The sequence below is a fragment of the Myotis myotis genome, unplaced genomic scaffold, assembly GCF_014108235.1.
Source record: "Myotis myotis isolate mMyoMyo1 unplaced genomic scaffold, mMyoMyo1.p scaffold_m19_p_16, whole genome shotgun sequence".
Classification (NCBI taxonomy): Eukaryota; Metazoa; Chordata; class Mammalia; order Chiroptera; family Vespertilionidae; genus Myotis; species Myotis myotis.
Genome location: NW_023416320.1, coordinates 24,100,596 through 24,172,684, shown reverse-complemented (window position 1 = coordinate 24,172,684; position 72,089 = coordinate 24,100,596). Strand labels below are relative to the sequence as shown.

Genomic DNA, 72,089 nt, shown 5'->3' with positions numbered 1-72,089 from the left:
ATAATGCCATTTGGGGCCCAACAGAATATTTCAGAAGAGCCTTAAAATCAGTGAACTAGAACTTGATATAGAGTGTAATTTATTCTCCACACCATTTCCGTTTATGTGGTTCCTGACATTGAATCTTCAAGTCACACTGAAACACAGCTTTCTTGTCAAGCATACTCTAAAAGTCACCTGACTTAGAAGATTTACAAAGAGTAGTTGAAAAACATAACTGGTAAAGACTTGGACTTCTCTTTATTGTAATTGATCACACAATTCTTTTAAATATTTGCCAATACATTTTGGTCTCTAAAACTAGTTATGTTATTTAGACAGAATATTTCTCTTTGTAAAGGGCAAATTCAATTGGCACTAAGTCAATGAAGAGAAGATTGAATCAAATATGATTATGTAAAGAACTTTCCAACCCCAACTTGTCTAAGGCAGAGGAGGGCATCAAAGCCAGGCTTAGATGACTCCAAAAGCCTGGGGTTTTCCAATGATGCTCACAGCTGTCTTCAATTATTTCCATCACTCACCTGGATTTCCATCCTCATGAAATTCAATTTCTCAGAACTGACGCAACTTCCTTTCTTTGAATTCTCCCTCCAACTACAGTTTCTTATTGTTTCTCTTCCTAATTCCAACTGAATCTTTTCTCCAACATCATGAAAATTGGGAGTTCCTCCATACCACCCCCCCCCCCCAACCTAATTAATCTATTTCTGACTTCACTTTCCTATAATAGCTAGATAGTATCTTTCAGCTAACTCGTTTACCAAAGTTTTCCCAAAATATGTGATCTTATTTCCTAGCTAACCTGGGCAAACTCCACCCACATTTTTAAATCAGATTTTTTTTGCAAAAAAAAATGTAATTGAGCAGATTAGAATTTATAGAGACAAAGGCATTTAGTCATTGGAATAGAACAATAAAGCATTGTAAATAAAGTGCCATCATTCAGAAAATCTGGTCTACATGACCTTTATATTCTAGCCCATTAAGTGATTGGTTAAAATTGTTTAACAGATAAGTCTCAGCACCCACCCATGGCTGTTCAATAATATTTGAGAACAAATATTATTTAATAACTTAATGAAAAAGTAATTTGCCCTAGCTGGTTTGGCTTAGTGGATAGAGCGTCGGACTGCGAACTGAAGGGTCTCAGGTTTGATTCCAGTCAAAAGCATATGCCTCGGTTGTGGGTTCAATCCCTGCTTGGGGGTGTGCAGGAGGCAGCCAATCAATGATTCTCTCTCATCATTGATGTTTCTATCTCTCTCTCCCTCTCCCTTCTTCTCTGAAATCAATAAAAATATATTTAAAAAAAGAAAAAGTAATTTGTTTACTAACAGAATTTAAAAAGTTCTCTTAATAATATGAAACTTCTCCTTTAATAACCAAATATCTCTATGTATTTCATTAGGAAATATTTAAATTAAGCAGCATTACTATGACATAACAATTTCAAGAAGTAGCAGGCTAATGATGTTTTCTTAATATTATTTCAAAATATTTTTCTATTAAGTTAATAAAATTTATCAAAATAAGTAACACACACTTAAAGTACTAATTTTTTTATGAATATACACACTAAAAGTTATACACATGCACACTCATACAATCACATCAAATATGTAGTTGAGTACTGATATTTATAAAATGGGACTATAAAGTAACTAGACTGATTATTTCCAGGCCACCCATAAATATAACATCAATTTTATTATTTCCTGGGCCTTGGTTTGTAAGACACAGAGTAATAGAACTAAGCTCACATTTGTGAATAGAAAAAAAATCTATATTAAATTGATTGGCAAATTGAATATGGTTTTGTATTTTGCCTCTGCCAAAACCTGACTGATCTTTTGGTGTCAGAAACTCTAAATCATGAACTTCAAGATTATAGAGGAGTTGTAGGTTAATTCCAAGTTTCCATTTTTAAGAACTTTAAGTAGCTATCTTCACTTCTTACTTCAAATTTGTAAATGAATACATGAAACATAATGCTAAATAATAATTCTGACTTATAGCATTACTGCTTTGGCTGGTGACCCGTGAAAGTCTCATAAAAAGCCAGGTTTAGGGCTAAATGGATTCAAAGAATCAATAAACTTTGCAAGACCTACTTTGCAATCAGGTAGCACTTGTTCAATTTACATATATATATATATATATATATATATATATATATATATATACTGTATTTTTATTGATTTCAAAGAGGAAGTAAGAGGGAGGGAGAGAGAGAGTAAAACATTAATGATGAGAGAGAATCACTGATCAGCTGCCTCCTGCACACCCCCTACTGGGGATCAAGCCCACAACCAGGGCATATGTCCTTGACCAGAATTGAACCCGGGACCCTTCAGTCCGCAGGCTGATGCTCTATTGACTGAGCCAAACCAGCTAGGGCTAACATGTATGTTTTGAGCACCCACTTATAAGTCTAGAGTAGCTGATGTTCCCCTCCTGCTGCTGCATCATAGCATGGCACTCAGTCCACTGCTTTGAGTCACCATAGTCTCCTATCTCCATGCAACAGTTCAGCTATGGCCAGAGCTGGGCTTTCTGTTAAGGCAGGACCTAGATCATAAGAGACCCTCTCCCTCTCCCCACTGCAATCTACAAGGGCACTATTGGGATTTAGGATCCAGGGCAATTTTTATCTGCCTTGCTTCAGGACCCCATTGGCTTGATCACTAGCTAAAATACCAGCCTTTTGTTTTTATTGCCTTTACTGATCTCTCATCAGATTTGGACTTTCTATTTCTTCTTTCAATTTCCTACTCCTCATCTCCTTTCCAAACTTTCCACAGGGATACTAAATTTCAAATTCAGTGACTAAAATCTTCAACTTCACCACCTACCACACTCTAGACATTCTGACTTAATACAAGGTATTCCACCCCAGAACAGCTGTACCCCTGTAGCCCTCATGGAAGCTCAGGGTCGCTAGGGCTCAGAATTTTCAGGAAGAAGAGCAGGGTCATCCCCATCATCACAGTGATGTCCAGGACATGACTCGTCAATTCTTTTGTTAGCACCTTGTGTCCTGTGTTAATTCACATATGTGAATTTCATGTGAACTGGTTGTGGTCTCCACCACTCCACCTGCATTCATGATTGACTTCACCACCACCATTTCCTCCACCACATTTCAGGCACTCATCCTTAATGGATTCAATATTTTCATCTCCATCACCTTGTCTGCTGCCTCATCTCAACTACCCACTCATATGAATACCCACTCTGCCTAATAACTAAGCCATTTTGGAAATGTTCTATTATTCTGCCTCACTTATTCTTAATAGGCCCAATTAAGCTATCTCATAATCTCACCAAAATCTCCATTTTTTCCCCTATCACTTTTTTTTAAATATCTATCACCCTCTCCCATCATCATTGTGGCTCCTTTTCCTGCTTAGGTTCCATGTTCAGAAATGCATCATTCCCTTACAAACACTCTTAACTCTATTTTCCTTCTCCCTCACTCTGCCATTTTTGCCTGGTCAAACCCAACTTGCTCTGTGCCTGCACCTAAGAGGCTGAATGATGCTGAAAAAAAGCACACAGATGTGCTAATGGGCCTCACTTCAAACGTAACACCACAAGTTCAAACCGGCATTCTGTAAGGCCTGATAATCCTACCACACTTCTCCAGGGATCTTATTTCCCCACACTCTGATGTACCACCCTTTTCGGATAACCAACCTCTACTCCCCTCTCATCCTCAACTGAAAACATGGCAGGATAATCCCCTCGCAAAAGAATCAGGAAAGAACAACTCCATGTCTCATTTTCAATGCTAGCATCTCCTTGCATTGTGTCTGCACACTGTTCCTTTCTCCCTGGTTTAATGGAAGGGTGTCCTGCTCTCATCTAAGGCCATTCCCCTTTATTGATGCTCTGGAGACCAGCACTATTCCCTTTCTTTACTGCAACATTATTTTCTTCCTTTCTACAGAATCATTCCTGTTTCCTTATGAATATGCCTTACTACCCATCTTTTAAAAAGACCCCAGTTATCATTTCAGTTATCATCCCAACATCTGCTTCCCTTCACAACAAAACAATTTAAAGAACTCTCTGTATTCATTGCTGTTACTTCCTCACATTGCATCTTTCCTAACCTCACTGAAATTGAACTGTCATTAACTGTAATCATCTCTATCAGGGACTTCGTCTTCCCAAAGTCAATGGTCAATTTTCTCCTCACTTAACTCAACAGCTCCATAGATTTCAACAAACATGACCATTTTTCTTAATTTTATTCTCTAGGATTTTGAGATCATATTTAAGTGTGGGTTTGTTTGTTTGTTTTTCCTTCTTCGGGACACTATTCCTCAGCATCCTTTGTTACCTCCTTTCCTTTATCTGACTTCTAACTATAGGAACCTCCTATAGCTCTGTCCTCTCAGCCTTTGTCTATTTCCTCGCTGTACTCATCCCAAGGTAATTTTTTTTTTCATTCCCATGGCTTCAAATGCCATCTAAATATCCATCTTCCTTATACAAAGTATTTTAACTAATCTTGATGAAAAAAGAAATGAATGGCAAAGATGCAACCATACTGATAGCCTTAAATATATACCTTGTGTATATCACACTATGTGATCCTGGGAAAATTACTTAATGTATGTATGCTTCAACTGATAAGATTAATGTTTGGAGTTCTTATGAAAACTAAATGATAATGTACCCAAAGTACTAATAGTGCCTGGTAAGTAGGAAGCCCTCTATAAATGCTAACACAGCAACATATATTAGTTATACTAGGGATGAGACATTATTTGGAAAGATACAAACTGTCAAAACAAATCCAAGTTCTGAAATTTTTATCCCAAGATCACACGCACAAGATTATATAAATCACTTGACATTTCAGGGACCTCTATTCATGAGCTTTCCCACCACAGTGCTTAAATGATTAAGCTCATCACTTGGTCAAGGTGATGGCTTCACGGCTCCAGCATACATGTCCAGAAACATTCCACTGCCTCAATTTTATGTCGCAATGGAGCCGTGAATAGAAGCTTACAGTGGCATTAGTTATTGCATGCATACATAGAGTTTAAATCTATCTACACTAGGAATAATTGAAATATTTACTTCCTTTGGGGAATCTACATAATAAAAGCCTAAGCGACCGTTACAGCAGAACTACCAGAATGACCGGTCGCTATGATGCACACTGACCCCGAGGGGGCAGATGCTCAACACAGGAGCTGCCCCTGGTGGTCACTGTGCTCCCTCAGGAGGAGTGCCGCTCAGCTAGAAGCTAAGGATCAGAGAGCTGAGAGGTAAGGACAGTGAGCAGGCGGGTGGTAAGGAGCGAGGGGTCCCAGACTGCAAGAGGGCACAGGCTGGGCTGAGGGACTGCCCCCTCTCCCGCAAGAATTTCGTGGACTGGGCCTCTAGTATGTCATAAGTAAAAAGTACACTTAACTTATTCCTTCTAAATTTACACTGTTTTATATACAATGTCTTACTTTATCTTTAAGTCAACCTTATGAGGTTGCAGGAAGAATATAGTTTTTATTTTATAGATGAAAATACTGTGGTTAATTAACTTGTGCAAGGTCATATGACTTATCATTGAAAGATTTGTTCCTGGAATGAAGCTCTTGATTATTGCTCATCTACTGAATACTCCAGGACTAGTCCTTAAAGCTGCTGCTGCCTTGTAGAGCATATGATGAACTTATCTGTATATATAAAAGCCTAAGCGACTGGCCAACTTGCTGACCGGCCAGTAGCTATGACCCACAATGACCACCAGGGGGCAGACGTTCAACCCACAGGCATGGAAACATGGAAGACTAATGAATCTCAGAGGGGAGGGGATAAAGGGGAGGGTGGGAAGAGATTAACCAAAGATCTTATATGCATACTAGAGGCCCAGTGCATGGATTCATGCACCAGTGGGGTCACTCGGCCTGGCCTGCAGGGATTGGGCTGAAATTGGCCCAGTGCATGGATTCGTGCACCAGTGGGTTCCCTCAACCTGGCCTGCAAGGATGGGGCCGAAACTGGCCCAGTGCATGGATTTGGGCACCAGTGGGGTCCCTTGGCCTGGCCTGTATGGATCGGGCTGAAACTGGCTCTCTACCATCCCGCAAGGGGTCTTGGATTGTGAGAGGGCACAGACCAGGCCAAGGAACCCCACTGGTGCACGAATCTGTGCACTGGGCCTCTAGTTTTATTATATGAACTAGAACAAGTTATTTTTCAGTTGTTAACATCAACACTTTTGTTTTATTGCCATCTAAAAGGTCTCCTTATCACCACCTGATGGAGACGCCACACCTACCTGTGCTTTAGTCTACTGTATATACGTTTATATGCCATGAAACATGGCCCATTAACACTTGAGAATTTCCATAAGTTTGAAGATACCCAAACATTCACCAGTTATAAAGTGCGACCAACCAAGGAGAAAGGTCTATGGCAAGAGCACAGCCTATAAATAGATTGCTATGAGACAGTGAGTAGAGATCAGGGTCAGAATCACTCAGAGCTGGGTCATCACCACCTTGCTATGTCATTTGAAGTGTAAATACTTTGAAACTGTTTTCTCATTTAAAAATGAAGGCACTGAGGTGTAATTCATTCACAGGGTCAATGTGAGGATTAAAGTGCCTCATCCATTGTTGGTGCTTAGTAAGTAGTATTTGTTTCCCTGCAGCCCACTCAGTAATTGCTAGTTCATTTTGGTGAAAGATGTTACCCTGTAGTAAGAGAGAACACTAATTCCAATTAGACATTTTATTACAAGTGCAGTGGAGAGTAATTAAAATCAAATATGTACTCTTATTTTGTTCTTTGTTTCAAATATATTCATTTTGTTTTATTTTAATTTATTGTTGAGACTATTATAGATGTCCCTCATTTCCTCCCCCACCTATAGCCCCACCCCTGCTTTATCTACCTCCACCCAGCCCCTGCCCCTCCTCCCTCTGCCCATCACCACACTGTTGTCTTTGTGCATGGGCTGTGCATATTTGTTCTTTGGCTAATCTCTTCACCTTTTGTCTCCTCCATAGCCCTCACCTCTGACCTCTGTCAGTCTGTTCCATGTATCCATGCCTCTGGTTCTATTTTGTTCATCAGTTTATTTTGTTCATTACATTCCATACATAAGTAAGATTATATGGGGTTTGTATTTCTCTGTCTGGCTCATTAATTATAAATTTCAATACAGGAAAACCTATATGGAAGGCATTAGAATGTCTGTATTCCTCAGCCCACTTAAAGCATCTTTTTAAAGGTAATTTGATTATGCTTGGTTTGAAGAAGAAACTGCCTCTTGGATAGGTATTGCTTTGATTTCTCCAAGGGGATTTTGCTGAAAAGTGAGCATAATCTCTTTTATCAAATGCAGAACCTCATTTAAAAATCTGCCTCTTTTATCCTTTCAAAAATGCCTTCTTTTACTCATCCACATAATGTTTTTTCTCCCTCAAATAGTCCCTAATTTGTTAGGAAAGGCTGAAGAAAAAAGATTAGAAAATGAACTGTATTCATTTTCAGATTCTAGAAATCTGTTTAAGATTCATTTTTTATAATTACAGCTTACAGAGATAGCTTGTGAGAATAAAGGCTGAGTGTTTCCAGTTCTCTTATATTTATAAAATTAGAAGAGAAAATGCCAAAATACTTAAATGAATATCCTTTTGTGAGGATTAAATTGATGAGTCAACAATTTTTATCAGCAGAACAGAATTTTCACATTCATTTTATCAATGGACCTATTAACTTTTTACATTGTTTTAAAGTTGTAACTCTTAATTAGTAAAAGTTATAACTTTTAAATTTTTTACTTCTAACTTTTATAAGTTGATTTCTAATCTTATAAGGCATCTTACATTTATAGTTTTTTTAGTGAACAATCTAACAACAGGGTATTATCTTTATACCCACTCAGCAGATGGCTAGAAACTGAGTCACAGATGTAAGGAGTCTGTCTAGAGTACACTTCAAACAAATAAAACAAATAGCTAGAATTTGAGCCTTGGTCTCTTGACCTCACATACCAAATTCTTTTCACTATCCACTTTAGACTTAAAAGACCTTGTTTATTTATTGCACTGTGTGCCCACCACCCAAAGTCAAATCTTCTGTCACTATATATTTACAGATCTTGTATCATATAAATGTACATTGAAACCTATATGATGCTGTTAACAAATGTTAGCCCAATGAATTTAATCAAAACAATGTGTGTGGGGTTTTTTTGTTTTTTTTTGAAAGACCTTGACTAGAGTCCCACATCAGTTATTTCTGGGCTAGCAACTTTGGATAAATCAACTAACTTCTCTAAAGCTCAAGTATCTTTTCTTCAAATAGGGGCAATGACATCTAGCTTCTTCTCAAGGTTTTACAAAGAGCAAAGGATTTAAAGAATGTGAAAACACTTTGTGCTAGACTTTTGTTTTCCTGTTCTAAAAGTCAAACACTTGACACTTAAGTCATTAGATGTTGGGTGCCCATCAATATAGAAAGAGCATGCCCAGTGGTGAGCCTTCAGTCTACCATCAAATCCATGTGTATTACTTCCTAGCTGTGCAATCTTATCCAAGTTCCTCATTTTCTGAGGCTCAAGGTCCTCACCTGCAAAATTGACACATACAATAGATACTGGTCCATGATCAGTCATGGAACAGAGTATGGAATCTCAGAGGGAAGGTGGGGGAGGCTGGGTGGGTGGGAAGTAATCAACCAAGAACATTGTATGCATATTTGCATGGCCCATGGCCACAGACAATGGGGCAGTGAGGGGGGGAGGGGGGCTAAAGGGGGGTTAATGGGGGGAAAAGGGGGACATATGTAATACTTTCAACAATAAAGATTTACTAAAAAATAAAAATAAATTGACACTGGCATCAGAAAAACAACAAACAAAACAGAACAACCCACCATGGTAGTATAAATTCAGACCTTTATCAAACTTCCGGCTACCTCCTGTCAATTTCCATGCACCAGGTTAACAGCCTGCATCACCCACAGTCTCATCAGGCCCTCACACATGCAAGCACACCACACAACATTCTGTAACAATATAAATAAAAATACTGGTCCATGATGCATCTGTGATTTACTTTTTGTTGTTGTTGTTAAAATGTCTATTACACAGATTTTAATTATATTCAGGATATTTGTTTAAAGAGACATTTAACACCTATTCAGCAAAGGCATATTTGCCTTCCTGAGTGTGTCCAGGTTTCATTTTATAACTGCAAATTCCATCTTCATGTTACTAAGACAGGTTGAGCAAATTAAAATAGAAATAATTCATATCCTTCTTGGTTCACAATAAAACACAAGAACATAACCTGAAACCAAGTAGATGATAGAAAGACCCAGAGAGAAAAGATCTGCATGAAAATGAAACCTTTGCTCAGATGCAAAAGGAGGGAGAGAAACACAGAGGTTTTGCTTGCTGGGTGAAGGACTGCACCAGGTAGTAGACTTGGGCCACCTCAGGAGGTGGGAGACCTAAGAGCCACAGGAATGACTCAGGTGCTGTGAAAGGTCTCAGAGCACCTTGCTGATGTGAATTAGCTTCTTCCTTAGACCCAGAAAAGAAAGCCACCTATGGCCAAGTTTGAGCATCAAAATATCCATTTATATTCTTTTAAAAAAATGTATTGAGGTGACATTGGCTAATAATCTATATATATAGAAGCCTAAGTGACCGTCACACCATTTGACTGGTAGCTATGATGCACACTGACCAGCAGGGGGCAGATGCTCAATGCACAGGCATGGAAACATGGAACAGACTGATGAATCTGAGGGAAGGGAGGACAGGGGAGGGCAGGAAGAGATTAACCAAAGATCTTATATGCATACTAGAGGCCCGGTGCACGAGTTCGTGCACCAGTGGGGTCCCTTGGCCTAGCCTGCAGGATTCAGGCAGAAACCGGCAGTCCGACATCCCCTGAGGGGTCCCGGATTGTGATAGGTCACAGGCCAGGCCAAGGGACCCCACTGGTGCATGAATTCCTGCACTGGGCCTATAGAATTATATAAATTTTAGGTGTACATGATTATAATCTGTTTTCTGTATACTCTATTGCGTGCTCACCACCCAAAATCTACTTTCCTTCCATTGCCATACATTTGATCCCTTTACCCAATTCAGCCTCCCACCACACCTCTTCCCCTTGATAAGCATCATTCTGTTGTCTGTATCAATGAGTTTGTTTATTTTGTTTTCTTTAGTTCATTTACTACTTTTTTGTTTAATATTTTGTTTTATATTTATATATGAGTGAAATCATAAGGTTTTGTATTATTTGATTCTCAAACATTCTGTCTTGCTAAAGCAGCACCTGGTAAAATAGCAATTCTGTAAATAAAGCAGCAGCCAGGATTTGTAACTTGCTATCACTCTCCCAAACACTTTGAGGGGACCTGACATTCCACCCATGAAGCCTGCTGACACTCTGGCTTCATGAATCTGCAGCCCAGTTATTTTGGGTCGGCCACTTACCAGCAATGTGGCCTTGGGTGGGTCACTTACCCTTTATGGGCTTCAGTGGCCTTATCTAGAAATCTCTGAGGCGGGGCTGAATATTGAATGTCTGCCAGACCCCTCCTGCCCTAATAGTCTCTGATACAACATAGGAACTGATAAGAAAGACTCTCAAACTCAAACAAATGCAATGTATCCAATTCGGAATGCACTGACGTGCTGTTACTAGATTTAGCATATCTGTGGAAGAGGAGGAAAAAAACACACAGTGTTTACTGGCAGCCTGGGTGAGTCAAAAGGCCAAGCTATTTTTGGTAAAGACCACTAAACTGGCTCAGGAATTTATATGCATTTTCTCAGCAATAGGACAAAGGCATCCTGCTCAAATTCCAGGGAAAGACCTACCTACACCTTTGTTGCAGTACAATAATAAAATAAATATACTTAGCTGAATGCAGAGAACACACCAGTGAACAGTGTTTTTGTAATGTTGTTTGTTAGGCTCCTCACTTTGCTGGTTGCTGTTTGTCAAGTGAACTAGTCATTAGGCAGGACTCACAGCTTCAGTAAATGATAATAAAGCACGTTGGGACCCTTGTTGAAATGAATTCCTAAGTCATCACCTTGTGAAGACTTCGGTGGCCAGTGCTATGATCATCATATATTGAGCTTGGAAGATAACTTTGCAAACTAAAGTCAGACAGCAGGCTTTCTAGGACTCGTAGATAATTATAATAAACTAGAGGCCTGGTGCACGAATTTGTGCATAGATGGGGTCCCTTGGCCTGGATGGCAATCGAGGTCGATCTGGGGGGCTGGCTGGCTGGGGGAAGGGGCCGCGGGAAGTTGGCCAGCTGCAGGAGGTTGGCTGTGGGAGTGCACTGACCACCAGGGGCAGCTCCTGTGTTGAGTGTCTGCCCCCTGGTGGTCGGTGAGTGTCATAGCGACTGGTCAACCGGTTGTTCTGGTCGTTTGTTCACAATGGTCATTTAGGCTTTTATATATATAGATAATAGCACTTTCCATTCATCCCCAACATGCTGTCATATCAGAACTGCTGATATTTGAGGGAGGCCAGCTCTGCGGGAGAGCTAATCCTAGGATGTAACGTACAACATGCTGACTATAGTGAACACCGCTATATGGTACATTGAAAGCTGTTATGAGAATTGGTCCTAAAAGTTCTCATCACAAGCATAAAAGCATTTTTTTTTTGTATCTATAAGCTGATGGATGATAAACTAAACTTATTGTGGTCATCATTCCATACGATCTGTAAATCAAGTTATTATGCTGCACACCTTAAACTTACACAGTGCTGTATGTCAGTTTTACCTCAATAAAACAGAAATAAATTAATTACAAGGAATAGTTAGTTTTTTAAAAAGAGAGAGAGAGAGCTAATGCGGCAGCTAGTATATTAATGAGACAGCCCCAAAATTTACATTTAGAAGCAGGACATTTAAAACCAGTGCGGTGACCTGCATCTCAGCTCTCCCTCCTTCACTGGCTTCACTATCTCGCAAGCACCTGCCTCTGGGAGGCTTAGTTCGCCTGTCCGTACAGTGGTCATAATAAAGTGACCCTAAAGACACATGAAGCACTCAGCACAGAGGCCAGCACACAGTAAGCCCTCAATAAACACTGTCAATGTTATTAATCTACTGCTATAGTTGACTCTGAATTATATTTGGTATAATTGTATACTTTGTATTTTGTTTTAGGTCACTTGACAACCTTACCCAAAAAACACAGAAGTTCACTCACTTTTTAGCCCTTCTCTATTTTGCCACTTAAGACCCATTTGTTGCCATTTAGCATTCATTTTGCTATCCTACAGATAAAAAGTTAACCAGATTTACCCTCAACTCCACTAAATATGAACCGAACCTCTGTAGACAGAGGGGCTGGGTCAAGCCACCTTTCAACCTGGAGGGGACTGAGAAACGAAGGCGAAGCTGAAAAAGCAGATGAAGGAAATGTAAAAGGAGCCGGCTGTGATAGTACCATGTCCACTATGGTGTGATGCTATAGAATCAGTTAGGCTCCTAATCAAGGTACCCCTAAAACCTCAACCTTGAAATGTCCAATTGTGTAAGCTAACAAATTGTCTATGTTGATTGAGCCAGCTTGAGATAGATCTTATGATACTTGTGAAAGAACAACTCCTAACTATTAGGCACTTGTTAAAAATGCAACCCCCATGACCTACTAAATCCTTCTTCAAGAGTGGAGCTGAGGCTGAAACCGGTTTGGCTCAGTGGATAGAGCGTCAGCTTGCGGACTGAGAGGTCCTGGGTTCGATTCCAGTCAAGGGCATGTACCTGGGTCGCGGGCACATCCCCAGTGGGGGATGTGCAAGAGGCGGCTGATCGATGTTTCTCTCTCATCGATGTTTCTAACTCTCTCCCTTCCTCTCTGTGAAAAATCAATAAAATATATATATATATAAAAAAAAGAGTGGAGCTGAGGAGTTATGAAACTTTGACTGGGGCCCCAAGTGATTCTCCTTCCAAACCAGTGGGATGGACTGAATCGTATGTCCCTGCCCCCAAATTTGTATGTTGAAGTCCTGACCCCCCGTTGAAGAACGTGACTGTATTTGGAATAGGGTTTCCAAGGAAGTGTTTAAAGCTAAATGAGGTTTAGGGTGGGACCTCCTCCAACATGACTGGTGTCCTTATGAAAAGAGGGGACTAGGACACAGACTCATACAGAGGGAAGAGTGTGTGAAGATACAGGGAGAAGGTGGCCATCTACAAACTAAAGGCAGAGCCCTCAAAGGAATCAATCCTGACAACACCTGGGTCTGGGACTGGAGAAAATATATTTCTGTTGTGTAAGCCACCCAGTCTGTGGAGCTCTATGATGGAAGTCCTAGGGGACAAATGTAATCAGCTTCGAATAACATGAATTCTGGAACTCTTCATCCTACACTAACATTTGTTCTGAAACCTTCCACGCAAGCAATCCTGCAGCCTCTGAATCTCTGCAAAGGGAACCCACAAAATTTCAGCATGGCTCTAGCCAGTTTGGCTCAGTGGACAGAGTATCAGCCTGTGGACCAAAGGGTCCCGGGTTTGATTCCAGTCAAGGGCATATGCCTTAGTTGCAGGCTCCTCCCTCGCCTGGGCCCTCACATCGATGTTTCTCTCTGTCTTTCCCACTCCCTTCCACTCTCTCTAAAAATAAATGGAAAAAAATATCCTCGGGTGAGGATTAACAAAAAAATAAAATAGAATAAAAAATAAAACAATGTTTAGAATGTTTAAAAAACAACATTTTAGCATGGTCCCTTCCAGTTTGGAACTGTTCTCCCTGTGAGAAAATTTTCCTTACTTTGTACTGAAATTCATATTATCATAACAATTAAAGTAGGGTAACACCAGAACCCTAACATTCTAAAGTGGTCCCAGAGCAGTCAAAGACAACATTTTACTCACCAAAAGTTTAAAGTTACATATATTATTTGCAGTATAATGTTTGATGGGACTATTCTAGCTTTTAATTAATTTCAGAAGTTGGATAATATTATTAATTATAACTAGCACTTTCACTTTACTGATCATTCTGGATCAAAGATAGTTTATCATAGTTTCTAAAAGTAGATGGAGATAAAAATACTGTGTGAAGTTTTCCTCCCCAAGAGATTTTGAACTTGTGAAGTGCTATCAACAAATGATATAATCTCAATAGGTTGGCTTCACGGTCCTTTCTGAGGTCAGATCCTTTCGCTTGAGAAGAAACTGTTTGCATACAGATTTCTATCTGCACATCACATGCTGTCTATTCTGATAAAGTTATAGGCAACACTTCAGTCAGAAAGTGGTATTTTAACTGTTTTATTTAAAACAGTTCTACCAACTGTTTTACTAAAACAGTGATCATTTTGGACAGGTATTGTCCAGTGGAAGTGTTTAAACTAATTAAATTACCTGTATAATTGACCCCCAAAGCCTTTCCATTTTAGGAAGGATATTTCTCAGTTTAAAGCAAAAATTGACAGTCAGGCTAAAGATGAAAAAAAGGTTCTTTCACTTCAACTGACTCTATTGAAATTCATATTAATCGTGACAACAGTAACAATACCAATACCTTACACCTATTGACTGCTTACTGTGATTCCAATAGAAGACTTTGTGTGTTGTCTCACTTAGTACAATTATCCATTGAGATAGGCTGTATTTACTACTTGCATTTTACAGATGCAACTCAGAGTTTAATAACTCAAAATCACATACTTCAGTTGGTAGCAGAATCAAGTTTCTTACCAAGTTTCATTTGCCTTTAAAATCCTGCTCCCAACCACTGTGCATCCCTCAGGGAAAATGCATAGACAGAAGAAAGAAAAATTCATCCTCTAGGCAACATCTGGAAAACACCTGTAAAACAGTGATTTTAACACCTGCCTGTTGAGATTTTTAGAAAGATAAAATATAAATGTAATTTATCTGGGTGTCTGGCCATAGTTCCCGGCAGAATTTTCTCAAGTGCTTTATAAATGTCAATTTTCCCTCTTTCAGCAATATTTACCACGTATTTCCAGGGCACTGAACTGAGCCACACAAGAAAACCCATTTGCTACTGCCTTCCTGGAGTTTATATCCAAGTGTAAAGGCAAAAGTCAGTAATATGAAAAGGTTACAAAATAATCGATTGCAATGAGTGCGTAGAGCCAGAGCTTTGTCTCCAGACTCCAGGGGATTTGCATTCTGTCTCCATCATTTGTAAAATCTTGTGCTAGTGACTTTCTCTCTCAAGGTCTCAGTATCCTTATCCACAGAACGCACAGCTACCTCATGGGGTTGATATGAGGATTTTAATAGATATTCTTTGTTGGTATTAATTTATACCAGGGAGGACTGTGAGAAATTTGCTTATTGTATCTCATTCAGTGCTTACCATCCTATATAATAAAAGGGTAATATGCAAATCAACTGAACGGCAGAACGGCCAGTCGCTATGACATGCACTGACCACCAGGGGCAGAAGCTCAATGCAGGAGCTGCCCCTGGTGGTCAATGCGCTCCCACAGGGGGAGCGCCTTTTAGCCAGAAGCTGGGGTCATGGCTGGCGAGTGCAGGGGCAGTGGCATGAGCCTCTCCCGCCTCCTCAGCTGTGCGAAGGATGTCCAACTGACGGCTTAGGCCCGCTCCCCTCACTCCCCAGGCCTAAGATGGCAGTCGGACATCCCCCGAGGGCTCCCAGACTGTGAGAGGGTGCAGGCCGGGCTGAGGGACTCCCCGAGTGCACAAATTTCATGCACCAGGCTTCTAGAGACTTGATAAAAAGGTATTAGTTCACCATTCTCAAGTTGAAGACAGAGGGAGGTAGATTTTTTTTTTTTTAATCCTTACCTGAGGATATTTTTTCCATTTATTTATTTATTTATTTATTTATTTATTTATTTATAGTGGAAGGGAGGAAGGGAGAGAGAGAAAGAAAGAGAAAAACATTAAAACATAAATGTGAGAGTGACACATCGATTGGTTGCCTCCTGCATGTGCCCCAACCAGGGTCAGGGATTGAACCTGCAACCAGGTATGTGTCTTGACCAGGAATCAAGCCTGCAACCCTTTAGTTGGTGAACAAGCTGATGCTCTAACCACTGAGCCCACAAATGGCACATGGCCAGTTTTGGTACAGTTGAGAAGCCATTCTAGGCAGTGTGGCTTTACTGCCTAGTCTCTTAACACACTACACAACACTGATTTCTAGATTATAAAAAATATATGTGAAGTTCCAGAAATGTTTTACATGCTCCAAGAAAGCATATTTATTCTATTATAGCCATGCACCCCTTGACAGATATATTCTGGGCAACGCATCATTAGGCAATTTCATCATTATGCAACCATCACAGAGTGCACTTACACACACCTAGATGGGATAGCCTATTGCTGTAATGGCATGTGCTATACTTTAACTAGTATATGACTGGCAGTGCAGTAGGTTTGTTTACACGCGAGCATTCCCCACAAACACGTGATTCATGTATTATGCTTTAGCATTCCAATGCCCAAAATGTCACTGAGCAATAGGACTTTTTCAGCTCCATTATAATTTTATGAAGCTTCCATTGTACTGGTGTATGTGATTCGTTGTTGGGCACATGACTGTATCAAAGTGTAAAAATAAAAACAAATTAATTAAAAATTATTTCTTAGGCTGAAGGGAGAGAATGAAAAGGTGTCCAATTTGTGAAAATGATTGTGGCTTTAAGTACACTGAGCAGCTTCATGCTTTTTTCATGCCCTAAAAGAGAGAAAGCTCTAAATCTATAAAACTGATGGCATTTCCTGCTTCTTAGTGTCATTTCAAAAAATGACTTCTGACTTGATGGCTTTTCTCACTAGCTCTGGACCACTGAGCATGCTTTTCTAACAAAGGTCCACAGAGAAAACATGCGTGGCTGATGTGACTGCCTTGAAGTTCTCAGTGGCTAATCTGCCTTGATGTGGTTCCTTTCATGTTTTCACATGGCACTTGTGGTACATGAGTGGGCTTGAGGTCCTCAGGGTCATATTGCACCCATTTGTTTTCTCTTCAAAATGAAGATTGTGTTTAAATGAAAAATTGTGTTCCTGGAACAAATTATTTCCCTTTGAAGAGCTATCTCCTAACGTGACATTTGAAGGTTTTGTGGAGAGAAATAGTTTGTATTTTTACATATTCCTCCATGTTAATTTTGCCCTTTTATTTATGGCAGAGAACGAGAAATTCAAATCCATCCTCCTTTTTTAAAAAAAAATATTAAGAAAAGATCTAGGCAGAGAGGCTTGTGGTTTTTAAAAATAATTTTCCAAGCTATATAAGCTATACAGTGAGTCCCTATTCTTGAGTTTTACATACATATTTTGGTAATTAAATAATATACTTACGATGTTTTAGAAGAGAAAGGAATACCTACTAGGATTGTGGACATTTATGAGAGCCACATTTTGGCAGGCCCAATTGTCAAAAGATGTCTTAAAATAGGATACTTATCAGTGAGAGGAGGGTGCAGTACTTTAAAAAAAAATAAGAGCATGACAAGTCACTGGCAGACTTGGTGTCTGGTAGGGAGCCACTTTACATAGGTAGCGTCTTCTCCCTGTGTCCCACATTGTGGAAGAAGCAAGAGATCTTTCTCAGGCCTCTTTTATAAAAGAACTAATCACTTGTAAAAGTCTCCACCATCATGACTTAATCACCTCCCAAAGGCCCACCCTTAATACCATCACCTGCCCTGACCAGTTTGGCTCAGTGGATGGAGCATCGGCCTGCGAACTGAAGGGTCCCAGTTTTGATTTCTGTCAAGGGCATGTACCTTGGTTGCGGGCACATCCCAGTAGGAGGTGTGCAGGAAGCAGCTGATTGATGTTTCTCTCTTATCGATGTTTCTAACTCTCTATCCGTCTCTCTTCCTCTCTGTAAAAAGTCAATAAAATATATTTTAAAAAAAATACCATCACCTTTGGGATTACTATGTCAACATATGAATTGAGAGGGATGTAAATATTCTATCTACAGTACATGGTCTTCATAACCATCATCAAAGACATGAAAAGGCAAGCCACAGCCTGGAGAACATATTGACTACACACACAGCTGACAAAGGATCAGCATCTAGAGTATATAGAGAGCACTCACAACTTAATTATAAGTTGCAAATCCAAATTTTTTAAATAGGCAAAAGATTTAGCCAGATGCAGCATTAAAAAAAAGATATTTGAAGGGTTAGTAGGCAATGAAAGATGCTGCTCAACATCATTACTCATCAGACAAATGCAAATTAAAACCCCCACCAAAATGAGAAATCTCTACTAACCATTAGAATAACTAAAATAAAAATACTGATGATACCAAGAATTTGAAGCTCTCATACATTGCTGGAGGAAATGTAAAAGCAAAAAGCTGCTTTGGCAAACAGTTGAGCAGTGTCTTATAAAGTTAAACATACACTTATCATATGACCCAGCAATTGTACTTCTAGGTATTTATCTAAGAGAAATAAAAACATATCACACACAACTTCTACATGAATTTTCACGGCAGTGCTTTCCGCCCTATAATAATAATAAAAAACAACAACAACTAGAAACAACCCAAATATCCAATAGCTAGGGAGAAGATAAATACTGTGGAACATCCATACTAATGCATGCTACTCAGAAATAAACAGGAACAAACTACTGATATGCAAAACAATGATGAATCTCAAAACTATTATGCTAAATGAAAGAAGCTAAACATGAGAGAATACCTATTTTATAATTTCTTACATACGAAGGTCTACATAAAGCAAATCTACTATTTATAGATTAGACAAAAATCAGATAAAGGTTGCCTGGGACCAGAGTGGGGAGACTGACTGAGATCAGGCACACAGAAACTTTCTTGGGTGATGTATATATTCTATATCTTGATTCTGATGATGGTGACATGAGTGCAGACATTTGTCAAAACCCATTGAACTATACACTAAAATGTATGCATTTTATCATATGAAAATTAAACCTCAGTAAAGCTGATTTAAATAAAAACAATAGTCAGGGAAAAAATACAAATATAAATGGTTATCTTGGAAGAGATGGGATGTTTTAAGGAAAAAATGCTTTTATCTAATGCTTGACAGACTTCAGTGTACTGCATAAGTATTCAACTGGTTCTGTGATGCCTTGACTAATAAATAATATTAAGAGTGATCTTGGGAGAATATAAGTAAAAATGTCCTGAAAACTGAAAATTTTTTAGTATGATATTTGAAAACTTTCCAAATTTTCTGATTTGATAAAATGGGAAAGTCTTCTATAACATTTGAGAAGTTTGACGCCATATTGACTTAGTACAATTAGCCTTATTACAACTCCCTTTGATAAAAATGGATGTTCTGTGATTTTTCTTGAAATACCTCAATTATGAAAACAGAAATTAAAACTGCATTCAAATATTTATTACAATGGATAAAACAATGGAGTGGGTTCTATCTTTGCCTCAATGTTGTCTAGATATATGAACTTGGAATGAGTTGCCTCCATACAACTCCATTTTGTAATCTGTAAAATCAAAGCGTGGCTTATATGTCCAGGTTCCTCCATTCCTCCAGTTCTTAAATCTCTCTCTTAATTGCCCTAACTAGAGACTGGGATTCCATGTTCGGCCCTAGAAAAATTTCTGGAACCATAAGAGGGCAGCATTCCATTTACACAACTTCCTGCCAGTGCTCAGAACACTGAAATAACAGGACTTGGAGACTGGCATAGTATTTGCTAGTTTTAACCCCCTTAGCACTATGTTAAGAAAAGTAATTTGTCAAGTTTAAGTATGAATATATACATTTATCACAACTGGAGTCAAAGGAGAGTCATGTTACTATTTCCCTGGTTATCAGGCTTCTACTTATATTGAATAGCCTATTCTTCAATCTCATCAGTGTTGTGATATATTAAAACACACTTGTCAACCCAGCTAACTGGGGATGCTTAGGGCCAGGATGCAGATTTATAATAAGATATTTTCCTATGGATTGTGTATAAACTTCAGAGTACATAATTACAACTAAGTGTTCAAAATCAGTGTTAATGTCCCGCATCAAAGTCACATTTCAGCAACAAGAGGTGACATGGGAGAATAGAAGAGTCATCCTTGGATGAGAATTTGCTTGGATCTTATTTGGTGCTCAACACATTTTTAAAGAAATGGAAGGCTTAGAAACCTTAGAAACTACTATTAAGGCATTTACAATTATTTAAAGAAAATGAATAATTGATGTAAGATAGATTCCTTGACAATAAGAAGACTTTCAATTATTTGAATCAGTGTTCTAATTGTTAGCCATGTTATCTGCTTTATAAGCCCATCATCTATCAAGGATAGACAATTCCGGAAGCTTGCTCAACTCAAGGTTACAATAACAAATTCATGGTTTACAGAACTAAACATTCTCTTCTCCCTCTTCTGGACTCAACCCTGGTTCATCCTGGTCACAAATCTCAATCTGGGTTTGGAATGTCCCTTATGTCTCCACTTGACATTCAGTTCATACTACTATGCAATGTTGAAGTATCTTATCAGTCTCTTAGGAAATCAACTCCATCTTTCACTGTTAGAGAAAAGGAATGTTCAATAGTTTGGAAAAGAAAGGTCTAAGTACTGGAAAATTGAGGAAACTTTACTAATTATTAGTTATGTCCTTTACCAGGACAATCTGTCACCTGTTGGCTTATAAGGGATGCCTGAAAGAATTCACTTGACTTGCTTCAAATCACTGTGTATATTATTCATTAGCAGGGGTCCTCAAACTTTTTAAACAGGGGGCCAGTTCACTGTCCCTCAGACCGTTGGAGGGCCGGACTATATTTAAAAAAAAAAACTATGAACAAATTCCTATGCACACTGCACATATCTTATTTTGAAGTAAAAAAACAAAACAGGAACAAATACAATATTTGTATTTGCATGTGGCCCACAGGCCATAGTTTGAGGACCCCTGCATTAGAGTATGTGTTGTCTTATGATAATGGAGTGAATATGAGCAAATGAACAACACAATGATTCACATTGCTTTTCTACAAAACCAAAAAACAACAGCAAAAAAATACAAAAACATTTACACCAGAAATAGAGAAACTAGATTGGTCAAAATTACCCATGAGATAACACAGCAGAATTTATAAGTTGAGGGGATTTAGAAATGCTATATAAGTTTGTAACTTCCTGCAAGACCAGAGCGAAGTCATATCTCAAAATGAAAAAATGTCATTTGATTACAAATGCTATTTTCTAATTATACTCTGACTCCATTTTAATATTCAAAATCAGCTGTGATGTAGTGTTAGGATGTTAATAAAATGTAAATTGCTTGTATCCTGACCTTCTGTTTTATTGTTTCTCTTCAGCTTTTATTACAGAATTGTTATTGCTATGGAAATGTTAACTTCCTGTTTATAGTAATTCTGGAGCCCTGAAGGCCATGGAAGTTGGCCAGTTTAGGTTTTATTAGACAGCTACTGAGAGAAAAATGTCTTCAGTATTTGTGTGTTGTTTTGCTGCAGTTCACTAAATGAAAATTTGTCCATTAAAAGTAAACTTTGTGGTCAATGCCACAGAAATGTCTCCCTTTTCTCCCAGTAACAAACCATAAAACTTAAGCTCATTTAGGTTAATTTCAAAGCTCCATAATTGCTGCAGCTAAACAAATATGAACTTGAATATAACCATTCTCAAAATGTATGTGCCTCCCTGCACTATGGAATGATCACAATGGGTGTGACCAATGACTTTTCTAGATGAGTTTCATCATGGCTGCCACCCTCTGGAAGAAGATGATAGTGAAGAGTTTGAGGACGTGGCTTTTCAGGTTCATAAATTTGATTCTGTAAGTGTCCCTACATTTTAGCTGCAAAGCTACCTTATAAACAGGAATGTCACTTTACTTATTAGTAAGGAAGATATTGAAAACAGCGAGAATGAACAAGTCTAGTGATCAGAACACACATGTCTAATAACCCTCCTTTTGTGGACTTTCCTAGGAACCAGGCAATTAGAAAACTGAGTTAGTGATAGACAGCTACTTGATGAAATAGCAGTTAAGGGACTGAGTGTACTTCAAGGAATTTCATCTTAATTAAAGGAAGATGCACCTCTCTCTAGTGATCAGAACATAGTACTTTGGTCTTTGCTTTTGGATGATTAGAGGCTAATCATTAGAAGAAATCTGAACTCTTTTTTCTCCTTCGGATGTACTTGTATTTATCCCAATTTACCCTTTATTTTACCAACTAGGTCATTTTATATATATTGCATGAACAAAATAAACAAAGTCCTTGCTCCATGGAACATTAATTTTAGTGGTGAAAAGCAGTCAATTAAATGTGGCATATCATACTTTAAGTAGTTAAAAATAATATTGAGAATAAAAATAAAGAAGGGGAAGGAGGCAGAGAACAATGAAGGAATTTCTGTTTGGAGATAGCATGGTCCAGAAAGGCCTCTCTCAAAACATGATGTTGAAGCAAAAGCCTGAATTAAGTGAAAGGTGGACAGGTCACAGATGTATCTGGGACAAGATGACTTCAGGCACAGTGAATCACAGTGCAAAGGCCTTGAGATGGGACAGTGTTGGGTGGGTTTGAGGAATTAGAAGAAGATACAGGGAGAGTGGTTTAAGATGTGAATGGTGCAACACCATTGTGAAGAATCTAGAGTCTATTTGAATTAAATAGGAAAGAACTGGAAGGTTTGAAATAGAGTTATAGCAAGAGCTGATTCATGCTTTAAAGTATTTCTTTGACCACCGCATTAAAAATAAATTACAGGAGGATGTAGTAGGCAACTTCTCAGATAGCATCCAATGGTCTCTGCTTTCTGGTATTCATGCTTTTGGGTGTGGGCAAAATCTGTGTCTTGTTTTAACCACCAGAATATGGTAAAGGTGATATTGCTTCAGTGATTAGGTTATACTAAACTATTACTTCCATTTGGCTAGAAGACTCTCTCTATTGCTCTCTTGACTTGTGCATTTTGGTGAAGCAAGAAACACTGTTGGAGAAGTCCATAAGGCAAAGGAATGTGGATGAAGGTGGCCTCTGTTCAGCAACCAGTAAGGACTGAAACCCTCTGTCCAACAGCCCTTGAGGAACTTACCTGTCTATAATCATGTAAGCATGGAAGTGAATCTTTCTCTAGTCACACCTTTAGGTGATTGCAGTCTTGTTGGATTCCCTGAAGTGAAGCAGAGGACCCAGATAAGTTGACTCACAGAACTATTGGATAATAAATATATGTTGTCTTAAGCCACATTGTGGTGATTTGTTATTAATCAATAGGTAACTAATATAGGAAAATTGGGAAAAGAGAAAGCTAGAGCTGTGACCTAGGTGAGAGGCATCAGTGACCAGAAGTAGGGCTGCAGTAGTGACTATGCTGGGAAGTAGATGGATTCTGAAGGCAGAGCTCATAGTCTTGCTCATGTACGAAGTGTGGACTATGAGAGAAAGAAAGGAATCAAGGATAATTGCAAGCTTTTTAGCCAGGGCAACTCAAGTTGTTGTTTACTGACCTAGGGAGGACTAGAAGAAAAGGGTTTTATGGTTTGTTTCTTGTTTTATTTTGTCTTTTGGGAAATGAATAGGGGGAAAGGATGGAAATAAGAGTTCTATCTTGGATTTGCCAAGTTTGAGAAGACTACTAAACATTTCCAAGCAGGTATTAACTCTAGAGTTCAGAAGGCCCAGGTTGGGTATACAAATCTGGAAATCACATGACTCATTCTCACATTCCTCTTTGGGAGGTGGTAAGAGTAGGTGCCCTCAACCCGGGAGAGTAAAGAAGAACACAGATCATGGAACTATCTCTTTACTCAACTCCCTTAGGGCCAAAGATTGAGTGAAACCAGGAGAAGTTACAGAAAAGTCCTCAAATGTCACTACTTAGTGTCTGGTTCCTTCCAATTTGTGGTTTGACTGGGTAGAAAATGAAGATAAACAAATAAATGAGTGGCAAAGTCAAAAAAGTTTGGTCTTAAACTCAGCATAACTTTTTACTAGTATACTCAAGAAAATATGGCCAGCCAGGGATAAAAAGTTTTGAATCACTGACCAGGTGGTACTTGATGAGGAGGAGTAGGAGGTAGAATCATGGTATTAGCAACAAACAAATACATTCAGTTTGAGCAGTACTTGAGCTATTAAGGGGATGAACTGGGAGTGGGTTTGGGAAGCAGTAATGTAGGAGTTAATTCTAAGGTAATAGAGGTCAGAAGTATGGCTTCAGGTGGGAGTGTGGGACCCATGTATCTGAAAGCTTCTGATGTAATTCTCTCTGAGAATTTTTTTATTGTAACATGTAGATGACACTCTGGTGTTTACTTACTGAATAAGGTTCCAAGAGCTTCCCTAGAGGGTTGTTACATTTCATTGTCAGAAGTCATTAGGAGATAAGGACAAATATATAAGAAATTATTTCAAAACACTAATGGAATATCTTCTCTGCTTTATGAAGCAAGATTGCATCATCTTTAGCATGTCACTTTAAAGGAGTGCTATATGGACTTTTCAATAACTCAAAGCATTCCAATGTTTTGGTTTACTTTCATGTGGATCCCCAAGGTACCCCACACACAAACATCCATCTTCAAGAATGTCTTACAAGCATATATTAACTCACTTAATTCTTATAATAACTCTACAAGGAAAAATATCTATTTTTAATAGTGATATTGAGGTACAAAGAGGTTAAGTAACCTAATAGTTAGCAAGTGCGACCACTGGAATTTTTAACCTACAATATCTGACTTCATTGTTCCATTGCTCTCACTACATTATTGTCACAGACTTAATATTTGTGTCTCCCCAAAATTAACATGTTGAAGTCTTAACCCAATGTAATGGTATTTGGAGGTAAAGCCTTTTGAAGGTAATTAAACTTAGATGAGGCCATGAGAGTGGAACTCCAGTGATGGGGTCAGTGTCCTTATAAGAAGAGGAAGAGACACCAGGCCTTTCTCTCTCTGCCATTTGAGGACAAAGCAAGAAACTGACCATCTGCAACCCAGGACATGAGACCTCACTAGAACCCAACCCTGATGACACCTTGATATTAGGCTTCCAAAGGCTTATTTCAGGTCACCTGGGGACTCTGAACCATATCACCCTCACTCTAGGACCCCAAGTGGATGGAGAGGCCACAATCTGGAACACTGATGTGGCTGAACAGATAATGAATCTGTGAATCTAACACTGGCTCTTGCAGACTTCCTCCCAGAAGTGACACGTATCAGTTTTCCTTCTATTTCATTAGCCAAAGTCAGTCACTTGGCCACCACACTTACTCCAATGAGGGTGAGAAAGTTCAATCTCACCTAGAAGGAGCGAACCAGAGTATTTGTGAACATCTCTATGACTATCATCCACATATTCATTTGCTTATACTTTATAATTCAGCTGGAACATAGACACTATTATTGGTCCCATTTTTTAGTTAAGGATCTCCAGGCGTAGGGTGGTTAACTAAGTCAATTAAGGAAATCAAATGGTGGAGCCCTAATTCAATTCTGATCACTTCACCAACCTGGTGAACCTTGCTATCCTCGGAGTCTGGCAAGCTCTGTAAGGGGAGACACAGTAATGTCTCAAGGATGTCTAGGGCCAGCCAGATTCATCAAGGGGTTGCACTTGAAAGCATTCAACCAAACTTCATAGACTGGCGCCGATGCAAGCAGTGCCTCTTTCTCTTTGTGGGAAGAATTTGCTATTTCTGGAACAGGATGACAGCTACTTATTTAAAACATTATATATCTGTCATCATCCCTTCCATGGCTATTTCTAAAAGCTATCCAGAAAAGGCAATTTATTTATTTGCTTATGGTAGATAATATTCATGGAAATTATTATGAAGTCCATATTTATAACAAAACTATTCTGTACATAACAAATTTTAGCAGCTCAGACATCAGAGGATTGCAAAAATTAGTCTGTGGCTCACATGTTTCTTTCCACGTAGACAGAGAAAAGTATTTCCTGAATGTTGAGATCAGGATGTGGACTTAGCTTGTTGGGGGTGAAACATCAGTTGGTTAATGACCTGCAGACTATTTCTGTGGAATAAAATGAGCTTGCTAAAAATAAAATTGTTGGACTATAACACTGTCACAAACCTTTGAAGTGATCAGAGGACACTATCAACTTTTTAGATAATTTACTAGAGCGGGTAAAATAGCCACAGAAACCTACTCCAGCCAACTTGCATACATGAGGGAATTTATCATAAAAACCTAGTAGTTCAAAAATCAAAAGAAAGGGAACTACCAACCCTCTGGAAGAAATCAAAACAGTGCAGCTCTGGGAATCAGGTGTAGCCCCATTAGAATTCATGAGCTCCAAATATCTTTATTCTGGGCATTAGGCTGGGGTCGGGAGGTGTAGTGGAGGGGGTTCTCTCCACTCCAGATTCTATTCCCAGGATCCTGGGAGACACGTTCAGAAAGGTATAGAGTGGATCATATGCTAACAGTGCCTGGCAAATGTTAGCAGCTCAATAAATTGTTGAACCAGTGAATAAATGAATGACCAATCCCTCTGGGCCTTAACATCACTCAATTAAAAAAAAAAAAAAAAGAAGATAGAATTTGATGATCTCTGAGGTCTTCTTTTAGTCCCTATGCAATATTCTTTTTGTTGTTTTAGTCTGAAGACAATTTTTTTTGGCTCTCTGTTTTGTTTATACTTGTGAGAAAAGCAAAGGAAGTTTTTTTAAAAAATGTTCATGTGTTCTTGTATATCTAGTTAATTTTTAAAATTGAGCTAATGTAGTACCCTCTTCTGCTTCCGTGTTACGAGTTTCCATGTGTAATCAACTGACACTGAGTACTTTATTAGGGTCTTACTGACTTTTTTCCATAGCCTGGGGCCATCTTGCACTCCCTCCCCCCCCCTTTTGTGTTTTGTTTTGTTTTGTTTTGTTTTGTTTTGTTTTGTTTTGTTTTGTTTCATTTTGTTTTGTTTTGTTTTCATTAGAACCCCACGCATGCTATTTTCAGTAAACCTTCATTTCCTAGGATCTTGTCTTTTTTCCATTGAAATCAGACTTTTCCCTGATTTGCTTTTAGATTATATAAATGTTGCCAAATTAGACATGGTTTTAAAAAACCACCACTACCTCTCCTGATGTTGAATTAGTATTTTAGTTTAGCCACCTAGGAGAGAAATATCAACAGTCACTCATTCAAGTGACATACTTTAAAAAATTTTCACCCAGTCATGGCCTGGAAATAATAAACTGATTTTGCTATTCACTTGCCGACCTGACATTGATTTTTCCATTTCCATGACAATGATCCCACAATCAACAAATATCAGATGAATCCCTATAATTCAAAAAGCAAAGGATTGTGCCAGGGCCTGAGCTTTAGATCCATGAATAACTCCCCACTCTTTCTTTTCCTGTTTTGAAGACAGTTGGAGGTTTACCCAGCAACCACACTGTTCACTGTGTCTCCCCTTAGCACACAGAGAATCTGTTATCCAATAAGGAGACTGTAAATGCCAAGGACATACTTTCCCAGACTCCCTTGCATATAGACTATGGGCATGTGCCCCAACCATGGCCACTGGGACCTAAAAGGCAGTCTGCTCAGACTGGGGTGAGAAAGAGAGGAAATAGGACAAAAACATGGTTCTTTTCTGTGATCAAAAGGATTTTGAGAAAAGTTGCCTTTTTTAAATACAATTGTTTAAGATACTATGCCAAGAAATTTGGCAGCTATCATGCAATTATGAAGGGAAAATTTTAAGAACAAAAACCAATATTCTCAGAAAGATCAGAATAGCATACAGATGCTTACTTTCTTAGAAATAACTTAGGTTCTCAAAGCTTCCTCCCAAATACAAAGCAACAGTGTCTAGTTGATGTGATCACTTGCCCCATCAGTTGGTGGTAGGCAGAACTCAGTGCCTTTACTAAAAGATGGGCTTTAGGAAAGACAATGATAATGGTTGAAAGTTTAAAAGCAGAGGGAAGACCTAGCTGGAGTTGCTCAGTTGGTTAGGTGTCATCCCATGCACTGAATGGTTGCCTGTTCAATTTCAGGTCAGGGTACATGCCCAGGTTGTGGCCTCTATCCCCGGTAGGGGGCATGCAAAAGGTAGCCAGTCTATGTTTTGTTCTCACATCTGTGTTGCTGTCTCTTCCTCTCCTTATCTCTCCCTCTAAAAATCAATTTAAAATCTCTTTTTTTAAAATGGAATTCTATGTTGCTTATATTGAAGCATATATTAATGCACCAGACTCCTCCTCAAAATCATAAACACCTTAAATGGACATATGGTGTGTGTTTTTTCTTTCTTACCTCTTAATTCCTCCAGTGCAATGCAGAAAGTTTAGCAGCTTAGCACATAGTAGTTCCTCAATAATTGTTTGTTAAAAAGGGCTGATAGTTATAGAATTTAAATGTTAAAGCTCACTAAGTCCTTAGAGATTCTCTAATATAAGATTCTAATTTTACAGGCAAAGCTGATGAGGACTAAAGAGTTTATAAAACCTTTCTAATTATAAAATAGGGGCAAAACTAAAACTACGATCCAGGCTTACTGTCTCCTAATCCAGTGCTCTTTCTATTCTACAGAAGAATGAACACATTAGTAATCTAGGTGGACAAAAAGGATATCTGAAAAAACATAACCAAAAATGTGAGCAGATACAATAAGTGCCATGCATTGTTGCAAGATGGGAGAAATGTTTTGGACTAGGATGGTCAAGATTGACTGTTATATGTGCCAGGTAATAAATACAATAAATAGTCTGGATTCTTGCATTCATTGCCATCATTGTTCTGATATCAGATTGGAGAGGCCCTCTCTGACTTTCCAATCTAAATTTGGAAACTACCTCATTTATTCTCTCCACAGCACCTTCAATATTTTCACTTCTCCCAACTTCCCCATGTGACTCTGCACATTTATTTATGTGCTTATTTGTCTGCTTATTTAATTTGCACCTTCTCCAGGTAGGCAAAGACCACGTGTATTATATTCCTCACTCCCACAAATACTGACACATAGTAGGCAATCTACATCCAATCAGTCATTAACTTATTCAATGACATCCCAAGTGGTGGGGCTATAAAGATGAAAAAGGCAAATAAAAGCTGTGTTCTCCTAGAGCTTATAGTCTACTGAGGGAAAAAAGAAAATAGGCAATATAAGCAAAATACTGTATTTTTAAAGAACTTCAGATGTCATCAATTTAAAGATGCACTATTATCATGTAATCTTATATTAATTATATTATACATCTTAGAATTGATATAGTATATTGTACATTAGATAATGACAAATGTTATAGTAAAAACAAAGGTAGACAAGATGTATTAAGAGAGATTTCTTTGAATTAATGAATGAATTAGGTTTTAACTAGGCATGGAGAGATGAGGAATATCAGAGACATGGGTAGTTATAAACAATTGGTCTATTAATCAAGAACCAGCCTTGTATTCACATAGTATTTAATAACTTTAGTGGCAGGTATATCCAAAACTCAGACTCATAACCATATTTTGTGTGGACTCAAGCAATTTTTGAGTCTCAAATTCCTAATTTGGAAAATGGGTATTATGAAATATGATATTAGAAATGATGTATGCAGAAAATCCTTGAACTTAATGGATTCAACAAATGGTAACTTTTGTTACCCGTATTATTTTATTCAGTAACTCCTGAATTAAATTCTAGTTGATTTCCTGTTTGTTTATTAGTTTGCTTGTTTGTTTGAACTGTTGGACCATCACCTTGACTTGCCAGTTCTGTACTTTCCCCCACTCTATGAACTCTGTGTTTGTCATTTGCACCTTTAGTTTCAGTGTGTCACTTTTCTCTCTCCTCTGCTACCTTGTAAATTCCCTGAGCATGACTTCATCACATCCATAATATGCATAGTACAGTGCTTGACACCTAGAAGGTTCTGATAGTATTTGTTGACTGAATGTAAGAACAAATGTACTGAATAAAGGGCCTCCTAGGTAAAGAGAAAGTTTTCATTAAAGTCCTGGTGAGGAATGCTGTGGGCATCCATCCATTCACTCAACAACACTTCTTTTGAGTGCTAATTGGCACTAGTTTCAAGAGAAGACTACTGCTCCTTGGAATACACAGGAATGGCTCATGGAATTCATAGGTCTGTACTCATCTTGGGCTCTCCCAGTCAAACCAGTTCATCTTTACCACAGCAGTTACTGCTTTAAGTTTCATTTGGATGTATTGCCCCAGAAGTCCCTTCCCATGGTAAGCTGTTCAACTTTATAAAGCTCTAAAGAGAATGCAAATGCTTCTCAACATTTTCATATGGGTGCCGGAATTTACATCCACCACTGCCCTGTGGGAGCGTTGGCTGGTAGAAAATACGAAACAACAGGGGGATGATTGGTTTCCCTGCCTCATTTAGACAAGGATGCCATGGAGAGCATAAGCTCAGCTGTAGCCCCACTAGCTCACATGCCAACCTGTAAAGGCATTTCTTTGAAAATGACATAGCTCTTTTTATTTCTTGAGAACTGAGGAGAGCATTAAAAAATGTGCTCCTCATTAAAATCTTGAAGTCTCTCTAGGCAAAAATAACCTTCTTCTGGCTTCACAAGTTAAAGAGTCCATTAGAAAGAAATCATTTTAGCTGCCTCAGGATGGTCTTGAGTCCAGCCCCCGTTCTCCTCCCTCGCCCACAATGGGCACCAAAGCTAACAATACTTTGACGCAGATGGGTAGCCAGCCAGAAAAGATAGAGCTCTAGTGTCAGATCCTCCCTGCGAGTGTGGCCTGGGAATGGAGGGAGTGGAAGATGGGAGGAGAGGAAGGCAGGCCAAAAAAATCAACAAACTGTAACCTGTCTCATAGCCAAGCCACTCAGCCATGGCAGAGTCCCTTGATGCTGTTGACTGGTTTCTGCACCATGAAGAGGGGGCTGGCCCCTGTATTGGTTGAGTCACTTGTAGTCTTCCATTTTGGCACCCACCCAGAGTCCTCAAATAATCAGGCCAGGAAAAATTCTAATAACAGTAGAAAGAACCCTTTAGTCTATAGAAGCTTACTGTCAAATGCTAGATAATGGCTTGGATTGAGGTAAGCAGAAACAGCTAGCAAAATATGATGAACTATGGAAGTTTTGAAAGAATCTAAAGTTCATGTTGCTGTTTAATTTTGAGTCCATCCCTTGTTAATGGTGCCACCTTAGACTGGTCACTGGTCCTCTCTGAATGCTAATTTTGCCTTAATAGAAATATCAATAATACTTTAACCTATCTACCTGTCAGTTATTGGGGAGATCAAATGATTAAATAATCAAATGATACTTGTAGATTTCAAAGCACTGTACAGATGTTGGATTTTGTCTTAGGGCTTAAATGGTAAAATAATATGTAATTTAGATATTATTAAAGGTATCATGACAATATAGATATACTTTATGAATGAGACATTATTCTCATTTAAGCTTTGGATACAGATTGGAAGAAAAGCAGGTTCTGTTTCCAAACAATTAGCTTTGCACAGTAGTTCACAGGGGGTCCATCTTGCCCCATCCCCTTCCTCCCAATCCTTGTATGGGTGTCAAGAGGACAACCTCTTGATCTTCTGTTTTAATTGCAATGTGTATGACATGGCTAGGCATATATGAGGCAAAAATAAGGCAAATAATGGCTTCTCTCTGTATCACACTCTCTTTCTCTAAGGACAAAATAAAGTATGAAAAAGGACTTAACAAGAACAAAGTGGTTTACCCATGGTGCCTTAAGCATAGTTCTGATCAATTCAAAAACCTTTTAAGCTCCACTGTCCATTAAACAACAGTAGCACCTGGCATTTAAAATCATCTGCACTTTTCCTTCAGTTCCTTCCTTTTCTGCAGCTTTAGCACCAATGACAAGATCCTCTCTCAGCGGTGCTGCTCACCTTCCTTCTGTTGGGACCATGCATCTTACAGCACCCATGCTTCCCCCACCACCATCACCAACACACCCCACACCCACAGTCCTCTGGGCCTTCAATAGCCTTGATTTTCCTGCCAGGAATCCATTTCCTTCTCACATCTGCCTCTCAAAGGCCTGCCAAGTTTTCAAAGCACCTGCCTTTCAGGAGCCTTTCCAGATGCTATCTCTCACCAACGCCATTTCAAATGTATCCTTCTGACCCCGTAAACATCTGCAGACTTCATACCATACTTGCATCATTATGCCTCTGATCTCCTGCACCACTTGTTTTGTAACTTTTTGTGTAATGGTATAGGCCACGCTCCGATTAAGAAATCGGATGATAACCTCTCAGAAGGCAAGGAAGACAAACACATGGGCATCCATCTTTGGTAGGTTTCTGAGTCAGGATATAAAGACGTTGCGGAAAAATCCAGACAAGTGAGTGAGAAGTAGAAGCTGACATCAAGAGCAGATGTGCTGCTAGATCCTCTCACTACTAGGAAAGCCCCACCTCCATGCTTGCGCATGACCAAAGGGAGCAGGTTTATGGCAGGAAATCCCTGAGTGCAGGCAGAAGTCAGCAACAACAAGGACTGGCTCAAACCAGACCAATCCAAGATGGAGGGAAAAATGACCAGAGAACAATTCCAAACAAAGTTCATTATACCATCATTATAGTGAGAACTGACACCACAAATAGAAGGGGAAATGAAGGACTCTAATGGACCATATTAGGAACAAAATCCTTCCCAACCAGAAGGTGGAGTCAGAATTTGGCGCCACAAAGCTTAAAAACAACCCGCCCTTGAAAACACGTAAAATCCCAAGAACTGACTGACCACACACTCAGCTCACTTGCAAGTTCACCTGCCTCCACTCAGATGCCTCCTTTTGTTCCTTTCACAGCAGGCAGTGGCTGCACCCATATCCTGGCCTCTTTTTCTCTGCCTGAATAACACTTGCTTTCCTTCTCGCTCCACTCTTGAATTCTTTTGACTCCTGCAGGTCCCAGACCTTGCAGGGCAGGACCAGCCCCCAGGCTCAGAACTGGCCCAGTGACATTTCCACAGTGCTTAGCACAAGGCTGAGGACACTGCAGGCACTCCTGACACTGAGGTTCCAGCTGATATGACTGCCATGGTTGCAAGGAGATTTTCTGCTCTGAGTATCTGGTTTATACTTTTAAATAGGCAGTTATGTAGCATGAACATTCTTTGAAACTATAAAATTTCTCCATTCAGTGGCCTAGACAGCCGTGTCCACACGGCACAGGGTACAATCATTCTAAAGGAACGCATCAGTGAATTTGATTGCAGATAGGCACTGATGTTTGTGGAGAGTGTTGCTCTAAGTGCCTGGCATATATTTTCCCATTTAATACTGGGAACCATCTAAGAAGTGAATAATATTAGAAGGAGAACCTGAGACACGGAGAAATGAAAGGACACAGAGCAAGGCAGCAAGGATTCAAACGTAAGCTGTCCTGCCTCAGAGCCAGAGCAACACCGGGCTCTATTGTCTTTACTCAAATGACTTGACCACATTTGCTACTGAGTGGCCAGATCTTCATCCTGTGTTACCTAAGCCTTATCTTTAAAAAGAAAAGGCCCCAGGAAAAACCCCCTTCCACACTTCCTACTGTGCCTGCCTGTGGGACTTCTGCTTTTGTGTTCCTTTCATCTCCTCCACATCAGAGCTTCCTTCCAATGTAAATTGTGGTAAGTACCAGGTTGTTCAGAGCCCAAGGAGCCACTGAATCAGCCACTGTTTGTTGCTCCCTCTAACAAATATCTCTTTGAGACTCCAGAATGACTCAATCACACATCCCACACCTGCCGGGCAGAATCAGCTGCCCGGAGATCTGAGCTGTTGTGAGAATACACAGTCTCAAAGGGCGAGGCCATTTATAGACGTGGTGAGTATAATGGTGCGCTAGTGAGGAGAAAACAATCCCCATTTATATAACACCGAAAATTCAGGATCGGTATCCTGGACCAGAAGCCAGGAAATATAAATATTGAAATATGGCAAATGATGATACACCAATATTATTATTAACTGAGGTACAAACATCTCTTAAAAACAGAGCAGCAAAAAGTTTCATCACATTTCAAGTCAATGTCTCTTCTGGAGTCATAGGCCATGAACTTTCTGAAGTAGAATGCAAAATTTATGTGTGCCTATGTACACTTTTCTGGGCAGAGGACCTGCCGCTTTCATGAACTTGAAAGCCCCAGCCATGAGTCTTTCTCATGCCAGGAAAGTGATCCTGCTAGACACCGACTGGAATTAGACCACTAAATCATCATTTCTCGGTCCAGCCTTTGGTCTCACTGTGCAAAGCCCTTCCAACTGGTCTGGGTTAGAAGTGCAAGTGTGCTTTGCCTCTATGGGAACTCTTCCCAGCAGAAACAATGCATCTTTTGAGAGAAGAAATCATAGCACAGACAATGTCCTTCCTACCAGGACCCAAAATGTGACCTTGACTATTCTCAAGTTCCATTGCTCTCACCAGTCCAACGCTCAGTGACTGCATGTGGCACCCACAGAAATATGAACCTTCAAAGGCCATTACATGTACCCAAGGGGGAACTGTAGTGACAGAACTTGGGCTGCTTTGCACACTGTTTATATTCCTCCAGAGCCAAACCCCATCCTTTCTCTCATCCTTTCTCTGAAGTCTAGGCTTTTCCCCTGCACAGAGCTCCTTTTCTCTGTTCACTTCCTGGCTCCGGACTCCTGTCATTATGTCTGTAATTTATATTAATATTTTAGCAAAGCATTTTCTTACAAACACATTAATCAGGTTAATTTATACTCTACAGGTAGAGAGTTGTGATTGCCAGGATTCCCCTTTTCCCAGAAGGAGAATTAGCATTTCATCCGAAGGTCCATATTCTAGGGATCCAACCCTGCTCATCTCCCAACAACACTAGAGATTTTGTTACTTAGCATAATTATGGTAAAATGGGCTCTCATTGGTGAAATGTGTGTATTTAAGGCATGAGATTGGCCAAAGCATACATTCTCAATAGGAGTGATATGTCCTGCAAGTGGGCAAAATTTGTTTTGGGAGGGGTAGGGTGAAAAAGAGTCTGAGCTTTTGTAAGGGTTTCTTCATACTCCTCCAAAACAAAACCCTACCTTAAAAAATCTTACACCCAATATTTAATTTCTCACCTTAAGTTAAATTAAGTTAAAATTTTCTCCTGTGAGGGCAATATGGAAAAAGGAAGTGGAGAAGTATTGAGCTAAAGTATTTTAACATCCTCTATACCCTCATGAGAATACAGAATGTAGCCAATTCTTTGCCTTTTATTTTTAGGATCGGTGAGTATGATGTTAGCTGTGGCTTGTCATATATGGCCTTTCTATACCTGATTTATTATGATATTATGATGTTGAATTTTTGTCAAATGCCTTTTCTGCATCTACTGAAATGATCACGTATTTTTTATTCTTTATTCCGTTAATGTGGTGTATTGCATTTATAGATTTATAGATGTTGAATCATCTTTGCATTCCAGGGACAAATCCCACTTGATCATGATATATGTCCCATTTAATGTGTTTTGCTAGCATTTGGTTGAGGATTTTTGCATCTGTGTTCATCAAGCATATTGGTCTGTAATTTTCTTATAAGTATCCCTGTCTGGCTTCAGCATTTGGGTAATGCTGGCTTTGTAAAATTAATTTTGGAGTATTTCTTTCAATTTTTTGGAAGTGTTTTAGATGTATTGGTATAAAGAAATTCTTCTTTAAGTGTTTGGTAGAATTCTTCTATGATGCTATCTGGTCCTCGGCTTTTATTTGTTGAAAGATTTTTTATTACTATTTCAAACTCCTTACTAGTAATTGGTCTGCTCAAAGTTTCTTTTTCTTCCTGATTCAGTCTTTGTATGCTTCTAAGAATTTTCTCCTTTCTTCTAGGTTGTCCAGTTTGTTGGCATATAGTTGTTTGTAGCAGTGTCTATGACTCTTTGTATTTCTGTGCTATCAGTTGTTATGCTCAGATTTTCTTTCCTGGTTTTGTTAATGGTGTCCCTTCAGTTGAAGATTAAATAACTTCACTCCACTCTTTAACTTAATATTAACTTGAAGAAAAAAAAACTCTCTTAAGGTCAGCCTATTGTTTCAGAAAGCAATTCTCTCTCTCATGAAAACTATCTCATCAAAATCTTTTGTTTCTAAGGGTTTGTTTTAATTAAAGGAGGGAGTTTCCCAGATAGGAGCACCTAATTGGTTATTAAGAGAATAGTTCTAAGGGTTCTTAGCTATCATATTTTCATTAGCCAGGTGCAGACAAATTGCATGGGGGTTGGGAGAGGAGGAGAATCTCTGAATTGACACTAGAGATGAACAAATTACCTGAAGGATTTTTGAAGAGGAACTCTGAGTGGGCAGGTAGTACTCTAACACTCTTCCCATATAAAGTTCAGAAGCTTCCAGGCGAGTGGCTGTTTGGGATTGCATCCCTTTTTAATTAAGGAACCAATTTCTTGGAACTGAGTAGACATTATATGGGTATCTGAGTTTCAGGAAACCCCAGAAGTGACTAGGGTGATCGGCAGACAAGGTCAAAGTGTTCATAGGCAAGGAATGATGTCTCTTCCTCTGGCTGCAGAGAACAACGGAAACTCTATAATGGTCTGTTGAGATTTTTGTTCCTTTTCCCAAAAATTCCTACCCAGAGGTATCATGGATTTGGCTCAGTCCTTGACACAAATTTCAGAGAAAACTGTGATGTGTGTAGCATGTGCAGAAAGGCTTGATCTGTGTTTTCCTCTGCTCAAGTGGGCAGGGTATACTATGCTATGCAATGTAATAGAACTCATCCATTAAAAGACTTCATCAAAGAATGACAAATATTTCCTCCCTGCTTGTAGCCTGCCAACCTCCTACAGCCAGAGAAGCCAGAATCTGTAAATGGGTGATGCGTTTTAGAAAGTTATGTAGCACAAATCACAACTGCTTGAACTACGGAGGCTCTTTTGTCAAATTGAGGATTTCAGAAAAGGAGAGAAAAAAGGAAATTTGAGGGAGAGAAAAAGAGTGACATTACAGTTATATATACATAACATTTACTGAGCATTATGTAGCAAATATTCAAAAGCCTTCCTTTCCTTAAAAATTAGGCATGAGATTATGAGCCTGAAAGAGGAGAGTAGAACTATGTTACTGTAGACTCCATTGTGTCCTATCCTTCGGATGCATATGCTAAAATCCTAACTCCTAATGTGACTGTGTCTGGAGATAAGGCTGTTGGGAGGTAATTAAAGTTTAATGAGGTCATAGGATGGAGTTCTAATTTGACAGGTTTGAGTTGCCTTAGAAGAAGAAGAGAGAGAAATTCTACATGGTGAGATGTGTCCACCCACAAGCCAGAAAGAGAGGACTCGCCAGGAGCTGGCACCCTGACCTCAGACTTGCAGCCTCTAAAGCTGTGAGAAAAGAACTGTCTGCTGTTTAAGCCATCCAGTCAATGGCATTTTGATGTGGCAGCTCAGCTGACTGAGGCATCTTCCCACCCTCCACTTCTCTTGGGCTGACAGCAGTTGCTAAGTCCCGAATTGCTAAGAGGCTTGCTCTCTTTATAGACCTCATTAGAAAAACTAGACTTCCCACTTAAAAATGCAGTGCTTCTTCCATTGCCACTTGATATGGGTGACAGGACATAAGGCACTATCCCTCCAAAAGTGGTCAGCTCAATATTAAGGATATTAATAAGGTATTTGGAAGATGATGTGACAAAAACTATCAAAATGCAAATTACATGTACTTTTGTCCCAGTGCCATTTCAAAAATTTATCCTAAAAGAGTCCACTTACAAAAGTGTGCAAAAATGTATGCATAAGGCTGCTCTTGCCATATTATTTGTAACAGAAAAAAATACTGTAAGCAGTTAAATGATCCATCGGTAGAGTACTAGAATAATTATGGTACATTCAGACACTAGAATATTGTGCTACAGTGAAAAAGCATGAGACATGTCTATGTATGTGTGGTCTGTGTGCCCCTATAAAGCCATCCCTTGTATCATAGGACAGCCCATGAATGCATGCCCATACCGCATTACCAGGTTCCCATGTCTGCTGGCTCCTGTCTGTGTTTGGCCACTGGAAAGCTCTGGCAGGAGATTTGAGGGGCAATGTTTTTAATAGCAACTCTGTTCAGAGCTCCGATCCCACTGGACAAAGCCACTGTGGTTCCAGCTTCCTCCAGGTGAGCCAGGCCCCTAACTCATTCCTTTGCCCCTCCAGGTTAGTGGCGTTAATAGCTTTATGCTGTTACTTATCTCTTGGTTGCCTCCCCGTCCTCTGTTTGATTTCTCAGGAATTCTATAACCTGGATAACCAATTCCGTGCATTAAGTTCTCTCTTTTGAAGATCTCAGATACAAGTATACTGCTTATACTGCTTTTTGCATGAAATAACAGGATATCTGTGCATAAACACCTGTTTATGACATAAAAGATCAGACAAGAATCATTAGCAGTAGTGGCTTTTGTAGAGGGGCTGTGGAGGTCTGATATGAAATGGACATGAGCCCTCCACAGTATATATGTAAATACTATTTTATTTTTTTAACCATATGCAGGCATTAATTTTTTAAAAAAGAAACCTAGTTAAGCTAATAAAAATAATTTTCAATTTATGTTGTGATAGTTTCAGAAGGCTTTCTCTCGAATGTCTATGTTTGAACCTATGATTTTTAGCTGTTGGCAGGGTGGAGGTTAGAGAATTTCTACCCCACAAAAGCTAAAATAAGCATATCACTCTCCAGTGCTTCCTATACTATCTTCTCACCACTAGTTAGCACACTCATTGTACAGAGGTCTGGTTTAAAATAACACTGGGTCAGGTCCTCTTACTGTAATCTAGTTCTTTCCAAGTAGCTCACAGTCCTGTTTATAATTACAAATTTGTGTGATTGTTTGATTAATGCCAGTTGCCAATGAAAGGTTTATTTTAGTGGATGGGTGACCATGCTAGAGCCACACACCATTGTGTAGGGACCCAGAACTAGCACCAACTGACCCCCTGGTCTGACACTTTCAACAGATCCTTAAGCAGGTGGTGACTTATTCAACCAGAAAGTGCTTCAGCTATGCAACCTTGCCTTTCTGTACATTATTTTTTTTAAAGAAAATATACAACCATTGCTGTACATAGCCTATCATACCTTAAAAGTCAAATTGTTTTGGTCTAGAATATTAATACAGTTAAAATTGTGTTTGTTCATGAAGAAACTGACAAACATTAATCTAATAAATGAAAATCAATAGGCTAGTTGCATGATATTTCCCCTCTTTTCCTTCTGTGCCTTCTCCTATGAAATCAGAAAATACTTCATTTTAACAGCAGTGTAATAACAAGGAATATGCTGTTGTTCTTCAAGTTAATAACCTTTCACACTCATAACCTCCGGATTTATATTTCCAATTTTTCAGGTGAGGAAGCTTAGGTGTCAGATGTTCTAGATACCTGATCAGCCGCTTCAGAGCCCACACCTTGCCCCCGCATGACCTACTGGTAAATTAATTCCTGTCCTGAGTTCCCATTATGATGATGCTTACAAATGCCCTTCTGTATCAGATGTGTTGCTGCTATAGAGATCAGGTGCTTTCTTGTGGGAGTTCCCAATTGTCAGGCATCTTTAAGCCTTAGGAGTGACTGGCATGGAGGCAAGTTCAATCAGACATATGGGTGGTGAACATGAGTTCGGGGAGAGGCCTGACTCAGAAGAATTCAGGGAAGAGAAGATGGGGATTATCTGATGAGGTGTCACCTGGAAAGTCAGCATCACTCAGAGTTGATGCCCAGAAACAGGGTTAAATGGATGAGACACCCTGTTTAATGTCACTGATGGCCTCTGTCAATGAGGGATCTATCACAGGGAGATGAATGCCATCTGCCAAGTTAGTGATCATACGTCCCCCCTCACTCCCTGTGGATTCAGTCTGGAGTCCCTGGGTCCATTCCCATTCACGCTTAAGATGAACTCTAGCTTCAGAGTGTTCAGGGGCTGCAGCCCACAGTAGTGGGTCACATGGGAAGACCCAGGGGGAATGGCCAGATTGCGCCAGGAACTGAAATGACCGATAACTCATAGTGTCTGTCTGTTTCCTGTCAGTGGATGATTAATAAACTGCCTACAGTCAGGCCTGAAATACAGAGTCAATACACAGTCTATTTTGTGACTCTAGATAAATGGTGTCCCAACTTTTCTCAAGATTACAGCTAATTACCCGTACACACACACACACACACACACACACACCAACCACCATTATTAATATTAGCATTTATCAAATAGCTATAGAGAGCCAGAAGGCTGAGCTAAGAGCTTCATTCCTGCCCTGAGGAGCTGAGAATCTAGACTTCATCTTGTGCTCATATAAATATCCCGAAAATAAGAAAAATAATAGCTAATAGTTAATGAGCACCCACTATGTGGTAGACATATTTTAAGTCCTTTATGTATTTTATCTAGTTTAATCCTCATAATAATCCTTATAATCCTCTGAGGTAGGTATAATTTTTATCTTTGTTATAAACATAAAGAAACTAAACATAAAGGCAAAAGGGTTAGATAAAACTTGCCTGAGGTCATAGAGCTAGGAAGTAGTGGATCTAGGATTCAAATCTATGTGGCTGGCTCCAAGATCAGTTTCTTAGGTACTCCCCTGGACCAGTGATGTTCAACCTTTTCTATCTCATGGCATATATAAACTAATTACTAAAATTCTGCAGCACACCAAAAAATATAATTTTTGTTGAGCTGACAGAAACACTAGGTATAATTTTGATTCATTCACACCAGACGGCTGTTATTGTGTTGGCTGTTGTCATATTTTTATTTGACAATCTAAGGGGAAAGAGGTCAGTGCCCCTGACTAAATAATCAGGTGTTGCATGTTTTAAAAATTCTTGTGGCACACAGGCTGAAAATAGCTGCCCTAGACAATCATAGATATAATTAAGTAAATATGTCCTATAGGCCAGTCACTGTGCTAAGTTACCATACATGCATTAATTTACTTAATGCTCATAATTAATGATTAACTTTCTTTATAAATGCTTTCATTTGTTCCCTCCCACATTTCTATAATGTCAGTATTATTTTTATCTAATGGATGAGGAAACTGAGGTTTAGAGATACATGAAACTTTTCTGGGGTTACTATTGCAAGATTCAATCCTTGATCAGTTTTCTCCAAGTTTGACTCCTATGTAATGGCATTATATTATAGATGATAAGGGGGCCACATGCTAAACTTGACATGCTCAGGAGGCCTGCATGGTGGGCCTTAAAAACTCAAGAGACTGAAATAACCACACAAGATGGCCTGAACATAAAACTTCTTAACCAAAAGTGGGTCCCAGGGGTAGTCCTAGGCCTGTAGCTTCCTTGACACAGGTCAGTCTTTACTTAAGTGAGCCTGTCTATTGTCTTTTGCATCTTAGATAACATACCTTTGAAATGCCAGAATAAACTGACTTTCCAGACCCCTCAGAGCACAACCATCAGAGCAGTAAACCACAGAAGTTCTTATTGTTACTTTGTCCCCTGTTTACCATCTCTATGTGCTGTGAATGTTTACTATCTTGTACCCACCATACGTAAAAGAAGTATGTGTCTCTGCTTTACTTTTCACCCAACCCTAGATATTTCCATGGGTTTCATGTAACCTCCTTACATCTCCTCCTTTGATTCTAATGCATAAAATTAGCTGCAATACTGCCATTCTCCGGAGCACTTTTTTCAAACCATTGAGACTTTGCTCTCTAGCCATTGTGGTCAGTTTGGCTCAAATAAACTCATAAAAATTCTCTACATGTTTGAATGTTTCTTACATTGACAATATTATAGTTCAAGAAAAAAGGCCTTCAAATGACAGCCTAGACAAACATTATCCTAATAAAAACAATAATACTGCCATTTACATAATGTTTCACTATTCACATTTGAAGTTACTCAAGTCTCACTTTAAGTCTAAGTGTAAGTAGGGCAGGTTGTAGATGTCAAAACTGAAGTTCAAAAGTTGAGGGACAAGTCTGGAGTCTTACAACTCTGTCCTCATTTATTTATTGACCTTCATTTACTCACTAGTTCACGTAAAAAGCAAGCAAACAAACAAAACCCCAGTGCACCTGGCCCCAGTGACTCAGTGATTGAGCGTCAACCTATGAACCAGGAGGTCCCGGGTTCGATTCCCAGTCAGGGCACATATCTGGGTTGCGGGCTTGATCCCCAGTGTGGGATGTACAGGAGGCAGCGGATCAATGATTCTCTCTCATGGTTGATGTCTCTATCTCTCTCTCCTTCTCCCTTCCTCTCTGTAATCAATAAATATATATATATATATATTTTTAAAAAACCAACACAGCAGGCTGTTATATTCTGTCATTGGAGAGATAAAGATGAATAAGACCTTCTGTCTTTCTAAAATCCACAATCACAGCAGAAGGCTGACATTCTTTTCCTCTAAATATTTTCTTATTGGTCTAGGGACCCACTTTGAAATCCTAGTGGCACCATAAACATTTGAAGGGGCAGAAGCTCTGATCCCCGTTGGCCATAACTGCCCCTTTTCCTGATTCCTCACCTTTTATCCTTGAACTTGGTGACAAGCAGCACTTGCCCTTTAGGACCAAAAGTTAGAGAAGTTCCTTGCAAGTGGTCTATGCAACCTGGGGGATTAATGATTAAAACTCCCCATGTTCTGAGACAATGTGGTGCATAAATGAGAGGTCTTGTCATTGGATCTCGTAGAAACCGCAGAAAAAAGGGTTAGGATGAGAGCGTTAAAGTGTCTGGGATGAACCTAGGTTGTGCCCAAATCTTGGCTGAATGGGACTGTCAAGGTGGAGAAGCATGCACCCAGCCTTCCCACTGCTGGACTAAGCAGCCAGGAGGCCGCCCGCTGGCGGGAAGGGACCTGGAAACCTCAGAGCGCAGCAGAGACAGAAGAGCCTTGTTCCAAAGTCCGAGGGCTTTTTCCCCCCTCCCAGGGGTCAGACATCGCCCCCCGCCCCCCCCCCCCCTCCTGGACTCCACATTGCCCTGTCTCTCCCGCGGATTCTCAGTCCCGGCTCTGAAAGCGTTAATCCCGGAGCTGTTGGTACCACACTCTATCCCCCACCCCTCCCCGCCTCCCCCGCTCCCGCTCCCGCCCTAGGTTCCTAAAAAAAGGTGCAGAGTTTTGACCAGATAGGGTATGAATGATCAAAGCCAAGTCGATACTTCCTGTTGCAACACTATATATATCATGATGACTGCACGGGCTGCGGAGACGCACCGAAGCGCTTGCCCCGCTGCCGCCACCCAGCGCCTGAGGTTTCCCCGGGACCACAATGAACAAGTTGCTGTGCTGCGCGCTCGTGGTAAGTCCCTGGCCCAGGGTAAGCGGGCACAGGACCCTGGCAGCTGGGGTGGCTGCCCCCTCTCCTGGCTTCTGTACTCCCCGCGGATGGATGGATGGAGGGATGGATGGGGTGGAAGCTCAACTCCATCCCTCTCCCCGGAGAGACTGGGGGTCAGCTTGGAACAGGAGACCTCTTTAAAGCTAACCATGCTTCCAGGGCGTCCTTTTACACTGGAAAGTTCCTGCTGGGTTATGGAGAAGGGAGAGGAGCTCTAGACCTTTCGTGTTTGAATGACTTTTACCCATTTTAATTGCTGTCTTCATCTCAAATAATTAACGCCCCCGTGTAGTTCATACCATCTTTGCCTATAACTCGGCCATTCTTATTATTACCAATAAAGTACTCCCTTAGAATCAGAGTAAGTTGGGAGGATATGTCAGTCTATTGAAAACTATCATAATTAGAAAAAACTTTGGATACAGTTATATGACAGATAGAACATTAGGCTCATTCTCCACTTAAGCAATGTTATGGCAAATTTTGAATAATTGGCACAAAAGAAAAGTTCACACACACACACACACACACACACACACACTTTGTAACTGTGCAATTTAATATTCTAATATAATTTTATTATTGGAAATGGCTTATTCCAGTCCTCAATTCCAATATAATGGGAGAAATATTAGTGGGCTAATGTTAATTATGTTCTAAGTATATTTAAATAATTGAAATTGAGCACTACATAGGGCTAAAAGTTAATTTTAACATACTATTTGGAGAAAAATAGAATCTCTGTGACTTGATTTACCTCCTTTAAAAAAAAAAAAGATATTTGACCAGTTAAGTTAATAAGATTTGAAGACTATTCTATGACCAGTGACTCACTTCCTTTATGTCACTAAAGTGAGAAATCAATTAAGATATGAATCATTCATTCACAAAAGGTTAGGAAAACCTATATTTAAACTACATATTGTTTTTGAATCTGTTGGCATGAATGCTTGCATTTCAACATCCAACCCACAGTGAATGGGACCCTAAGATGTTTTCCAATTAGTGTCTGGGATACACAAATATAAATAAACAAATAAGTAAATAAATAGCGAAGTCACTAAAGAAAAAGGAGGTTGGTCAGGAGTCCACATAAAGGTTTGCTAATTTTACCTACTGCCATGTATTTATATCCACCCATATGGATACGATGGGGAACTTTTTAAAAGTAAACCTTTATTAAAATATAGCACACAGCGAGAATTATACAAGTCATACATAATGCCCAATGAAGTGTCTCACAGTGAACACTTGTGAGTTAGCACCCGGATCAAGCAGCACTATGTTACCAGCACCCCAGAAGTTCCTGAGTTTTCTCCCCATCACTATTATGTCTAGGGACTGAGTCATCGATATTCTGACTTCTAACACCTTAGATGAGTTTTGCTTGTGTTTGAACTTTACATAAATGGACCATATGCATTTTTTTTAAATGTCTGGCTACTTTCACTTAAAGTTTTATTTGTGAGACCATCTCTATTATTAGATAACAGTAGTTTGTCCATTTTTATTGCTGTATAGTATTCCATTGTATGGGCACACCACAATTGATTTTCTCATTCTACTTTTTGGCTACTAGTGTAAGTAATCCTACTATTAATATGAGCACACTTTCATTTTTCCTAGCAGTTAATATCCTGTTAAAGATTTAATCACTGACATACATATTGTCAATTACTTAAATTTCAGAATATCCACTAAATTATATCCATTTTAATTATTGTCTTTATCTCAAATAATTAACACCCTCATGCATATATTTATATATAGGGTGTCCCCAAAATGTATACATACTTAACAGCAGAGAGCCCAATTAATGTTTCTTTCTTTTCAGATTTAACCCATTAGAATTAATAATTATTCAAAGTATGTATACATTTTTTGGGACATCCCATACATACCTAATAATATGTTCATAAATAATATGTAGATAAATGTTTTTATATGTGGTCTGTATAGGAAGATAAACATATATGTAGATAATACTGATTATAGATGGTACAGCATTATCAAAAGAGAAAACTTTGTGTCTTGAACATAATAAATACCTTAAATAAAAGAAAAGTCTTCCCTTTCCCTTTCTGTAGATTTTGAGATTGACTTTATTTTATAAATGATTGGAAATGGATAGTTGGTACTTAGATATAAAGAGCCCAGTTACCCTTTAGCAAATACTGAGGTGCAGTTCTAGGATCTGGAAGCATTACAGATATTTCATACTTTGTACCAGACATGCCACTGGTCACTAGGTTCAGGGGTAAAACAAGATGGGCACCCTTTCTGTGTCCATATACCTCTCAGCCTATGGAGAAGCAGATATTGGACAACAAATGGGTAAGTGGTGGGTAACAAATGGGTAACTTGGGAACAGAAAAGATCCTGTCCGCCAGGACTTATAAGGGGAGTTGCAATGTGGTGGTTATCAGGTGGACCCAAATGAAATACCAGTACCACCACTTGATAAATTACAGTAGGCAAGTCACATCTCTTTTGAGTTTTAGTTTTCACTTCTGGAAAATAGAGATGATGATAATGCATGCATGCTATAGGACCACATAAAGTTGTGGCTTTATACTGATCCCAACTTCTAGCATTCAGTGAATTGTGTATATGAAGTGTTGATGATGCTCTAAGGGCCACTAAACATTACCTTGAAGGAGGAGTAGAATGTTTCATTGTTAGAGATAAACTCAAGGTGTCCTAAAACCTAAGGAGTAGGAGAAATGAAATTCTGTGGTCAAGTGGAGTTCTAGACTCTTTTATGGGAGCTGAGGGTATGCTGGTAGGCGGCAGTGAGGGGATGTGATCACTGAGGTTACTGCCATGGTTCTGGGCTTTCTGGAATGTGCACTAACGGAAGTCAGCAGAGAATCTCTCTGCAAGGTGAGGCAGTCACATCACCAAGTCATTTCTTTCATGGTTGCCCCGGGACCACTGGGAATCCCAACCTCAGCCTAGATTTTAACTGGTGCCTGAAACTTTCCATCATAAGTGCCAGAATCATCCGTTGGCCTTCTCAGTGCCAAGCTCTGAATTAATGTTATGATAATAGGACTTGGGGGAGGCAGGAGAAGGGGAAGGGGACAACTGCCTGATCTTTGATCCTCCTTTATTATAATACTCTTTCAGATTTTTGGTTGTTTTGTGGTTGTTTACTTTGGTTTCCTCCCCCCGCCCACACACACCCCTCTTGAGTGTGTGGATGTTTCTCTAGCCTATTTATTTGTTTATTTATTTATTTTAAGAGAATGGTCCCTGTGAAGTTTCTAGGAGAATCTGACATATACTCAGTTCAAAACAGCCCTGATCCCTGTCCCTAGCAAACTTCCTGGCCTCTGTCGCCTAGCAACCTTCAGTACAGTTCCTAATTTCAATGTGGTCTTTAATTTTATTTCTTAGGCTTAAACCACAGTTGTCAAATTCCACGGGTTCGGAAGAAGGCATTCTGTGCCAGATGTTTTATCCACTTTGGTCTAGAAGGGGAGCTATGGCAGTCTCTATCAAGGGAACACTAAACACACATTCAAATATTCTTACTCCCCTAGTCACTGACTTGCCTCCTGGGTTTTCCTTTAAGCAACCCTCAGCCCCCTGCCTGCAAGTTCCCTTTTCTGAAAGCTTTCTGTGAAAAGCATTATTCCCATTAGCATCTCATTAACCAACAGCATTTCCTTTAGCTTGAGTTTCTCCTTTGTAGAAAAAAAAAAAAAAAAAAAAAAAAAAAGGACTGGGAAGTAGATTGAAAAAAAAAGGCTTATTTATGTTTATATTATTCAAGGCCTTGACTAAGGGTGCTTGGCTTGGCTGTCCCTTATGTTGTTACTATACAGCAGAGATGCCAAGTTTATCAGTGAATTTGTATATTTTACCTTGGAGGACAGTATTTCTCACTCATATTACACTTCTTCCAAGGACTTTTAAAGTAAATCCTTTGTAACAACTTCCTTGCCCTCCTGAAATGAAATTTAGAGTGCACATATTTTACCTATATACATAATTTTTGAACCTCACTACACCAGCATAACTATACTATAAAGGAGAAATAAAAGGACAGTCATTTATAAAATAAGCTTCACAAGAAGACACGATGAAATAGTGATCTGTTGGCAGCTTTATGTACAATTGTCATGAACAGACCATTAGGAACAAAGACTGCAGCACGTGTCTCACTGGGGCTCAAAGCCATGATCAACGTTGGCTTTGGTGCTATGATTTTCTGAGATGATGAATAAATCTTGCTAAAGTTTTAAACAAAACTAAAGTAGCTTCTATCAAATTTTATCTTGTTGAATTTTGGGAAAATTCAGTATTTATAGAAAGCATGCAAAAACCAGTTTGTGTCTATATAAAATGGAATTGGAATCTAAGCTCAGTTAATGAGAAACAGGTTTGTAAATAGGACATTTGAAAGTATGTGAGACATGGGCTCATTTTTAAAAATGTTTTTTAGAGAAATAGCAAGTGGGGGAGAGAGATAGATAGATAGATAGGGAATCATCAATTTGTTGTTCCTTTTATTTCTACTTATTTATGCATTCGTTGGTTGATTCTTGTATGTGCTTTGACTGGATCAAACCTGTAACCTTAGCATATGGGGATGATGCTCTATTGGGATGACATGGGCTTAGTCTTGATCATTCAGGACACCTAGCAAAACACAGCCCTCTTAACAACAGAAATCCCCCACAAATTTGCAGAACTTTCAGGGGATAATGCCATTCCTATAGCAAGCCAAGTATGAGCTCTTTGCAAATACTGATTTCCATCTTCTTCATATTTATACCACATCCCCCACCCCAGGTCTTCACAGTACCTAACACTAAATGTTTGCTGAGTCAAAGGAGCTATGGCGAGATTTGTTAGTGTGTTGTATAACCTACCAGCAGTTTCCATGGATGTTCCCACACAATTTAGTTTACTGCCCAAGACTTAACATTCTAATGTTGGCTTTGATCTTTTTCAAGATATAAATATAACACCTTACCCATCTGACTGATATTTAAATATTTTCTGTACATTTTTACTATGAAGGTCTTGAAGGCCCATTCTTAAGTGAGAAAAAAAAAATAACGAGATTCATATATTGACCCTCGGAGATGCTGCCTAAGCTCAGTCAAACCTGTGTTCTGATTGTCCCATCTGGTTGATTCAGGCATGGATGCTCATTTTTGATTTTGATATATTTTATGTGTTTGTAAAATGTGCCAATGGAGATATCAAGTAGGCATTTAGATTAAAAAAAATTTTGGATCTTGGTAGAATCCAAGCTGGAGATAAAAATTCTAGGTTATCAACATAGAGTGGGTTTTAAAACCCATGGAGGAAGGATGATTGATTATACATGACAAGAGAGGAGAGAAGGAAGCTGGTCCAGAACACATTTCTGATACCAATAGTCTGGTAAACAAAATGCAAATATGAACAATAATAGCAGCCATGTTTGGAAAAGAAAACAAAAATCAAAATAAAACAGCAACCCACAATAGCAGGAACCAGTGGATCGGAAATCCTAGCAACATCTGTAAACTATCTGTGCAAGAAGAAAGAGTGAGGTATGGCCAACTTGAAATAGATACAAGGACAGTATTTTTATGTGACATGTAATTAGTTTTTGGAACTCACTACCACAGAATATTTTGGGGTAACTAGCATAGAATGTCTAAAAAAAGAATTCTTTTAGACAGTTGTAAGGGATAAGAATAGGGTTACAACACATTAGGTAAGAAGTTGTGTGGTACCCGCTCCCTCTCGCATTTACCTGGCCTCTCTAAATTAATGTTCCAAAGGCCAGAACAGTCTACAGACACACTAAAATGGTTCTCCCCAACGACAAGGTGACATAACTTCCCAGGTGTCGGGTAGATTTTTTTCACCCCAATTTCACAGAAGCAACTGAGTCAGACTGACCATAAATGGGTAGAAGATGCAGAAGGAAATGCAATGTCATTCCTGAAGCTCTTCTAAAAAAAGTAATGTGCCCCTAATGGGCTTGATTTATTACCTCTTGTTGTGATTTAAATAAAAATTCTATCTCCAAAATTATAGTTTTAATACTGTGAAAACATTGTTTAATTTCCTTGAAGCATCTTCTATAAAAATAAGAAAGAATAGCCTTAGGATTTTTACTTCAATTTAGTCTGTACCTCGGAAGCACTTTCTGTAAGTGCCTCTTAAATAATCAACTCTAAAATAGAAAAATAGGTGTCAAGATGAATTTAGATTTAAAGTAAGACAGTAATTCATCTAAGCTTTGTGACTGCCTTTAGTAAATTCAATTTTCTTTTCTGGTCTTTGATCCAAAAACCTCAATTCTCTTGCCACACAGTAATGTTATTTTGTTTCAGAAAATTATTTCTTTTATTCTTAGAAAAATATAGATATTAGGGCCCTATTCCTTAGAAAGTCCCCCCTACCATTAATTGCCACCACCACCACCAAAACAAAAAGTAATTTAGGAATTCATCTGTGGGACATACTGACAATAAGACCTCTGTAACAGCGGACAAGAGGCAAGGGATCTCATTTCTCAGTTTTGCTTTAGACTCTAAGGTCTAGTTGGTGACTCCACTTATTTGCGTCTTATTACTTGTCTCTAAAATAGGGGTGTTGGACCAGGTGTATGTGGAAGGCTTTTTCAGTTTTCAGCTCTGTCACTGAAAAAAGGAATTTAAAAAAGATTGATTATACTGTGTATTATTTACTATTCCAATACAAATACGTATTTGTATTTAAATACTTTATTATTTAATATTAAAGTTTTAGAATATATATATTTTTAAATCAAATATACTTATTCCTAAAGGAATGTCTTGTTTTGTTTTGTTTTAATCCATTTTGTTGCAATTGTCAAAGTTTCTTCTGCTCAGCTGGTTTCATGTATAAGAAATTCTGTTTAAGTCAATGAGATCACAAGAGGAAGCAGCTTTCAAAATGCCACTTACTTTTAAGTAGCAGGACTTGTTTTAGGATCAGAGGTTATTCTTTGAAACTAAGAACTATTTTCCCACCCTGAAACAAGTCCTTGTTGTCTTTAGCTAGTATGCATGGAGTCATTAATGTGCCTATGTCTTCTATTCCATTTAGTTAGAAGCCAGGTCCAATACATTCCCTCAGGACATAATGCAGAGGTATAATTATGGTCTCCTTATTCTCACTGAGCAGAATTTTCTTTGAATTTATATTCACAAGGGAGTACCTGGCAATTACATACCTCTCTTTAGAATAAATGTCAATCCTTTAGGCAGAATAAGCATGATAATGAGTAGGTTGGCATGGCCATTAACTACTACACCAAATACTCCACCTGGCTGATAGACAGATACCCTCTGCTCCCACACTCCTGTCTCTTATTTTAATGCCTGGTGAAAAGAAAAAAAAAATCAACTAGATTGTTTTAAAATAAAGGTCAACTAAAGAGTATGAATGATGTTTATTGAGTGACGATGTAGTTGTTAATGCTGTTTGTAAATTGTTCTCATTTCTCCTCCCTTCCAAAAACTTGCTAGGATTGCACCTCCTGGCTTCCTTCTGGTGGGGAAGGTGGATGGTGTGGTGTGAATAGTTCTGGCCAATAAGTCACTTCTGAGTTACAGTGCTTAATGGCCAATATGTGACCCCCAACATTTTTTTTCTCTTTCCCTCCTCCACAACAAGCCAGCCATGTTCCAGATATTAGTTGCTGTCTCATCCTAAGTCCTGGACAGAGGACAATGCTAACAGCTTTCAGTGGACCCATTAGGGATGTAGCATGAGTGAGAGGAAACCTTTGTTATTTTTAGGCCACTGAGATTTTGAAGTTGTTAGCACAGCATAAAACTCAGCCAGTCTTGACTTATACAGTGGCCAAACCACAATCATATCTCTGATCATTGAGGGACAGTAACTGCAAAGAGCACTTCAAAATCACAAGTGACTCAAATCTATGGCTTTAGATGATCAATTTAAACTCCTTTTCCTTCAAAGGCGTTGTTAGCAGGAGTCATGTGCAAGAATCTCTTCTGATGCTAAAAATTCAAAATTTAGGGAACTGAGATTGCTTAACAGTTTAGCTGGCCTTTAAAACGAGAAGGTAAACAGATACTTAACAGGAGACTCTAAACCAAACACTTTTCTGGGAGAGTAAATAGACAGGGATCATGCTTTTTCTTTTCATTGTTTCCAAGTGACCCTTCCTTCATAGAGGTACACTCATCTCTGTCTTTCATCAGGACAACTTCTACCCACATAAACAAAGCCAAAAGGAGGAAACCGTAAAACAAAGAGACACCATTCTTAGAATATATGAAAGTCACACACAATGATTCACATAACTTTCACAAAAATCCTATCATGCAGAGATTAGTATCTATTATATGAACAAGAAAACTGAGTAGTTTTCCCTAGGATTGGTTAACTAGCTAAGTTTTTTTCTGCCCTAAAGGAGCTTAGATCTAGTTACTGAGTCCAGGGAAAAATACCCATAAATCAGAGCTGAGTCTCTGTGGGTGCTTTCAATCCAGAGTTCTCTCTGCTAGGGTTAAGCACACTTCCGGATGGGACCCCAGAGGGCCAGATCCCGGACCAAACAATGCCAATGTATTTTCACTCCTTTTCTCTCCTTCAGCTCCAGGGGTCACCATGGTTTTTGATTGTTTTGAAATTAAATGCCTGGGCCTCTTTATTGGACTTAGTTCTAAGCCCAGATTCCTTAGGGAACAGAGCCAGAGGCAAATGCTTATGTGTTAGCCCCTCATTAGAAAGTGCAATCCTAGGGAAGCAAGAGTGAGCCAAAGAAGTGTAAGGTAGAAAAGAAAGCAGATCCAAGGGGGTACATGACTGAGAAGCTGCTGCTATGTGTAAAGTGTAGCTAATTGCTCAGTCTCACAGGACCATCTTCCAGAGAGGCTGTGTGAACTGACTGTATTTCAGGATGGATGGATGGATGGATGGATGGATGGATGGATGGATGGATGGATGGATGGATAGATAGATAGATAGATAGATAGATAGATAGATAGATAGATAGAGTCAACAAAAGAATGCCCAGCCTATAGAAAAGTTTGATAAGAGTTTATTTGGGCAAAATTTTGAGGACAAGCCCAGAAACACAATCTCAATGAATTGAGAAAATGCTCAGAAGAATGGCAGTTTTGTAGTCCCTTTTATGCATTTAGAATCGTAAGGAAAACCTAAGGAAGGTACATGAAATTCACTGGTGGTAGATTAAGAAGGTGAGAGAAAGCAAAACAAGGGAAATCTCTAGATTGATCAAAAGCAAAAGAAGAAGCACACACTTCCTTTACATTGGTGGGTACAAGATAGTTAATAACACAGCATGATGATGAGACAGTAGGAGGAGAACAAGATAAGGGGTTCTGTGATCTTGTGCCCTGGGGCCTGCAGCTGTGCCTTAGAGGAGTCTAGAAAAGAAAATTACTCTGACATTTCAAAGGTATGTTATCCTAGGTGGATAAGAACAATGGAAAGGGCTCACTGAAGGTAAACTGACATTTGCTAAGGGAGCTATAAGCCTGATAGGACACTACTGCCATGGCCTGCCCAGGTAGGGATTTATGATTAGACCATCCTGTGTGCTTACTTTTGCTCAGTAAGCTTGTCAGGCCTGCCATGTGCCCCCTGAGCTTGTCAGATTTTATTCCACAGCTCCAGTTTTTCATTCACGATAGATCAATAGATAGACAGATAGAAGAGAGATCTTACTGAATGTTACATTGTAGTTGATCATTTATATGCCTATCTCCTTCATAAGAATATAAGTCCCCAGGGGGGTGAGTCAGTTATTAAAGGCTTAGAGTAGAATTGAATCTCAGCTGGAATGTGTACTAGCCCTCTGGCCTTTGCCAAGTCACTCACCTTCTCTGAAAATCAGTTTCTTCATCTATAAAATGGGCTAATCCTATCTCCCCAAAGATGTCTGGAGGAGGCCCTAGCTGGGTAGTTCAGTTGGTTAGAGAATCATCCCTCAGTTGGTTGCAGATTTGATCTCTGCTCAGGACACATACAGGAAACAACCAATGAATGCAGAAATAACTTGAACAACAAATCTCTCTCTTTCTCTCTCTCTCTCTCTCCCCCTCCCACCCCCTACCTCTCTCTCTAAAAAAAGAAAAGATGGTTGGAGGGGGTGGATAATAAAAGGGCTCATAATAATGTAATAATAATATTATTATATACTGGCGCTATTATATTATACTGTATAATCTATATATGTAAAAGGCTAATATGCAAAGTGTCCCCACGGGAGTTCAACCCAGAGACCAGGAGTTCTATTGCTCACTATGACATGCGCTGATCACCAGGAGGCGGTATGGAATAAAGGAAGGCCCCGGCCAGCAGCTAGCAGCTGGGGAAGGGAGGCCCTGGCCAGCAGCTGGAAGGCCCTGATCGGCCCTGATTGCCAGCCAGGCCTAGGGACCCTACCTGTGTATGAATTTTGTGCACTGGGCCTCTAGTAATATTATAATATACTGGCTATTGTTATTTACTACACACAGGGCTTCACTGTTATAGGCATAGAGTAAATATCTACATGCTTAAATCGGATGCTGTTCTATTTCATTTCTTCTTCCAGTTTCTATTCCATTTCACAATCTTTTCTAATTTTGACCAGCTTTCCTTGACCATATATTGATTGAGCTTTAATCTAGGTCATTAGCAACCAAGAGAGATTCATAAGATTTTGTGAGCCAGGTACTATCTTTAAAGAAAAACACTGTAGAAATAAAATGGAATTTAAAAATTTATGTTAAAAACTATCCGCATAATAAATGCATTGCCAATTCTGAGCCTCAAATATCAGGGACTATTGATGGAAAACTCTTGTGATTCCGCCCTGTGCTTATCAGGTAGGCCTGAATGGACATAAATATAAGAAGAATTGCAACCAACCTTGCTATTGAGTTGAAGTTTTTAGAATTGATGTTATATCTCAAATTTGGTGATTAACAGAAGCCCAAAAGAAGAAATGTTAAGATCTGGGAGCCAAAGTATGTGAGATTTCTACAAACATCTGTTGGAAAGTTTTAAGTGTTTACCTGCATTATATGTTTGTTTTTTTTTCCCCAAAGATTTTCCCCCTTTATTTATTAATCTGTCAAATGTTAATTGTCTGTAACACTCCTGAAGCACCAAAAGCATCATAAGCAAATCTTCCCTGACAATTCTGGTTGATGCCAAAAATAAACAAACTACTGCTAATTAATGTAAAAGCCTTCAAACAACTAAAGGAAAAGTCTGAAGGGAACCCTTCCCCCCCAAAAAATCACATTTTAAAGTTAAGTTTTACTTGGAGACAGTTCTTCAGCCCCAAGGAAAGCAAAATAGTGTAGAATTTGGCCCAGTGATTCATCTAATAAATCATAATTGCTTGTGTTTTCTTTCCCCTGTTTTCCTAGCGAAAGCTGTTGGGAGCAAATCAGTTTTGTGTAGATGAACAGATTTAATTCATCTGCTCTTACTTCCTACCTACAGGCATAATCCTCAGCCAAGCAACTGGCTGTGGTGGAAAGTATTAAGCAGTGGTAAACCCTCAGGTCGGGAACTGGCAGGAGCAGATAAACCTCTCAAATGAACAACCTGCTTTTTTCACACCTTCTCCTGTGGGATGGAAGCTAAATACAAATGGAACAGTTTGTGCAATCCTTTAGACTGATTGTCATCACTGTGGTTTTACAGTTGAGAAAATTGCAGTTTTTGTGCTTGTCCTTGCTCACATATTCTTTAATGTGGATATTTATCTGCATCTATATAATTATCAATGATCCTAATTACACATAGTAGATACTCATTCACTCTATCTGTTGAACTGAATGAAATCACATCAGCTATCGTGAATACTTGCTATGTGTAAGACACTCTGCTAAGCATTTAAGGTGTATGAGGCTCTCTGAGGAAACCCATGGAACTGCCTTGGAACATGTGACCTACACCAAGAAAATGATACCAGGTGGGAAGACACTGAAGCCGATGTTAAAAACACATCAGAGATGCTTTTCCTAGAGACAGTTAAGGACAGGGCAGAAAATCAACTTAAGCCACATTTTAGGCGTGTTACTTCTTACTGGACAAGAAACTTGAAAATACTTCCAGAAATGTGTCTGATTCAAAATGTCTCCCATTTTTCACATCCTGTGTAATTAGCATGTATAACAGTGCCTCATACTTTTCTGGGGCCTTATTCTTTATCAAGTTGACTTGCGTCCCTTTACTCATCTAAAATATAACAGTTGTACAAGGAGAGGTAAACTAAGGATTATCCTCATTTTAGAGGTAAGATAGTGGCCCAGGGTCTAACTGGGTTTGGAACCCTGGGTACATAGTCTAGATGCAGATTCCAAACTGAAAGTGTTTTTGGCGATTCACATTGATCTAATTAACTGCCATGCCATGCACTTTTTAGATTACTGATTATCCCTTTAGTATTTTTGAAACTCTCTGTGCTATCCCTACTTATTTTTTAACATTCTCTTTTTTTTTTTTTATCCCATCTTGCAAATATTTATGAGTCCCAAGGGTTAACATTTTTGTCCTTTTTGCTTGTATACAATATCCTTGGGTAATGCCATCTGATCTCTTTACCTCTAAACTCATTTACATGATTATAACCCCAAAATCTCTGATCTTATCTGCATTTATGTCCTGAATTCTCAGTACATATGTCCATTTGAGTCTCATAGATGGAAGATGTTCCAAACGAAACCCACTGTCGTTCTCCATAATTGTCTCCTCCTTCTTCTGTCACTAATTAATGGCAATACCACATACCTAATGGTTAGAATTCGTGGGCATGTTCTTATTGCTCATTCTAGTCCCTCTTCCCCATGTAGCCGGCCAACAGATCATATCATAGCATTCCTTTCCTCCATTACTAGTGTTTCACATCAGCCCCTCTTCATTTCTGACCTGTTTCTCTGTTGAATCTTTTCTTGATTCTCTTTCTCTTTTCTTCTGCAACCACTTGTTTTGCAGTGATTTATGAGTATTTAACATCAGGTTGGGCTTTTAGATGAATGTTCCTATGAAACAGGAACATTAACTTATTCAACTCTATTGCTTAGCAGTATTTCTAAAGCATAGTCATTGTTTCAATAAGTGCTGAATAAATGAGTTATTTAAGGAATGGACGAAAATACAAAGGAGCCACTACACTCTAATACTGTAAAGAAATCAAATAAACTAACCTCCATAGGAAAAATGGCTCTCTGTGTGTGTGATTTTAGGCACTCAATGCATATTTATCAAATGAATGAAGAGTGAAAGAATGAATGAGTGAATGAATAAAGTCTTATAGATGTAGCCCAAAGCTACTCACAACAACATTGCTTTATCTCATAAACTCATTAAAAATGTTCCATTCTATTCTGCAGGAGGCTGATATAAAATATTGGGGGGGAAAGTTGTTTTTCTTTAAATAAGCTTTATAGTTTATACTTCAAGAGCTCTTTAGGAAACTCACCATAATATATATCCTGAATGTTTCCTTCCTTCTTTCTTTCTTTCTTTCTTTCTTTCTTTCTTTCTTTCTTTCTTTCTTTCTTTCTTTCTTTCTTTCTTTCTTTCTTTCTTTTTTTTTTGGCCAAGATGAACTATAAAATGGCATGGTTTCCCAACTGACCAGAAGTTTACCTAACTCTGGATAGTCCTCAAATAGTTTTCTGCGGCAACGATCATGACGAGGGATCACAAAAGGAACTCCCAAACCAAGTAGTTATTTCAGGCTTTGTGTGGGCTCTTTTAATGAATTTTCCATAAATGGAAACCCACTGGGTCACTCACGGTTCTACATACCAGAGGGCAAGCCCAGTAGTATGGGGTTGGCTGCATTGCATCATAAAAAAATAAACTTGCTGGAGAAAGTGTATTCTTCTCTTGTGCTTTATGAAGAAGCGTGCACCAGTAGAATGCTACAGTCAAGTTACTTATCATCTGAGAAATGGCCTTCTCAGTAGCTTTGGACAAAAGCTAGTCTTAGCACAAAGAAAGAAAAGTCAAGGGCTGTAGGAAGGCTTCAGTTGATCTTCTAACTTTCATGATCTCCTAACTCTATGCTCTTGAGTCTACATGAAAAAATTAGCACTTTAGGGCTACCTGTGGATTGCATGAAGACTATAGCATAGGTGAGGGCATTTGGTAAATGTTAAAGGATTTGGCCAAAAAATAGTATTCTGTGCCACATGCTCTGGGTTTGAATTCTGCCTCTGCTAGTTGTTATTACACACCTATGCACATGTCCTGGCTTTTGCAGGGGCTCCTCAGTGGTTATGCAATTTACACAGAAAAATTTTTTTGAATTCAGTACTATCAGCTGGCAGAGGGGATAAAGGCAATGTTAAGACAGCCTGTCTTCCTAGGGCATCTTTTTCATTTCATTTCCAGGAAATGCAAAAAAAATGTAAGAGAGAGGACTGATGAAGCATTCTATTAATCTTCCCCGTCCTCTGTACAGTAACTGGTTCCAGAAATTTTATGTGGGAATTGGGGCTAACCAGAGACTGGGACCTAAACATCCAATTCTGGCCACACAGAGTTCTGTCTTTTTACCAAAGTGGAAATTTTTCAAATGAAACACAGAGGCCCCATGCAACTTACTGAAAACAAGTCTGCAGTCCCTCCAGACTTTCCTATTTTTTTAAATATATAGGATAATTATATCCAGTAGCTTAGAGAAACTGCCTTCAATAATACAATTGCTCTCTAATTCTTAAGTCAACCTTATTCATCTTTTTCTCTGTGGATTCCTTTCACCTCAACTTCTCTGTATTTTGTAGAAATGGTAACTAATTTCCAAAGCATGGCTTCAGGAAACCAATAGTGTCATGTCCAATTGCCTAGAAAAATACAAATCAAGTCAGCATTCTTGGTCTGATCTTGTATGTGTGTGGCTCCTTCCAGTGAGGAACACAGGCACCATCTGTGGGGTTTTCCCATCCCATCCTCATCACTTTTTGGTGAGGGAGGGGAGTAGGCACTGAATAAGTGGGCACAGCTGAACCGCTGTGCTAAAATGGGAAAGGGGGAATGATGGGAAGCGTGGCTGGGGAAGGTCTTAGGACTGCTAGCCCTACCAGAATGGGGCTCGCTCAGCAGTAGCATGCAAGACAAGTGTTCTGAAAGAAGCAGATCCTTCAGAAGTCAACAGCAAGAGAATAAAGCATGTCTCATTGCTTGCCTTGTCTTTGCATGTTGCACCAGGAAAATTCTATTTCCTAACATTGAGTATTTTAGAAATATTTGAGTCCAATCTACACAAGGGGCCTTGAAAGAAGACGTAGCCATATGCTATAGAACATATTCAAATGATCAAGAAGCAACAAAGTCATTTCATCCTGCTTTGTTTCTTTTAAACACTGATCATTATTTGTAACTATTTATTTCTCCTCTGCTGTCAGCCTCCTTGCTAGACTATGAGCTCCTGAAGGCACGGACCATCTTAGTTTTTGCATCACCATATGCTATGTTCCTTCCTTCTACAGCGCCTGGTATTCCATGGGTACTCAGTTAATGTGTGTTGAATGAATAGATTCCATCTATTTCTGAAAGATTAGGAGCAAACCAGTACCTTTCACACAGTTCTGGTTCATTTCTTTCTTCTAATGTCCACCCACTCCAAATAAGCCAAGAAAAAGAAAAGAAACTCTTATCCTTGGCAGCAACATAAATGGACCTGAAGAGCATTATGCTAAGCAAAATAAGCCCTTTAGAGAAAGACAAATACCATCTGATCTCACTAATGTCACTAATATGTGGACTCTAATGAACAAAATAAGATGATGAACAGAATAGAACTGGAAGCATGGATACATGGAATAGGCTGGCAGGTGCCAGAGAAGAGGAGGGGTGGGGAGGGGAAGGAGGAGAGGTGACTGGGTAGAGAGGTGAAGGGATTAGCTAAAGAACATATGTGCATACCCCATGGACTTGGACAATTGGTGCTGAAGGCCAAGGGAGGGGGAGCCTAGGCCAAGGGAGGGGGAGCCGGGGCTGGTAGAGGTAGACAAAGTGGGGGTGGGTTGGGGACATCTAGTACAATAGTGTCAATGTAAAAATTTTTAAATTTAAAATAAAGAGAGAAAGGAAGGAAGGAAGGGAGGGAGGGAGGGAGGGAGGGAGGGAGGAAGGAAGGAAGGAAGGAAGGAAGGAAGGAAGGAAGGAAGGAAGGAAGGAAGGAAGGAAGGGTGAAAGGGAGGGAGGGAAAATTTAAGAACATTTTTCTCAGTAAGCCTCAGGTTATGAGGTATCATCCCCATTTTGCACTGTACTCTATGTTTTGTTGGTTAGGAGTCCTTAACATCATAGTACTCCGAAAATTTCTCTTGGATAAAACGTGAATGGCCCTAAGTGAGATACTTTGTTCTTCTTCTAGTTTATCAGCTGATATCATGTCCAATCAGCCCTGATGCTTGTTGTGTTGCAATAAGAAGTGAATGAAATTACTCAGATTAAAATGCTTATAAAAAAGAGGCCATTCTTTACCTTTGTCACTCTAATTCCACAGCGAGTGCTGTTTCCTCAGCTTGGCATGCTTTTCCTGGGTCAAGGGGTTTCTGTGACATTTCCGGAGTTCTGCAAAGAAGAGTTTGGAAAAATTTACTGTGTTTGGCCTGCCACCTCCCAAAAGCATGAAAATAGTCAGTGTTGATCCCTTTCCCAAAAACAAATAATAAAAAGCAAACAAACCATCCCCTACGTACAAAGAACACTGTTCCTTCTGAGCTACGTCAATGCTCCCTAGAAGACCCTGTGAGTCTAAAATACAAGATGGACTGCTTAGTTGGAGCTGCCCTCCCAAGCTTGAAAAATCATCTTTTTTTCCTCTTTCTGCACAGAATTCTTCTTGCCATATGTATGGATACTTATGAAACCCTACCTACTCTCTGAAGTTTTTCCCAGAAGAGAGGTAGTCATTTAGTTTTCTAGACACAATTGACCTGTGAGAGTCAAGACTGGGCCATTGATGTTCTGGAGGAAACATCAGTTTTAAAATTCTAGGACTCTTTCCAGTGGATTGCAAGCTCTATGGGGACAGGGACCATGCCTCACTCACCAGCATCTCCCTGGTACATTCCTGGTAGGCATTCAATGCATATCTGTGGAATGAATGAATGAATGCATTGATCAGGATGACTGCTGATGTCATGATACAAACTTTGTACTTCTCCACCTCTTTACTTACTATATGTTTGGAATCATTAAGTCTTAGAAGAGGTATGGTATGCTCTTCTGAGAACCACTAATTCATCCAACTCAATCATCTAGAGAAAAATCATGAAGACCAGGGAGATACAGTGTCTTTGAGGCCACGAGGGTTATTTAGTGATACAGCTAGTTGTAATAATTTCTATTCTGATAAGCTTTCTACTCCGGTAATCTATGAGCTGAATTTACTTAATATAAATGTGCTGCCATCCCCACCTTGGTCTTTGAGATTAAGCGAATAGAGGCAAGAATTGCGGCCTCTGAACTTACCTTGCTGTGCCGCTCAGCAGGTAGGAAGTTCATAAAGGACTCTCTGATTCTTGCGATGCCTTTGCACAAAGGAACCACCCTATTTCCATGCTGACATTACCACTATTTCCTTTCTTCTAGTTCCTGGACATCTCCATTAAATGGACCACTCAAGAAATATTTCCCCCAAAGTACCTTCATTATGACCCAGACACCTCTCGCCAGCTGATGTGTGACAAATGTCCCCCTGGCACCTACTTAAAACAGCACTGTACAGCAAGGCGGAAGACCGTGTGTGCCCCTTGTCCTGACAACTACTACACAAACACCTGGCACACCAGTGACGAGTGTCTGTACTGCAACACAGCGTGCAAAGAGCTGCAGTATGTCAAGCAGGAGTGCACCCGCACCCACAACCGCGTGTGCGAATGCGAGGAAGGGCGCTACCTCGAGCTGGAGTTCTGCTTGAAGCATAGGAGCTGCCCCCCTGGCTTCGGAGTTCTGCAAGCTGGTATGCATCAGCTTTCCAACACGCTGCCAAAGTGATTAGGATTGTACAAAGTCAAGTAGTAGGGGAAGTTTAAGGGAACACTTTTGTCTGATGATATTAAGGATAGCAAACTGCAAAGGTAATGGAACCTGCTAGATATGTACTATGTGTCTGGATTGCTGCCAAACGACCATTTCTCAGAGGAATACTCTGCTGCTCCAGGGCGATTTAGTGACAAATCTCAAATGCAGCAAATTGCTCTCTAATGAGATGCATGATGGATTGCTTTTTTTAAAGGGACACACTCTGAGTTGCACTGTTTATAGCTGATAGATACCTCTCTGTTTCACTTCAGCATGGACAGCTTCAAACTGCGGTGCTTTTTGACAAACATCAGAAATCTTAATTGATACCAAGAGAGTAATTATGCTGATATTGATGAGGCTCTGCAGTGCTAACAATGAGCAGTTATAATTAATTATGCAAAAAATGAGAATGGCTAGGGGAAATGAATTTCATTATAAAAAATGAAGCTAGTTCTTCCTTTGGCATGGGAGTTGAGTGTCTGGGAGGATAAAGACTGCAGCAGTATCTCACCGATGAGCTTATTCTTTATATTAGACAAAACAGATTGTCAAGCCAAGAGTAAGTACTTGTCTACAAACAAAATACTTTCTCTTTGCATTTTGAACAGCATAGGTTAAGGCCAGTGTGCATTGACTTTTTTAAAGCTGCAACCCACATTTTTTTTTCCCTACCACATTCATGAAGCTTCAGTGTAGTCTTAATAGCTTGGGAAAATGAGGAGTAATTCACTTAATTTCTGGAGGAAGTAGTAATCAGTACAAATTCTGATTACTCAGTTAGAAGTCATATTTCTCAGCCTCTGCACCACTGATATTGAGGGCTGGATAATTCTTTCTGTATGCAGTTGTCCTGTGTATTTTAGAGTGTTTAGCAGCATCCCTGGTCTCTAGTCACTAGATGTTCCTCCCCCAGTGGTGACAATCAAAAAAAAGTCTCCAGACATTACCAATTGTCTCCTGATGGCAGAATTGCCCCTGGTTGACAACCACTGGCTTAGAGGAGCTAATTATTTGGAACTATTTTAACCTTCAGAAGTTATGATATACAGAGTTTAAATTATTAGATGACAAATACAAAGCAAGCATACTCAAATATTTAGATCTATTGTTTCCTAAGTTGTGAATCTTGTAAAATTAATCACAGAAGGTGCAAACTGCATGATGGCTCCTTAAAGTACCTCTGGTATGAGTATTTAAGGGAGAAATTAGTAACATTTCCTAGTTTTTATTGGATGATACTTTGGAACTCAAAAGCTAAGCCAAGTTGTAGAAGAGAAAAGCCAATCCAACAAAAATAAATCCATTTAATTCAATTCAGTACATTGAATATGTAGAAAAATTAATGAAGGGACTAGGCAGCTTGGAAATTAGAGATTTGATAAAATAATGGAAATAGCAAGGATTTTTCTCACATAAGCATGAAAATCTGTTTGTAGAATGAAGTAAGCTAGTACACAGAGGGGTTATTTACCTCTCATTCTCTGTTTCTCAGGGACAATAAGAGTTTCCAGCCCAAAGAGAAGGAAGGTTTATGCAATGTTATTCTAAGAAATATTTATCAACCCTTCCTTTCTGTCGTTTTGAAGTTAGATTGACTCTGAATTTTATTTACTTCATTCTATCTGTTAGTCTTATAATTCCTGTGTCAGCACCTGGGGCCAGCATGGTGAAATTCTCAACAGTAGAACAAAACTCCTCTCATCATTATGACATTTGGCATTGGCCTGGCAGATTATACTTTGTATGTTTCCACTGGTATTAATAAGGCCAACTTTTTTACTTAGATGGATAAATCTTTCTTTGTAAAAAGTTCTACCAATTATAAGAGGGAAGTCCTATTCAGCAAGGTCATTATGTAAAGCCTCCAAAGACATTGAGAAACTTTACTTCTGTCATCCTTGGATTTCTTTTGTTAAAGAGCTTTAAAGGCTAAGCTACCTGAGAGAATGGCTTGTACCGATGACTTTCTCACTGAGATGCATGCAAAGACCCAACCCGTCAATGTGTATGTGAAGAATGACAAGTTTTTCTTTGTGCAGTTGGCTCTCCAGAACACTTGGCAGTTGGCAAAGGGAGACTTGGATCCAGGTGTCCAAGTCCACTTATTTCCAGAATATTAGCAACGAAAGAACACCATGGGCTCACTGCCCAAACACCTTCGCTTAGGATATTGTAGAATTTGGTGTGGAGTTGCATGCCATTTAAAAAGAGCAATATAGTAAGAAAGTACTTTTTAAAAAAAATTAGCCCTCTTTGTAAGTTGGTTCCTATGATGTTGTCATTGCAACACTGGAGGTAGAATTTAATATGTGAAGGTTTTCTGCCTGTGGTTTCCCACCTCCTCTTTTTTTCTGCCAGCCCTTCATCATTTTTACTGGTCAATGCATCATTAATCCCTTTGGAAGAAGCAAGAGATAAAATGAGAACCAAACAACTTTGCTCTTTACCCCCACCTGTGGATTTGATATGAAGTGGGAGGTTCACATTTTTAATAACCGAAGTTTATTGACTTCCCACAGCTTCATTTGTCCCGTTCACATTTGTTACCTCGCATAAGCCAGAATTGGCCTGTAAAAGCCACATTAGAACATTGAAGTCTAAATCTGTTCAACTAGCTTACACTAGATGGAGGTATTTTCATATGCAAATGCACTGTAATGTATGATTTATCCATGAATGATAGAGCCAAGAGTTTGAAGGTATTTAGTTTTAATAGCATCGTTATTTGTTGACTGATTCAAGTTTGCTTACCCGTGATTTCTCCAAATTTGTCAAGTATTTTTCCACCATGAAATAAGATGCCCTTGCAGTCACCCTTCCCTGAAAATGTAACAACCAGACTCTTAAAACTCAACAGTTTAAGCAAATGTATATCATCTTCCATTTACTGTGTAGCTTAACTGCAGACTTACGCTTTTGAGTCAGTGGCCAACTTTATTGCCACCTTCAAGAGTTTATTATAATGCTGTAAATTTTTATCTCTCAGGGTTAGCATACTTATGAGTTGCTTCACAATTATGATTCAGGAAAGAAAGAACTTCGATAGCTACCGATTAGAATTTATCAACGTAGCAGTCAATGGGTACTGATTTTGGAGAATGATATCACAGTAGTTACACAAGGGCTATCTCATTGCTTTTCCGGGATAATTGTGTGAAGAATATGTAGGCAACGAGACCTAATGCCATTGTAGCTCACTCAGGACTAATGAACAACCTCCCTTCTTTCCTTCCCTCTCACATTTTGGAAATGTTTTGTAGGTAACAGAAAACAAGCTTGTGTTTGTATTACTGGGAGGGGAGACCGCCTAAGGGGCTAACTGTAGTTTTGTTCTGTCTGTGTAATGAAGTGAAAAATGAGAATGCTTGAAGTTTGGTACAGCATTAATAGTAAAAACTTAGCACCAGAGCAGTTAAAACTAAGTGAAAAGTCTTTCCAAAACTTTGTTAAGAGGGTATCTGCTGAGAAAGTATTTGAGAAGAAGGTGCTAAATGGTTTGGTATTTTCTATAGGAACCCCAGAGCGAAATACGGTTTGCAAAAGATGTCCAGATGGGTTCTTCTCCAATGAGACGTCCTCTAAAGCACCCTGTAGAAAACACACCAACTGCAGTGCATTCGGTCTCCTTCTGACTCAGAAAGGAAATGCAACGCATGACAATATATGTTCCGGAAACAGTGACTCGACGCACAGATGTGGAATAGGTAATTATCGATCAGAACACCAGCCTTCATGCCATCTCTGAGTTGAGTACAAGACACTCTGGCCACCTTCTTAGTCAAACTCATATTTCCCTTTTCTTGAGTTTTAATCAGCTCTTCTATTCCAAGACTATTCTCTGTCCATATGGCTAAAGCCACAACTCAAAGTCCTTCAAAAAGTCCTCATCTCTCATAGATCATGCTCTAAACCCTGAATTTTTTCCTGTTCTGCTCTACTCAAATCTTACCCATGGAGAAAGGGTGGTATAAAGATTATGTCTGAGGCCCAATGAGAAGAGTCCAAATTGCAGAATTTTTTTGCTATGCATTTTTATCACTTTTAAAAATACCTGTATTATTAGCCAAAGTGTAAATTGGCAACTAAGAAGCACAATGACATAATTGATTACATATTAGAAATAGAAATATAAAAACTGGCTTTGCTGCCTATGGTAATACTGTGTCTATCACATCGACGTTCCAGGTTCTTCTTGTCCTGAACTTTTTATTCAGGAAGGGCCACTAGCTCGGAGCTCAAGTTATCTGAATGCATCCCATGTCAGTGATGTCACTAATCAGATTGGTGTCCTCTCCCTGTCACTCCTACCACTAGACTAATCTCACACCTTCTACCAAGGACTCATTACACCAAGAATAATCTGCTTTTAGCATTTAGCTAAACAATGTCATGAACCAGCTTTACTCTCCCCAAGCATCTATTTGTATGACACAGAAGCGTATCAAGCATAGAAATGTGGATTGGGAAATTTAAGATTCCAACCCAGTCCCAACATATTTTCACTGTAATCAAAATCTTAGACAAGTCATTTAGCTGCTCTGCTTTCTTATCTAAAAATGTAATAAAGAAAGGGATAGTAAGAGGAGTGACTTCTAACTTTATCATTCTCTTTAATACATTTAAATTTTTATTTTTGTCATTTTTTGAATACTTACTCTCGGCCAGATTCTTTGTTATATGGGCTTTAATCTTTACAAAAACATGGTTAAGGTTGCTCAAGTTCAATATAGGACATGAATGGCAGAGCCAGGATTCAAACCCAGGCCTGATGCATCCAAAGATAAACTCTTAACCCCTGGGATATACTGACCCTACCCAGACATTCAGGCCATTGGACCTCTTTTCTAAATGACATGTTTTGTTTGTTGTTGTTTGTGTGTGTGTGTGTTTGTGTGTGAGAGAGAGAGAGACTTTTTTCTCATGTAATACGTGCTTATATGTTTACATATATCCTTATTCTCAAAGGCAAACTATGTGTTTGTGTATGTACAGAAAATAATACACTATTCCAGATTACTTTTAAGTCCCTTTCAAAGCAATGCTTGCATTTGTTTTGGCCCTTATCTCAAAGTATTCTGTGGGCTCAAGGAACACCTTTAACAGAATGTTAATAATTACATTAAATCATACAATTTTTGCTGTAATTTGTTTATAGCAACATTAAGTTCTTATTAAACATTTATTAAACTTTCTCCTCCAAAACACTCTAAAAGAACATTAGAAAGGACATAAGCCCAGTTGTATTGGCAGTCTACCACTTAGACCAGCCAACAGAAGGTTGATTTGATTCAAAATTTTTGTTTTAGCATATTATATTTTTTTAAAAAACTCAATTGTGTTGGTTTTAAAATTTTCGATTTTGTCCAATAGATTTCCAGGAATCCAATTGTTGAGTAAATCTTGGTTTTCCCACCTTCCTTTAGATGTGACCCTGTGTGAGGAGGCATTCTTCAGGTTTGCTGTTCCTACCAAGTTCACCCCTAACTGGCTCAGTGTCCTGGTGGACAATTTGCCTGGCACCAAAGTAAATGCAGAGAGTGTGGAGAGGATAAAAAGACGACACAGCTCACAAGAACAGACCTTCCAGCTGCTGAAGTTATGGAAACATCAAAACAAAGACCAGGATATGGTCAAGAAGATCATCCAAGGTATGATAACCTGAAATAAAGAAGTCGATCCGAAATCGAAGATACCCTTTAATCATAGGGCTAGTTGTGTGGATGATGTTTTCTTTTTGTAATTATTGTTGAACTGAAGGAGTTTTACGATGATGTAGATGCTGTTTCTAGAGCAGTCACGCAGGGTTTTATTCTCAATCCCCCCACCGGTCCCTCTCATTCTTTATCGAGTGTATAAAGAAGCCGCAATGCATTTCAAGTGCAGGGCTAGAACTCAGGAAATCTGCCTTTACATCCCTCAGCAGTTTTATTAGCATCCTCTCTGACCTTCTTGGGAGTTCTTTAACCATTTTGAATCTTACCTTGCATTTCTACGTAGAAGCTCTGTTGTATTTATTTGGTAATTCTCTCTAGAGAGCCTCCCAGTGCCTTACCGATAGCCTCTCATTAATCCTCACAACATAGCCTATTTTAAAATTACCATTTTAATAGCATATGTTGTAAGGATTAATGAGATAAGATCTGTAAAGTATTTGACTTTCTTGGAGAAAAGGACTAGTTAAAACCATGTTATAGAATTTTCGAAAGAATCTCCTTTGGAAAGTGAGTGTCTGTGTGTGCATGTGTGTGTATGCATGTGTGTGTGTTGATGATGATGATGAGATAATCCAATAGTAAAAGTAAATTTCATACAGTGTGGACTGTAAGCTTTAGGTTAATGGAAAGAGTTCCGAATTCAATTAGCAATGAGAAGACATGTCAGAAGAAAATGAGGGAGATTTTTCACAAGTCAGACAATGTCAATGAGAAATTCATTTTCCTCTTCAGTATAGTAAAATGACTGAGGAGTCCTGGCCCTACCCTAAAAGCCTCAAACATTTGAAATTGAGGCAACAGATGTTAGGAGATGTTTTGACAGCTGAATGTTCCATTTGTGCAAAGAGTAAACTTTTCTTCTGTTTTCAGCAGACAAAATGTATTCTTTGAACTTATAATTAGCCCTGAAGCAAAAAGAAAGGGAAGTAGAGAATCAGAGACTGTTAGCATCGGAAAGGACCGAATCCCTATTTTATAAACGAGGACATTTCAGCCCAGAAAGATGAACTGACTTGCCTTAGGGCTCAGATACTAAATGACTCATGTCATTAACAGAAACATTAGTTACTCCCTCTTATGTTTATGTCCTAGCTCGTTATGGAAATATTCTCTAGGCTGTGTGTATCACCACATTCCTTGGCCTCATATTACTCTGTTTTTAAATTTTCTTCTCTGTGGTGGTAACTCTCTCATGCTATTTATTAAAGACCATTTGAAGCAACTAACTCTTTTAAAACAGCATATATGTCAGATGTCAACAAATGAAAGTTTATATTGCAAAATAACTAACTTGAAAACTTTCTGTTTCTCTGAAATGTTATGGTTTTAATACCTCAAACTTTTTTTTTTAACTGAGAATGATGTGCCTGTACTTTTCTACCAATGATTTTCAACAGTAGAGCTTCTCACAAGGCTTTGTTGGATGCCAAGATGATATAGTACATTCTCTTACAATAACACAAAAATATTCATCTCAGTTCTCAGAAATAACTAGCACCACTAACCCCATTCCCCCAAAAAACATAAAGGAAAAGGTTATCGTTAAAGTGGTGACACGTGGAGAACCCTTGCCTTTGCCTCAGCGTAGTTTGGCGGCACTAGAAGAATATACATGGTGTGACTGTCTCTGCGTTTGTTCTGTGTAGATATCGACCTCTGTGAAAACAGCGTGCAGCGGCACCTCGGGCATACGAACCTCACCTCCGAGCAGCTCCGCAGCCTGATGGAAAGCTTGCCCGGGAAGAAAGTCACAACAGAAGACATTGAGAAGACGACGAAGGCCTGCACATCATCAGGTGAGCAGATCCTGAAGCTGCTCAGCCTGTGGAGGGTCAAGAACGGCGACCAGGACACCCTGAAGGGCCTCATGCACGCACTGAAGCACTTGAAAACGTACCACTTCCCCAAAACGGCCTCCCACAGTCTGAAAAAGACCATCAGGTTCCTTCACAGCTTCACCATGTACAGACTGTATCAGAAGCTATTTCTAGAAATGATAGGGAACCAGGTCCAGTCAGTGAAAATAAGCTGCTTATAACAGGAAATGGTCATGGGGCCGTTTCCTCCCTGTGGACCAGGTCCGATGGATGAGTAAACTGTTTCTCAGGTTTCTCAGGCACTTGAGGGGGTGCAGTGATTTCTTTCTCATCACTGAGGACTAGATTTGGGCCCAGGGCAAACACAAAAGACTTTGGTATGAAGAAAGAACGAACTTCTCCCTCCAAAATTCAAAAAACCCCAAATAGTTTATCCAACAGACGGATCTGGTCCAGTACCTACTGACTATGTTTTCCTTAATTACTGCTTGAAGTAATTCAACTGGAAATAAGAAACTAGACTTCATTGTGCCTTACTAAGTATGAGAATGTCTAACTTAAATAGCTTTGAGATTTCAGCTGTCTAGAGGCTTTTATCAGAAAGCCATTTTTTTTTTCTGTAAAAGTACTAATATATCTAACACTATTACAGTATTTGCTATTTATATTCATTCAGATATAAGGTTTGTACATATTATTGTTCTAAAGGGAAACCGTGTGGACTTAATTTTAGAAAGAAAAAATTTATATATTCTGTTTATTATGACAAATGAAAGAGATAAAATATATTTTTTAATGGAAAGTTTGTAGCATTTCCTAATAGGTACGGCCATCCTTCCTGTGTGGTGTGTTTTTGTAATATAATTTTACCTATATAAGCTATGATATCATTTTATAGAAAATGCATTATTTAGGTAATTGTTTAATGGGTTTTTTGGGTTTTTTTGTTTAATGTTTTAATGTAAATTATCTGAATATTAGATGCGCTGAGAAATTGAATGTACCTTATTTAAAAGATTTTATGTTTTAGTGTATAAACATCATTAAAGTTTTCAAATTATTTTTCATTGCTTTTCCTCTTGTTTTTATTTGAATGGGATATTAATACGTCTGCGTTTTTGTAATTTTCTCTGTTCTTATATCACCAGGACCATCTGGGAACTGTTAAAAATGCAGATTTCTGGGCCAATTTATTGGCAAATTTTGGGGAGAAGGGCAGAAACCTGCATGTGTAACAAATTCCTAAAACACTTCTTCTTACATTAAAACTGGAGAACTTTCATGGAAGTATAGATCAGAGTGTGGAATCTCAGAGGGAAGATGGGGGAGGATGGGTGGGTGGGAGGTAATCAACCAAAGACCTTGAATGCATATATGCATAGCCCATGGACACAGACAATAGTGTGCTGAAGGCCTGGGGCAGGGCAGGGGCGGGCTGGAGGGAGTCAATGGGGGGGGGGGAGGGCATATGTAATACTTTCAATAATAATTATTTTAAAAAATAAAGTGAGTCTCTTATAGATAAAAAAACACACACACACACACACACAAAAACTGGAGAACTTCTGAAGTCAAGCTTAGCATACAGATGGCGCAAACCACTTATAACTGCTGACACTAGCATTGAGAGGCCAACTATATAAGTTATTTTGGTTGCAAGTTATAAAACCTGACACTACCTAGTTTAAGAAAAAATTAATTGTAAGGGTGGTGTATTGGGCAGAATGGTGTCCCTTCCCAAATCAGTTCACTTCATAATCCCCAGAACCTGTAAATGTTCTTATTTAGAAAAAGGATCTTTGTAGATGTGATTAAATTAAGTATTTTGAGATAATGATATCCTGGATTTTAGATGGGCCCTAAATCCAATGACAAGTATCTTTACAAGAGACAAACAGAGGGGACAGGCAGAAGAGAAGATGATGTAAAGACAGAGGCAGAGATGGGAGTGATGTAGCCATGAGACAAGGGAGCTAGGGGAGGCAAAAAAAAGAGTCTCCCCTGGAACCTTGCTGACATCTTGGTTTTGGACTTCTGGCCTCCAGTACTAGGAGAGAATTAATTTCTGTTGTGGTAAGCCACCCAGTTTGTGGTAATTTGCTACAAGAGCCACTGGAAACTAATACAGGTTGTGTCCAAGCCTCACAAATGGCAGAATTAAGATAACTCTGGTACCATCGTGGGCTGAAGTTCCTACACTATTTTCTGATCTTCCATTTCTGTAGCTTTTAGTTCAAAATTTCAAATTCCCAGGAGAAAAATCCTGGTTGTCCTACATTGGCATAAAGACATGGCCAGTGATGTCTTTATCAGTCGCAGGTCCCAAGAATGGGATATTATGAACAGGGTCCCCTGTCTCCCATCCTTTCCCAGTCTGTGTTCTTTTCTCTCACTTTACCATGACTTAGAATTTAATGTGGCCAGATCAGCCCTGCCTTTGTAAAATCAGATCAGTTATGGCTCTTTGACAAAGAGCAGATCCAGGTAGATACTACACGAATCCACAAATCTAGGGAAATAAAAAGCACAGGGGAAGTCAAGAACTCAAACCTGGAGAATCTGAGTCCCAACCTTGCAATACTTGAAGTGGAAAAAAATTGTGGAGAATACATGTTGCAGGTATTATCAGGACAGGTGTTAACAGCCTGCACTCTCCTTTCAGAAGCATCTATTTCCTCACCAAAATTCCTATCTATATATATAAAAGGCTAATATGCAAAGTATCCCCTCAGGAGTTAGACTGGGAGACCGAGAGTTCGATTGCTTGCTATGATGTGCGCTGACCACCAGGGGGTGGTGTGGAACATGGTGGGTGACCAGCGTGGTGGTGGCATGTGGGTGGCCAGGGAAGGAGGAGGTGGAAAGGCTGGGAGGCGGGGAACCTGATTGGCCTTGATCTCTGGCCAGGCCTAGAGACCCTACCCATTCACGAATTTTGTGCACCAGGTCTCTAGTTTATGGATAATGAAGTGGCCTACACACATCAGTTAAGTTTCAGAAGAGAAGTTTAAAAGTTAATGATATCAAGTATAAATCATGCAATTGCTAATTTGTTTGGCTTACCTGGCTACTCCCTTGGATTAGGTCTACTTCAAGCTTCTCTTCCAAGGGAGATATAATACATAAGTTCATGTCAGTTTTTCTCTTTTTGAACTTTTAATTTTGAAATTATTTTAGAATCATTGAAAAAACAGTATAAAGTCCCCATAGTGAG

General features: G+C 39.2%; 1 protein-coding gene across 1 annotated transcript; it reads left to right on the top strand.

Moving 5' to 3' along the window:
* Nucleotides 1-43,191: 43,191 nt before the first annotated feature.
* Nucleotides 43,192-69,932, top strand: TNFRSF11B (TNF receptor superfamily member 11b). Its single transcript, XM_036338211.1, has 5 exons — nt 43,192-43,287; nt 60,910-61,279; nt 64,857-65,048; nt 66,768-66,992; nt 68,705-69,932. Exons 1-5 carry the CDS (start codon nt 43,258-43,260, stop codon nt 69,094-69,096), a joined length of 1,209 nt encoding a protein of 402 aa, XP_036194104.1. The 5' UTR covers nt 43,192-43,257; the 3' UTR covers nt 69,097-69,932.
* Nucleotides 69,933-72,089: the final 2,157 nt, after the last annotated feature.

Bases quoted from the DNA above. Each gene is read 5' to 3' on its own strand.
- TNFRSF11B (XM_036338211.1), top strand. From the start codon at position 43,258: ATGAACAAGTTGCTGTGCTGCGCGCTCGTG. The intron at 43,288-60,909 runs GTAAGTCCCTGG...CCTTTCTTCTAG, and splicing joins TGCTGTGCTGCGCGCTCGTG to TTCCTGGACATCTCCATTAA. The intron at 65,049-66,767 runs GTAATTATCGAT...ACCTTCCTTTAG, and splicing joins GACGCACAGATGTGGAATAG to ATGTGACCCTGTGTGAGGAG.